This window comes from Protomyctophum bolini, assembly GCF_963924005.1.
Source record: "Protomyctophum bolini genome assembly, chromosome: 16".
In the NCBI taxonomy this organism is placed as follows: Eukaryota; Metazoa; Chordata; class Actinopteri; order Myctophiformes; family Myctophidae; genus Protomyctophum; species Protomyctophum bolini.
The window spans coordinates 36,873,520-36,945,608 of NC_137877.1; the positions used below are offsets into that span (position 1 = coordinate 36,873,520).

Here is a 72,089-nt window from a genome sequence, read left to right on the forward strand (position 1 = left end):
TAAGCCTGCTTGCTTCGTGTCAGATCCTGGGTCTATAGCTGAGACATGACCTTTGACAGCATCTAAATGTCTCAATAGAAGAGCAGGAAGGCTAAATAGAACCACCCCAATTGTATGAGTTATATATTAGCTTACTCTTACTCTATACGTGATAATTGTTGTCGTTGCACTTGTATTCAACAGGGCAGGGCTGCGTCAAAACATGCTTCCCCTCCGGGTCAAACCTGACGACCTCGGAACAGTCGCCACCAGGTATTCCTAAAAACGCAAGCTCAGAAAAAACAAACTATACGTATGCCTGAACCTATAACATTATTCCTAAAACGTAAGCGTAAGAAAAACCATGACACAATCTAAACTTATTCCTAATCTAAAAACCTTATCCTCGGTAAAAGGAGAGAACCGCTCCAGCCATCTATTGATCACGCATTGCCACGGTTTTCCTCTTGCAACCCTTATTTTGAAGAGCCAAATATCCGTAAGCGGGTGTTACGATGGATATAAATCCTAGGAAACGTATAGGCTACGGTTCTGGCGCGCTTCCGTGTTAAGGCGGTCCACGGAACTACTAAAAAGTAAATATCCTATTGATAGAAATAGCAATTTTGTCCTCAATCAATTACTAATGATTATCTAAAAAAAACGGTGACATGTGACAACATTTATCCTGATTCTATATACTCTGTACTCTGAATGTGGACCACACAGTTTGCATGTTGATCCATCAATGATCCCGACATAATTAAATATAACACTGACACAAAGACATATTATCTGTCATCCATCAACATCCCACTCCTATCTGCTGCCCTCAGAAGTACATTATCAGTTTATCACATGACTGCACAGTATGTAATGCTCTGAGCAATTCATTAAGGCTCTATACTGGCACACATCAGCGATTCAAACATGTGATTTTTGCAGAAATTGACAGTGATTCACCCGTACAGTATATAGCAGCCAGCTATATAGATCAAACGACAGAGGCCTCCCACTTAGAGAAAAAATCCCCCTGCCATAAACAGTTCAGTTCAGCACTGCCTTCTCAATTCTGTCTTTATGGCCACGAATCCTCCACGGAGTGCCGCATGATTGCAGGCTTAGGGCGCAGACCGCAGCGATGATTCCCCTATGCTGCCATTAGTGCAGGGAAGGTAGAAATGGGTTTAAGGTAAATCTACCAGACATGATGTGGCCAATTAAGCCAGTGGGGGAGCCATGCCTGCCGGTACTTGTGAGAGGATTGTTAAAGGTGGCTGGGGAAGGGAGTCGCTGCAGGCTGCCTCATCAAGCCAACCCACAGCCTTTTGGGCTCCTGTGGGGCCTATAACCGCATAAAACATATACTTAGTTGACCTTAGGAGTCCCCCAGGGCTCTACACTAGGCACCCTCCCGTTTAGCCTTGCCTTTTATTAAGCAGATCTGCTATTTTTTTTATTTTTTTTTGCTGAATGTTTACCCTCAGAATAGAGTCGCTATAGTCTTCATGTGGTAAAACGGTATTCGCACATGGAACGCTTGCACCTTAAAACACTTATACCGCCATTGCCGTAGATCTAGGTGAATTAAAGCCTGTTATTTAATACTACGCTTAACGCCATTTCCGTAGATCAATGGCAATTGCACTTTTATATCACTTTCGATCGATCAAGTCATAACGTTACTCACGTTAGCATCGGGTAGCTAGCTGTTGTCACAAGACTGGGTCGCCCATTTTAGATCATCGGCACAATAATCCATTCTTTCTGTTTCCTCGTCCCAGATGGCGTCGTTGGTCAAAACAACGTTTCTTTGATGGCACAGAGCCGACGATGTGGACTCGCCCGGTATAGATCCATCTTGTACATTCGTCCAGGACCTGTTACTTCCGGTTATGTTCACTTCCGGAAGTCTGGAAATGTGGCTCAACTGGGAAAAATGCTGGTGTGAATTAGATCCTAATTTGTCAATAAATGCTAGCGGGCTCAGTGTTAATTCACATTGAGAAAACAAGCCGGAAACAAGCCAAGATTTGAGATAACATGGCAGCGACGGCACACAATAAAATTACAAATGAAAACACGCCAATGAACCATATCCTCATTTTGAACATAATTAACCACTTTGAACATGGCGTCCCCTATTTTGTGTCTGTCATTATGAAAAGGTTAAAGAATGTGTGATGCGTTTGCGAGCTATATAATCCGACAAAGTATATATAGGCCAGGGCCTATAAGTGTTGGTTGAATCTAATTGGCACACTGGCGTTTGCTCACAACATCTCACACAAAGAGCATGTTTGCTTGTGTTTGCATTATGTAGCCCAGTGTGTGGGGGTGGCATTTCATAAACATACCAGGGGAAATGCTGCCAGACTCTCTGGGTTGTGTTAAACCATTCTGGACAGGAACCCCCTTTTGGTGTTTTAAGCATTATATTGTACTTTAGCTATTGAAAAAGCTTGTAGATCTGCTATTTAAAATAAAAAACGTGAATATGTGGCACAAATAATATATATTCTTTCACAGTGAACGATTTAAGTTATTTTAACTCATATTTGGAGCTACATATTTTCAGATGGGGGTCCGTGGCCACATACAGATAATTCTAGGCGTCCTTGACATGAAAAAAGGTTGAGCACCACTGACATAGAAACTTAGGGCTACAGTATATCTTGCGCCACGCCACCCCTTTTCCCATATCCCTAAACTAATTTGCCATAACATTTATTTTTATTTTTTACAAGCTCACAACGTCTTGATGTAGACTAGACTATTTTGAAAGTTTTTTTTTTTTAAATAGTTAAAAATGGCTAATTAGTTTAGGGATAAAGGGACATAAGGGTGACGCAATACGGAGCCCCATAATATTTTTTTCAGGAAATTGTCACGATTTTATAGAAGACATTTGGTAGAATCTGTTCTCGTGGGTCTAAATGGGATAAAGGAGAAGGAACACAAAGAACTGTGTTACTGTAGGGGCCCACCAAAACACGGCTGGTCTTGTTCACGTGTACACAAATAGAACAGGCTGGTTCCTTTTCTCTCTCTGCCACCTCAGCGTGATGACGCCACCCTGCAGGGGCACTGCGTGGGCACTGCGTGGGCACTGCGTGTGCACTGCGTGGGCACAACGTGGCGCAATGCAAGGTAGTGAAAATGGAAGCCGTGTGACATCAGGGGTAAAATAACCTTTTTCCGCGACACTTTACTCCGTTGTTCTTGTTGTTGCTGTTCTTTTGTTTTTTACTTCTCAAGCAGTCACGATCGGCAACATTAGCTGCTGTGGTCATCTGTAATGCTAATTGCTAAAATTAGAGTACAAGTACTTAATTTGTAGTACTCGCCGATACGGAGTACAGATATGACTATACTTTATTTTTGTTGAGTAACTACTTATTTTGCCCGCTTTATCTCATAGATGCAGATGGAATGACACATGTCACTTGTCAGACGTGCTCCCGCTGCATTCGTTCAGCCTTTAGTGTCAATTGGATGTTTTAGTACTCGGGTCAAAGTATCAGGGGGGCGGTTCCGAGTAGCGAGTACTTGAGGGTGGTATCGGCCTGAGTAACCGGTATACCAGTATCGGAACAACTCTAGCTAAAACCATGTTGTTCGCCGTTTGTTTTCCTCTTAATTTCTTTTTACAATCTGCCACATGGATGTGCGTGAACGCACATACACTACACAGTACACACATGGCTACCTTCGCCCATAAAATGTTGTATAAGTGGAATTATAAACATAATCTACAATTGTGAGCTCACTCTATCATTATTCATACCAGTCATATCTTTAGTAAACTGTATATATACCGTAGAAGGTTCTGGTAATCCGGTAAATCGGTTATTTGAAAAATGATTTTGTACTGAACCATATTATAGCTTAACATACAGATAAAAGACAGTGAGCTGAGGTTTACTGCAGTAACTAAGTGCATTTACTTGCAAGTACTGCAGGACTGAAGTACAATTTTGAGTCATTTGTGTACTTTCACTCCACTACATTTATTCGAAAACTTTAGTTTCTATAGTTACCTTGTAGATTTAGATTATTATTCCGTGTCCATTTTGAAAACAGCAGGATCTGCTATTTTCAAAAGATTTTTATACAATTGAAAACTTGTAATGGGACATTCTGAACGAGCAATTGTTTGTATTTCTTTTACTTTTGGTACTTCCACTTTGAAACCAATACCTTTGTATTTACAAAGGTATTGGTTTCAAACAAAGTACTTCTACATTTACAGTGTTGATCCTTTTACTTAAGTAAGAAACGCTACTTACATACTCTTTCCCACCACTAGACTGCGGCACAGCTGGTCCCCGCAAGGCCTCTTTTATCTCTGCCTGCGTGACGCGAACACAGCAGCATCTCTCTATCTATGGCACACTGGATCAGCCTTCTGGAAGCAGGTGCAGGCAGCAGGACGCACGCACGCGCCCACGCACGCACAGTTTAGCGGACATTTGAGGACACTCTCGTATCAACTCTTTACCCTAACTCCTATCCTTACCCATGACAATGTTGTCCCCCAATTCTGCAAGATTCCTGACACATTTGAGACACAAAATTTGGCATGTGTCAGGAATCTCGTGGAATTGGCGAACAAATGTGTTAGAATCTTGTGGAATTGGTGAACAAAGTGTTAGTGAAGAGCAACTTGCACACGCAAGTATATTTAAAAAAAATGAGACATTTACATCTCTCAGTGTCTTGACATTAATCATGGCACAGCCTGTAAATTTTAATTAAAGACGGTCATTAAATATTAAACAAATAAAAAAAATATTATAACCAAACACAATTTGGGCCAAGCCATGACGATGTTTGAATTAGTGGTATATCGTTACCACATCCATCTTCAGTTTGTATGGTCCAAAAGGTTCCAAAGACGAATTCTCCCGCGCTGTACAGTACAGTACGTCACGCTGTATACGGCACTGTACTTAGTGAGCATAGCTGGCGCAATAAGCTCGGTTGTCCTTGTATATTTTGTCATAAGCCAAAAGCTGAAAGCACGTAAGCTGTCAGTTAGTCAGGCTTTGACAGGCAGACTTCTCCCGCCGACTGTTGGCTATAGCAGCCCCCATAGGTCCATGTTGAATTCAGCAGACTGTTATGTTTCAGGCTTTACAAGGCAGGGACGTGCACACATGAGACATCAAAGAAGGCTTGCCCTTTTACCCGTCTGTAAAACAACTGCCCTTTCCCAGACCACGAATGCAGTGTTTATACTACATGGTGAAAGATATGGAAAAAAATGCCACTCCTTTTCCATGCCATTCCCGGAAGGCAGCATTCAGGAGAATTGCTTTTTTCCCCCGAAAGTCTCCTGAACTTGGAACGCAGCATTTTGCGTTGAACACATTTGTTTAGAAATCCATGTCGTATACACAGACGCATCTCCAGTAGATAAAGAGTGCTATGGGTTGCGACCCGAAAATATCTGATCTACAAGCTCTCAACGCGTCGCAGCGCGACACGTTGAGAGCTTGTAGATCTTGTAGAGCTTGTAGATCTTTTACGGGGATTTCAGCCCCTTGCCCCTGTAACACTCTCTGCACGTCCCCCGTTACAAGGTACATATCGAGAGATCACTAAACAAACAGAAAAAACAAGGCAGAAAATTGCTTTGTTTCTTGAAAAGAGACTTCAAAAAGAGCGTCGCTGATGAAAGAAAACAACTTGGGGGTGTCATATTGGTCACATATTGATTCAGTCTGCTTCCAATTCGGTCTGCGTGTTTGATGAGAGCCCTTAAAGTACTGTATTACACTCCATCATAAAAGACAAAAGGAAAAAAGAATGGTTCTACGCTTCTAAAGAATTGATCAGCGTATAGCACAGAAACTCAACGCGAAGGCCAGCTGAGGCACGGCAGTTAAGACTATCCCCTTTCTTCTCCATGCAAAACCATTTTTTCTTTTCCCCCCTCGAAAAGAAAGACGCAACGAAGATGACACAACAATGGCTCCTCTATAACAGGAGACAATGGGAGTATCTAAGGGCTATTGTTACAACACACCGTCTGGCAAATTAACACTGTTCAGAGACCGGCAGAAAAGGAGATGGGGGTGGGGGGGGGGGGGGTAAGGTACAACACAATCATGTCATTTTTCAGCACAAGATGTAAATACATGTGCCTTAGCCCCCAAAGTATACATGCATGGATGTACAGTCATTTGAGCGTAATGCTGATTCCGTGATGTACTGTTTATGGGTGTTCGCAACCTTTGCGTTTGAGGAGAGAATGAAAGACAGCGGTACACAAACAGATAAGAGGTAGTAGTACTACCAAGTACTACTACCAAGTACTACTAAGGAGTAGTAGTACTCTGTGTGCGTGGTGGTGGATGGACCGAGAACCGCCAAGTCACTGAACTCCAAGTTGCCGCAACAGAACAGGCGACGAACGGGGAAGGCTTGGAATGTTAACGGCTTTGATGTCTTTCAACTCCCGTCTTCCTCTTGGTCCCTCCGAAGGGGAAGACGTGGAGACGGACGGAGGGTGTGGGTCACTCCCCTAGAGAGGGTGTGGGTCACACAAAGGGTGGAGAATGATCCCTTCCTCTCTCTCATCTGACCTCCAAAACAGCCATTATCAACTCCTGAACTTGTAGTACTGCAAAGAAGTCCGCCCTCCTAAAACCTAAAAAACAGAAGAAATGCTGTTATTAAAATTCCAGGAATTCCTCCAGATGAACAGCTGCCAAAAAAAAAGGAGACAATTGGTAGTTTACAGCTTACGGCATGCAGTCCTCTGGAAGTTCAAACTGTCACGGTCCGATGCCATTATGTGCCAGCAGAGAGTCGACGCTAATATGCAAGCACTTGTTAACTTTAAAGCGGCGACTACAATGCAGTGACGTTGACCTAACCTGCTTTGCCCTCACATAGCACACAACTTGTGTTCTTTTTTTGACCAGTGTTGGTTTGTGGCAGTATACATTTTTTACGATGATGTCACTCACTGGTGGACGGGTTTCTGAACAGCCCACATAGCCCTCCTATGAGACACAGACTGAGTAGAAAATAATCATGATCGTTAGCGAGGACCAATTATATGAAGACGGGTTGAGAAGTGGTGAAGTCGTCCTTTAACACGCCTGCTCAGGCCTCATTCACACGTATCAAACACAATCAAACAAATGTTTTTCTTTTAGGCTACCGTAATGCTTTTCCAATGGGAGTCCCAAACCGTGTGATTGCTGGTGGTGTTCTGCCCAAACATTTGATTGATTGGTGTTTGATATGTGTGAATAGAGGCCTCACTGTGAGTTTTGGAAACATCCTGCATTTCATTGATACTTTAAAAAAAAAAATGAAGATTGGTGTCATGGAGGGACAGCATACTGTTTGCCTACATCCTTTTAGTACCTACACAGAGTAATTAAACTTGCGTTGAAGCTTTTACAGGGGGCATGGCTTTCATCCATTAGAGATTAAAAGGATTAATGGAAGTCGGTGCAGACTAAAAACAAAAAATAAATAACTGGCACAGAGGAAAACGTAATGACTAATCTTGTTTTGATCTGCTGTTCAGATATGAGACTCCTTTTCCCCCCCAGTAGGTGAAATTATAATTTCATCAAATATTGTATGCAAGCGCAAAAGTCATTGTAAGGGTTGAGTGCTCCCTCCCTCCCACTTGCATTTTAGAACTAGGACATTCAGCTCAATATGTAGCCAGAATGTGAACCCGGACATGTTGAGTACACCAATGTTTTATGTTAGAAATGTTTAGTATGGGTCCGTCCCCGGCATGTAGAAACTGCCGGATGCTAACTTGCATATGTTGAGCAATTGTCACAATATCTGACCATACCATTAACAACCTATAAGGAAATAAAATTAATCAAAATTTCATCATGCTTTATGTAGCATAATTGGCATGTCAAACTAGGGGGTTTTCATGATGCCGAATCCATTCCAAGCATTAGTTTTGCACAAAATACACTCCCTTAGGCAAAAATGTGGGCGCAAATCTTTGAATATATATATTCTATCACAGCGTGTTCCTTCCAGGAAAAGCAACTGATATGTTTGATGTTTGATGAAAAGAAATATCATCCATATTATCGCAATTAAAGATTCGTAATCGCTGCGTTCCAAGAAGAGAGCGGATTGCGGGTGAGGACGCAGGAGATGTCGTGTCGTGTCGTGTGAAAACACATAAAACTAAACTATCTTAGGGGCGAATGATAGGAAAGTCACATTGAAATTAATGCTTTTTTTTGTTGCGTCTTTTCTGGAACCTCCATTTGTAACCCTTTTTGTGGTAGTTGTTTTGTACATATATATACAGTAGCAAACATAGATTTTTGGGTAACTTTTTTTCCAGGAAGGATTTAGAAGGCGTTTTTCTGAGAATGGGCCTCAGGTATAAATGGGATATTTACAGTATACAGTATAAAGACTAAATGGTGAGGGACAGGGAGTGATCGATCGGGATTGGAACACGCAACACAATGTCAGGCTGGATTGTCTTTTAACCCATTTAGACCTGAGGACGATTCTTTAAAAAAATGTCTTCTAAATCTGACAGTTTTCTGAAATGCCCATGTTTCCATATCAGTGTAATTGGCCGCCGACCATCTGAAAATATGTTGTTCCAGGGACCCCCCCACCCAGAAGCAAAGATTTGAGTTAAAAACGTTCGCTCTGAAAGAATATATATATTCAAAGATTTGCGCCACCTTTTCACAATTTTAAAATAAATAATAGATCGGCTATTTTTCCAACAGCTAAAGCATAACATAATGCTTGAAAACACCAAAAGGGTTTCCTTTTCGGGACCAATTCTTGGAGTTCCTTGACATGAAATATTGAGCACCACTGACGCACAGAAACATCCCCATGACAAAAACACAACACTTACTATGGCACAGATCATCACAGAGGCGTCTCTCTCTTGTATAAGGCTGCGCTGGTCGGACCTTCGAACTGCAACTTGATGGCCTGTTTCAGGTTGAGCTGGGGGTCCGCCGTCGTCATGGCGACCACCACGGAGCCCTCGGGCAAGGCACTGGAAGGGGGGGAAACCGGCAGGTCGTAGGAGGAGCAGGGGACGACGGGCAGAATGTTACTCTTCTTCTTGTGTCCCGGGTCCCACGAGCTCTCTCCCTGCAGCGCCGGGCCCTGGAGCTGATACGGATAACCCAGCGGCGGACTCTCCCTGTTCTTGGGGCCCCTCGAGGGCCCGTCGTGGCCGGGCATCACCCCGAGGGACGCCATGACGGAGTTCCATTTGCCGCCTCCTCCTCCTCCTCCTCCTCCGTACGGCGGCAAACGGTCCGCTTTGATCAGGTTCGAGGAGTTGTTGTTGTGGGCCTTGGCGGGATAGTCAAAGCCGGGAGAGAAGCCGCCTTTCTGCGGCGGCTCACAGCTGTGCACCATGGCCGTGACGACCGTGCAAACGGCCGGGGGGGGAGGAGGAGGAGGAGGGCTGCCCTTCTTGGTGGGGGGGTACTGGCGCCGACTGCTCCCGTGGAGGCTGCCCGCCGCCGAGGGCGGGGGGAGGGTGGAGTGCCGGCTGCGGCTGCGCGGCAGCGAGTGCTGCTGGATCTGCTGCGTGAAGCTCAGGCTGTCGGCCGGCACCGTCTGCACCGTGGTGGCCAGGGAGTGGCAGGTGGACGAGGTCTGGGAGCTCTGCGTGGAGTGGAAGCGCTCCGCCGTGGAGCCCGGGGACGAGGCGGTGGAGGAGGAGGTGGTGGGGGGGGTGGTGCCGGCGGCCGCAGACAGAGACACCGCCGCGGTGCCTTCGCCCCGGTCGCTCCCCGAGCCGGCGAAAGAGGCGCTCTTCCCCCGTCTCCTAGGAGACAGGGCGTTGGAGCCGGAGGAGGAGGGGGGCAACGGCCCGAGGTACGGCTTGGCTCCGTAGCTCTCCAGGAGCCGGACGATGTGGAAGTGCCCGCGCTTCGCCGCCACCTTCACGGGGCGCCGCCCGTAGCGGTCGGCGTGCTCGGGGTCGGCGCCGGCCTCCAGCAGCATGGCCACCACGTCGGCGTGGCCCTCCTGCGCCGCCACGCTCAGCGCCGTGGCGCCCTGCTGCCGGCACGCCCCGTCCACGTCCGCGCCCCCCCGCACGCCGCCGCCGCCCTCCAGGAGCAGGCGCCCGACCCCCGCGTGGCCCCGCCACGCCACCGAGTGCAGCGGCGGGCGGCCCTCCGCGTCCCGGGCGTCGGGGTCGGCGCCGTGCCGCAGCAGCAGCGCCGCCGCCGCCGCGTCCCCCCGCCAGGAGGCCACGTGCAGCGCTGTGCGCCCCTCGCCGTCCCGCGACTCCAGGGGCGCGCCGCCCTTCTCCGCCAGCAGGGCGGCCATCTCCGTGCAGCGGCCGCCGCCCTCCAGCACCAGGAGGTAGAGCAGCGGGCGGCCCTCGGCGTCGCGCACGTCCGTGTCCGTCCCTCGCCTCATCAGCAGCTCGGCCACCTGGTGGGGAATGGGAAAATGACGTTTATTATCTACGGTAAGTCTGTCTGTAGAGACTCCTGGGAGGAGGACATCTATGTAAGTCTGTCTGTAGAGACTCCTGGGAGGAGGACATCTATGTAAGTCTGTCTGTAGAGACTCCTGGGAGGAGGACATCTATGTAAGTCTGTCTGTAGAGACTCCTGGGAGGAGGACATCTATGTAAGTCTGTCTGTAGAGACTCCTGGGAGGAGGACATCTATGTAAGTCTGTCTGTAGAGACTCCTGGGAGGAGGACATCTATGTAAGTCTGTCTGTAGAGACTCCTGGGAGGAGGACATCTATGTAAGTCTGTCTGTAGAGACTCCTGGGAGGAGGACATCTATGTAAGTCTGTCTGTAGAGACTCCTGGGAGGAGGACATCTATGTAAGTCTGTCTGTACAGACTCCTGGGAGGAGGACATCTATGTAAGTCTGTCTGTAGAGACTCCTGGGAGGAGGACATCTATGTAAGTCTGTCTGTAGTAGCCTCGGAAACCCAGACGTTTTTATTTCTAGGGAGAAAAAAAAAAAAGTCTGGGTCTGAGTCCACTTCAATTCGGCATAGAGTAGTGCAAACGTCTCTCACTCTCTGCTGATTTATGATCATCTGCACCTTTGTTAAACGTACACACTCCTCTCTCTCTCTCTCTCTCTCTCTGTCGCTCTAAGTAATTAGTCTCAGGTCGCGCAGCTGCGCATAGTTTCTGGATCCTGCCGGGAGCTGCCTATGCCATAAAAAGCATAGGTGAGTTCCAGGCTAGTCTGTAGAGACTCCTGGGAGGAGGAAATAACTTTCAACTTTCTTTGCTTACCAAGCATAGAGTTATTATACAATAGAGAAGACACCCAGAGGAAATCCTGAAGCGCAATGGACATAGTGGCCGAAGAAGGTATTGCAGCTTGGTAAGGTTTGGTCCTCAAACACATGAACGCGCACTAGGCTCCGTCCACTCTGCCGGTCGTCGCGCGCGTTCATGTGTTTGAGGACAATCCATCCAGAATGCACACTGCTCCTAAACCGGAAGGAGGAGTGGATTCGCCTCATGCGCTTCTGAGCAACTCAATGCAAGTGGACGGGAGGAGAACTTGGGTGTCTTCTCTATTGTATATATACTCTATGTTACCAAGCAGTCAAGAGCCTATTTGTGTGATTTCTTGAAGAACAGCCATTTAGGCCTGACGTCAAAATTAAAAAAAAAAGTCTTCTGAAAGAATATATATTCATGTGCCGCATTTTCACGATTTTTCAAAAATAGCAGACCTACAAGCTTAGCAATAGCTAAAGTATAACATCAATGCTTAGTTAAAACACCAAAAGGGGTTCCCATCCAGAATGGGTTGAGGCCATATGTGTTAAAGGAGTGTTCTATTTATTTTCAACCTACCGTACACGTGTGTTTATATGTAGAAGACATTTTTTTTTAATCTGATCTCAGGTCAGAATGAGTTAAAGCATCCAGTAACACACACACCTCCCTGTGGCCCTCCAGGAGCGCGGCGCTCAGGGCCGAGTGCCCGTCGTAGCCGCGGTGGTCGATGGGCGAGCGGCGGTCCAGCAGCAGCCGCGCCGTGCCGCAGTGGCCCTCCTGCGCCGCCAGGATGAGCGGCGTGCGCCCCTCGATGTCCATCTCGCCCACGCGCGCCATGCTGCCGCGCTCCGTCAGCAGGGCGCCGCACGCCGCCCGGTGGCCCTCGCAGGCCGCCGCGTGCAGCGGCGTCCACCCGAGGTCGTCCTTGTGGTTCTCGTCCAGGCCGCGGTCGAGCAGCGCGCGCACCACCTCCACGCTGCCGCGCGCCGCCGCCAGGCTGAGCGCCGTGCGGCCCTCGCCGTCGATGGCGTCCACCGCCGCGCCCCAGAAGAGCACGCGGCCCACCGTGCCGATGTGGCCCATGGCGGCGGCCGCCAGCAGCGGCGTGACGGCCGCGCCGGACGCGCCCGTCTCGTCGACGTCGGCGCCGGCCTCCAGCAGCAGCTCCACCACGTCCTCGTGGCCCTCGTAGGCGGCCAGGAGCAGCGGGGTCATGCCGTCGCGGTCGCGGTGGCCCGGGTCGGCGCCGCGCTCCAGCAGCAGGGCGACCACCTCGCCGTAGCCCCTGGAATTATTATTCACTGTTTTTTAGTTATTTATTCATTCAGCAGAGTATAAAATTCAATACAGTGTTTTTGACCCCTCTATCACACGGAACTATGCTTTTTGTGTCCATATCAGCTATGCACAAAAAATAGTTCCATGTGATAGAGGGGTCAAAGTTGAACGAAGGTTGCACTAATATTTTTGAAATAGGTCAACAATACAAATTATGTTATGTTTTGTGAATTAATTTACTTTTACTGCGTGGCCCCAGTGCCCCCCACAAAATGACTGGAACTACTTAATATTGACCAAAACCAGAGCAGAACTCCCACCACGGGACTCGGGCAATCAATTAATACAGTTGCAACCACTATATTAATGGCAAGTATTTCATACAGCTTAAGTTAAAAAAAATCTGAACTATCCCTTTAAAGGACCACTTCACCACTTTTCAATCTTCATATAATAGGTCCTCACTAATAATCATGAAAGAAACGGCACATTTTTTTTCTACTCGGTCTGTGTCTCATAGGAGGGCTGTGGGCAGTTCAGAAACCCGTCCACCAGTGACATCATCGATGGGGAATACAAGCCAATAGAAACTGCAGGCTTTCCAGCCCTGAAAAGTTGCAATGCGAAAATGGAAGCCACCGTTCTCACGATAATGAAAATCTATACATTTTTGTAAAAAAAAATCTTGTTTAAAAAAAAATCTGCCTCCTGGAGTTTCTAAACTGCCCACAGCCCTCCTATGAGACACAGACTGAGTCGAAAAAATCGTGCCATTTTATCACGATTATTAGTAAGATAGGTTGAAAAGTGGTGAAGTGGTCCTTTAACCCATTTTGGGCAGGAACCCCTTTTGGTGTTAGCATTATGTTATGCTTTAGCTATTGAAAAATAGCAGATCTACAAGCTCATAGCGCGCCACCGAGTGGCGCGCTACGAGCTTGTAGCTCTGCTATTTTTGGAAAATCGAAGAACGACTGACACAGAAACATAGCTTTTTCAGAAAACTGTCAGCATGTAGAAGACAATTTCAGAATTGTCAGAATGGGTTAACGCCCTATCCAGAATACATGATGGCAGCATTATAAAACAACAACAAAACAAACAAAACCACAACCACAACAACACGACTGGAACACGGCGGGTCATCATCCCACCTGAACCCGGCCGCCGTGGGCACGCAGAGCGCCGCCACCGACAGGGCCGTGCGCCCGTCCCCGTCCGCCAGGTCCGCCTCGGCGCCACCGTCCAGCAGGACCTCCACCGCGTGGCGGTGGCCCATGTAGGCGGCGGCGATGAGCGGCGTGCGCCCCTCGCCGTCGCTCCGCTCCACGGCCGCGCCGTAGTCCAGCAGCGTGCGCAGGATGTCCTCGTGGCCTCCCCAGGCCGCCGCCCGCAGGGCCGTGCGGCCGTCGTCGCCGCGCCCGTCCACGTCCGCCCCGGCGTCCAGCAGGAGGCGCACCGCCTCGCCGTGCCCGCCCCACGCCGCCGAGCGCAGCGCCGTCCAGCCCTCGCTGTCGGCGTGCTCCAGGAGCTCCGCCGCCAGCCCGGGGCGGTCGTCCTCCTCCTCCCGGCGCTTGGCCCAGTCCAGGAGCACCGACAGGACCTTTTGGTTTTACAATAAACACACTTTTTTTTTACAAAATATAATTGTTAATACTTCTTTCTCTGCTATTTCTGTTAGCCAGTTAGTAAAAGGCTAGTATTATCTTCAAAAACGATGGTGTACAAAAAGGCGGATTTTAGCGGAATTTGCATACGTTAGCAGGGAAGCTGTATTTTCTGGTTAGCATTGGTTAACCCAATGGTTATAACATTAGGCATAGTGACATGTTTAAGCAATTACAACGACTTAATGACACTAAAACGACTTTCTGATGGAATAAAAACATTCTTTAACATTCCAACTGTGTTAATGTGGCAAAAAACGAAAACCACCAAAAAAATAATATATATATATATATTTTGGTCTATTGTGAAGTTTCATTAGAGCCGACTTGTGGTTGAAAATACTGGCACTGGTCACATTATGGTAAAATAAAATAAAGAAAGAAAGCAATAAACAAGATTAGCTACATACATGATGTGCCGGAAGTCCCAAAAAAACCCAAAGGGGCTTATGGAGTGGCCTTCCTATAGTATAGAAGCTACCACTTGAGCTTAAATTACCGCTATACGTGAATAATATTGGTAGGCCTAAAGATAACAATATCAAGTAATAACATGACTAGGGCGTGTTGCCCAAGCTTGTTAATACAAATTGCAGTAATTGTCTCTTAAAAGAACTGAGGCTATAGTACAGACTCAGATCGTTATCCTGACCTTGACGTGGCCCTGCCTGGCGGCGAGGGTCAGCGGCGTCTGGCCCTGGTGGTCGCCGGCCAGCGGGTCGGCGCCGCGGCTCAGGAGGAACGCGGCCACGTCCGCCGAGCCCACGTGGGCCGCGCTGGCCAGCAGCGTCCGCCCGTCCGCCGAGTCCACCCGGTTCACGGACACGCCGCCGTCCAGGAGCATCCGGATGGAGTCCTGCCTCTCCAGGGCCCGGCGCATGATGGTCGACCCTCCGCCGCCGCCGCCCACGCAGTGCACGCCCACGCTGGGGCCTCCGTCCGGGCCGCACGTGGGCGGAAAGACCCCGCTCCGCATCAGCAGCTGGAGGACGTCCTGACCCACCAGAACGGGAGGCGCATGGTGGTGGTGGTGAGGAGCGGAGGAGGAGGAGGAGGAGGGGCCATGGTGGTGGGCGGTGGAAGAAGAAGCGAGCCTGGGCGGCACCATCGCCCGGTCGTTGGTGGGCGCGAGCGTCGGCACGCCCGTCCACAGCATCCACAGGGCCAGCAGCGACGGGTTCTCCCGGTGCACGCCCGAGCAGATGAGGTGCGTGGCCAGCTGGCACGTCTCCTCCGCGTCCAGCCGGGGCGCCCGCAGCGTCAGCGCCATGGCCAGCATGCCGTGGCCCTCGGCCGCGCTGCACAGGTACCGCTGCGTGCAGTACTTGACGTCCGTGAGCCACTCGGCGAAGCTGGCGTGGAAGAGCAGCCGGCTCCCCGCCGGGCCGTCGACGAGCAGCGGGGCGAGGGCCCGGAGCTGCGCCTGGAAGTCGCGGGGCCCGAGGGAGGCGTCGCGGGTCCACGCCGCCGTGAAGAGCTCGTGCGGCGTGAGGGGCCGGGGCGCGGCCAGCAGGGCGTTGAGGAGGGGCCGGACGCGGAGGAAGAGCCCGCCCCGGCGGTGGGGGAAGAGCCTCTGGCAGAGCCACAGGTAGAGGCCGTTGAGCGTGCCGGGGATGTCGCGGATCTCCCGCAGGCCCACCAGGGCGCCCGCCACGCCGTCCAGCACGCGCTCCAGGAAGAGGAAGCAGCCGCCGCTCTTGATGTGCAGCAGGTTGAGCATGTCGGCCGTCTCGGGCGTCAGCTGGCGCCGGAGGCCGCCCTCCTCGTCCAGCCGGCGGAGGATGTACTGCTGGACGTCGCGCACCGGGGCGGGCTTCCGCAGGTCGTCCAGACACAGCTTACGGAAACCTGAGGGGAAAGGAGAAGGAGAAGAGTGGAGAAAATTCATTTAAGCCATTCTGGGTGGGAAGTGGGGACTCCCTTTTGGTGGTTTAAGTATTATGTTATATTTTAGCTATTGAAAAATAGTGTCAAAGTGTCCTTGGGCAAGAAACTGAACCCTACATTGCCTCCAATGAGTCGGTCGGTGTGAGCTCGCCACCATCGGTGTGTGAATGTGGGAAGTGAGGATGCTGGTGTTGACTGTTCGCCGCTTCACCTCCCAATGTATGAATGAATTAACCATTGTAAAGCACTTTGAGCACTTGGAAAAGCGCTATAAAAATGCAATTCATTATAAACTTCTTTGCCTTTTATAGCGCCCTATATACTTCGTCCCGCAGGTCTATACGAAGATCTCTAATGTCCCCATTATGAAAATAATATCTTCACCGAACATATTGATCTGATTAAATATTGAAGGCATTGATCTACGCAAGCTTGTAGATCTGTTCTTTTTGCCCCAGAAGGTTTGCCCCAGAATAGGGAAGCTAGAGTTCACGTGCGGTTGACACTTTAACAACGTTCTAGTCAGATCAGGAAGAGGAATTCTGATTAAGAAATTACACACTTCACATTCTTGCCTGGAGCAATTTATTCCACGAACAAAGTGTTACCACAGTGCCTTCTTGACATAAATTATTGCGAGGCGACATTGTGAGGGTGACAGTTCAAGTGCTGACATGCCATTCTCACATTCAAATCAGATCAGAAAATGGCATGGTGTCTGACAATATTTGACACTCCATCTGGTTTGGATGTTTCAAGATGGGTGACTACAGGTTTTCAACGACATTAGTTTTTTTGGCATAATATCTAAATGGCGAAGCGGTTGCGCAAAGACACCACTGTTTAATGCAATTTATTTGTGCGTGTTATAAGTATTTATTGTTGAATTATTCATGACAAAGTTGTACAGTACTGTATAACATAAGAAACTGAAGCACTGAGAAAACTGTTTCAGTCCTAAGCAAACGTCAGTGCTATATATATATATATATATATAGCACTGACGTTTGCTTTTTAATTGCACTTTGAGCACAGAGCACTTTATGAGCATGATAAAATAAAATAAAAAATATTTTCTTAAGTCTCAGTCCAAGGAGTTTTACTTCTATTGTCTATACGGTGAGCGAGTCTTTTTCCTGTCAAAGTTATCCATAACATAAAAAAGCAGCAGGCTAGCAAACAATTCACTAGTTCTTTGTTTCAACCATTTTGTTGTTATTCTTTTTCACAATTATATTACCTGATCATCTTCTTCTTAGATACACTAGTTTGAAACTCTATACCGTCATATGCATACATCTGTCGCGCAAATTATCAAAAAATTAGAAAGTAGGCTAGCCGGCGTTGTATCAGATTGTGAAAATATAATGAATAATAATAAAATGATTGAAAGACATACGGTTGACTTTTACAACTTTGACTTTTAATTCAACAAAAAATACTTATAACTCGCACAAATAAATTGCATTAAACAATGCTGCCTGGCGGGTCTTTGCGCAACCGTCATTTAGAATTGAATTAGGCCGTTTTTAGCACACAGTATCGCCTGTTATACCTGAATATCGTTGACTGCCGGGTGGGAACCTTGTATGTGCAAAACCTTCCCTTCATTAACAATGCGTTAGTGACACTAGCCGATCTACAAGCAGATCGGGAGATCCATCTGCCACTCTCACTACTTTCGCGCCACGCTCTTGTGCGATGATGAAGTAGGGCATTCATTTAGAGCTAATTAACAAAAGGTTGGAATATATGGAGACGAGGTTCGTTGTCCGACAGCGAAGGATTACTGTCTATATTGTAATGCCTCATTATGCGCGATGATGAGCAATTAAGCGTCTCTCATCAGTGTCAAGACAACAGAAAAGAATGTCACTAGTGTGCAAATGAGTCTGCTGAGCATCGTGAGACGCTATTAACCCATTTAGACCTGAGGAAAGCGTCTGTGTCGTCTTAGCTTTCAACCACTTTAACCGTCATTTAAAACTTTAGCTGTTGAAAAATATCAGATCTACGAGCAATTTTTTTTCAAATCGTTTTTATTCTATGTGGCAGCCCCTGCCCTCTGGAACTCTCTCCCCTTGGAGATTCGCCAGACGTCTACGTTGGACTCTTTCAAGTCGGCACCGAAGAGAAATGTGTTCACTCAGGCTTTTGGCAATTAGTTTGTTTTGTTTTCCGTTTTTCTGTGTTTTCTCAATAGAGCGTCGCAGTCCCGCCCCCTCGAGAGACCCGGAAAATAAATAAACCCGGTCTCAGGTCTAAATAGGTTAAGCTAAATAAAAAATAATTAAACATGCTCAGCGGCACGTTCCCTCTAGACAATTTAGACAATTAATTCACAGTGTACTGAAGTGTAATAAAGCTGTGCTTCCTAAATAAGGGTTGCATGCACATTTTAATAGCTAGTTTTCTTTGTTGAAATTTCTCAAAGCAAATCAAGAATAATATATTGTTTGCTCATAGCAAACAATACAAAAAAAAAAGTAATATTGAATGACCAGAAAATACATTTTTGGGACACGCAAATGTCTCGTTTCATAATAAAAAAGGTGCCTATATAACCCCTGTTGTGAGATGCAAGTACATTGAAAAGTTGCAGTGCGCTAACTTTGCTCCATTCATATTAATTATCATATTAGTTATTCATATTAATCCTACTATAAATGCGCCACGTCTCTGTGCGTGTGTGCGTGTACGGTTGTAATGCACGTACCTCGACAACCCTTTGCCCCACCGACTTCACATTCAGAATGGAAATGAAGAGTTTTACATAGCACATGCATAAACCTTCCTTAATGATTATATCTGGTTTAAGTATTCATTTATGATATATATTTTCTCTAATATTAAGGTTATTCTTGCAGTCAGTTTGTATTTGCTCACAGGCTTGAGCACGGAGGTAAACTTTAGGCGACTATACGTCACAGCCGATCTACAAGCCCTCGACGCACCGCGCTGCGACGCGTTGTGGGCTTGTATATCGTCTATTTTCAGCAAGTGGAGAAAGAAAACGGTCATTACGACGGCATCAAGGCACGCCAAAACACATTTTGTTCGACTAAATCCACTGTAGATTTAGTCGACTGAAATCTTATGATATTTAGTCGACTAAAACCAGACTAACACTACAACATTTCCAGGAGACTCAAATGTTGACTAAAACTAAAGGAAAAATATTCAAGAGACTAATGACTGAAACCAAAATAAAAAAATAAAAAACAACACTGCGTGAAACCCACAAATCTGACCCATTGGTTGGGTTCTAGCAGAGTCATCTAATAGACATTGAGGGGGCAGAAACCGAGCGCTCGGTCGATGTTCATGCAGCCCTGAACTGAGACAACCTGGAGTTGGAAATACATCGTTTCCAACGAGGGCGGTGCAAATAAGAGCTATTTTAAGCATGCGTGCAACATGACAACTGTTTTTAAAGTATTGTACAGTAACAACTACAGTCTCTGTAATGTTTACGTTGTACCATTACTACAAAACAATCTAAAATAAAGGAATTTAAGATCATTAAAGCCTGAGTCCAATTTACATCTGCCTACTTCACCTACAAATCCCTCCATGGCCTTGCCCCACGGTATCTGTCTGACCTGCTCAAGGACTATACACCCCTGAGCGGAACCTGAGATCCTCAGACATGGAGCTCCTCGCCTCAGCGATAGAGCCTTCTATGTGGCAGCCCCTGCCCTCTGGAACTCTCTCCCCTTGGAGATTCGCCAGACGCCTACGTTGGACTCTTTCAAGTCGGCACACCGAAGAGAAATGTGTTCACTCAGGCTTTTTGGCAATTAGTTTGTTTTGTTTTCCGTTTTTCTGTGTTGTAAAGCGTCCTTGGGTTTCTTGAAAGGCGCTATATGAATTCAAGTTATTATTATTATTATTATTACTGCCGGTCCAGGACTTTGTTGTCCCCCATTCTCAATAGAGCGTCGCAGTCCCGCCACCTCGAGAGACCCGGAAAATAAATAAACCCGTTCATTTTTCTCATAGACTTTTCGGAAAGTATTTATTTAAAGACGTTTACGCAAAAACAAACAATTTTTCGGGCCAAACAAAGAATTAGAAAGTAGGAAAAAAAAAATTCTTCTTTGTTTGGTCCAAAATATTGTGTGCGTTGTCATGATTTGTCACGACAAGAGTTGGCTTCGTACGACGCTTAAAAGGTCTTTAAATAAATACGTTTTGGGATTCATTTCCTGGGCCTGGCGTCGTCATGAAAGGGGGCGGGACTGCGACGCTCTATAGAAGTCTATGTAGGAGAGCCGCCATTGGACTGAAGCCCCCATGAAGTGAACGGAGTTTGCGTAACTCCTGTCTATATATCTAAGGCTCTGAGTTCTGGGCAGCGTACAGTATACCGTACGTACCTGAGAACATCCTGCACACCGCCTTGTTCTGCCGTCGCACCGAGCAGAGGAGCAGCAGCCAGCTGGGCAGCAGCTGCTGGTGGTTGGCCAAGAGCTCAGCGATGGAACCGCTCCTCTTCGCGGAGGAGGAGCCTCCTGGGGCTCCTCCTCCTCCTCCAGCGACCCCTCCTCCGTCCACTCCCGCTGCTGCCCCGAAACCACAGCCCGTGTCCAAGGAGTCCACCACCAGCATCAGACTCTGGCCGGGAGAGGGGAGGTCCAGCAGGGGCAACAACACAGCCCTGCATGGTGGTGGTGAGAGAGAGAGAGAGAGAGATCTCACACTGTGACAAAGCTACTCACAACCCAGGGCGCGTAAGGACACGACACAGGCAGTTGTTCCTTGAATTTGTCTTTATTCCTTTCATGTGCAGGGAATGACAAGCAATAATATCCTTTTACACAGGAGAGGTGATCTCCCCACTGTCCGGACAGAGGTTATCTTCTGAGTGTTTGTGGAGATGACTGCTTTATCCTGTTGTGCCTTAATCAAGTCCATGCACAACAGGTGCGCAGCCACACCCAGCTCCAGAGTCCCAGAGTCCAGTTATAGTTTGACTCAGGCCAGGTGTGACTGCTTAACCCTCTAACACCCGCATTAATTTCTACTTGCAAAAAAAATAAAAAAATAAAGTTTGATGAAAAACTTATAATAATTATATAATAATTATATAATAATATAATAAATTAATAATTTACATTTGGGGGATATCTTTCACAATAATGAATAAAACATGTTCTAGACATTCTAATGATCACAAAAAAACATATATTACAATTATTTTACCTACTTTTATTAGGGTAAAGGTCAAAAGTTTTAGGTTAAAAAATGTCCAAACATTTTTTATTTGTGTGAATTTCAGCCTCTGTGGGGGGTATTTATATGCAAATATCATGACTAATGGCATTGAATTGGCATTGCAATGAACATCACTGATGACATTTAGGTGAAAAAAGAACAGATTTTTTTTTTTTTAGTAATTAATTAAAATAAAATTGTAGCTAAAAAGCAACTCTGGGTGCTAGAGGGTTAACTCAGTCATCCTCCTTCCCCCACACACACACACACTGGAAAAGATCTACTCAAAAACCAGAGCAAAATGGAATGCTATTTAGCTCTGAACAGAGAATACACACACTGCGTGAAAAGAGGAGTTAACAGTCAATTATGGGCATTGTATTTTGCCCGTAAACCTCAAGTTTAGCGGACATACAGTTAATGTACGGTAATTTATACAGGTGTGATCGTACAATTCGGGAGTTTACCGGAGTTTGTTGGAAAGTTTGACGGGAGTTTCCTGTAATATACACATGCGTATTCCATGCTTTTTGCGCAGTGACAGTTAGTAGAGGACCTGGCTGAGATATGTATGCACTTAATTTAGGAGAATATCTCAATAGTTTTTGGCTAATATGACCGCCGCGAACAACTTGGAAACTGTGAAGAATTCTCTATCCGGCTCGAAATACTCGAAAATGACCACACCCTTTTAAAAATTACCGCTAGTTCAAACATGGCTGTATCTTCTAAACCGTTGGAGCTACAGATTTTCTGAGGTGCTCAAAACGTAGCAGAATGCTTGAGCACAGTAACTGGCCCAAAACTAAGGAAAACATTAACTCGATATAGACTCAGTGAACACAGTCTTGCGATTGAGAAAGGCCGCCATAGGCAGACCTGGCTCCCAAGAGAAGACAGACTGTGCGCCCACTGCCCACAAAACGAGGTAGAGACTGAGCTACACTTCCTAACCGTCTGCCCACTGTACCAAGACATCAGAGACACGTACTGTCCACTGTACCAATATATCAGAGACATATACTGTCTGTCCACTGTACCAAGACATCAGAGACACATACTGTCTGTCCACTGTACCAAGACATCAGACATATATACTTTCCACGGATTACAATCACCCAAGGAGAGTTTGAAAGCATGACTATTGACAAAAAACTCCCATACCTGTTGGGTGAAGTACAACAATGTGCAAACACTGCAGAGAGATTTGTGAGCTGCTGTGACAGGAGGAGAAGGATGTCAAATGGAATACAAGCACCTTAAGGAATACAAACCATTGTGTGTACACTGTTTATCAAAAGTATAAAGCTAACACCTCCTATATGGATGTGTACTGTATAACTATATCTCGGACAGAAAATGCACAATCCTTTTTATAGTTTCACAAGATAGTATTACCCAAAGTGTTCTGATCATCTGCACCTTTGTTAAATTGACGCACACACACACACACACACACACACACACTCCTCTCTCTCTCTGTCGCTCTAATTAATTAGTCTCATGTCCTGCAGCTGCGCCTAATTCCAGTCTAGAGAGACAGACAGACAGACAGACAGACAGACAGAACAGGGCGTGTGGATTAGTGTCATCGTTCATCAATATGTTCATTATGTTCTCCTATACAAACTTTTACGACGACCTCCCATTGCATCAAAACGACTTTGGCAAATATTGCTCATATAACATTCATGACAATAAAGCTCACTGAAATTAACCAGGGGGGTGTGGTGTGGCGCGTGGAATTGAGAGAGAGAGAGAGAGAGAGAGGCAGAGAGGGAAGATTCTGTTATTGCATCACATTATAAAAGTAGGCAGCAGAGCAGATTCCAACTCCACAGAGAGGCAGAGACATAATGAAAGCCATTCCATCACCGAGCTGGCAACACGAATAGACCGACAGGCCAGTGATAAAAAACAGTGGAGCAATGAAAGAAGCGCCATTTATGCAGCACAATTAATCGTGTCGGAATTTTTGGAGAAATGCATGAGCGACAATAACGCCGATTTCTATAGCGGCACATGAGGTGATGTTTTTGAGCCAAGATCGCTCCTGTTCAGGCAGGCCTTTTCAGTCAAGTTCCCATCATCTCATCATGGCCTTCTTCCTAATAATCCCTGACCCAACCTGCCTGTCTGCCTGCCTGCCTCCCTCCCTCCCTCTGCCTCAGCGCTATACTCTCTCCTGAGGCTTGGTGCTGGATCCGCTGATGACTCAGGCCGATGGAACCTCTGGGATGCGATTCCCTCCCGCCCTGGGCACACACACACACACACACACACACACACACACACACACACACACACACACCACACACTCATGCTGGCATTTGCGATGGATTTTTCACACAGAAAGTCTCCTACAAACATACAGCACACAGCTTCTTTTTTTCTGTGTGTGTGTGTGTGTGTGTGAGTGTGTGTGTGAGTGTGCGAGTCTTCTGCCCGCTGTTCTGTCCATTCTGACCGGCAGGAGGTTCCTGCTGCAGTGGGATGACTTCCACTCTCTCTTATCTCTCTTATGCCAGCCCAGTGAGTGGGCACCATTTCCAGAGCTCATGTACTTAACCCATTCTGACCCGAGATCAGATTCTAAAAACGTCTTCTACATCCCGACAGTTTTCTGAAAAAGCTATGTTTCTATGTCAGTCGTTCTTCGATTTTTCAAAAATAGCAGACCTACAAGCTCGTAGCGTGCCACTCGGTTGCGCGCTATGAGCTTGTAGATCTGCTATTTTTCAATAGCTATAAGTGCTCTCGCATGGCTTATGGGCACCCAAAAACAATAGGTAGCCCACTTCTGAAGCCCCTCAAAGACTTAGAAATGAACTATTCGGTTATTATTAATGCTTTATGGAAGACTTTTGCGTTATGTTTTTCATCTTTCACTTATTCGTCTATCGGTCGTCTCGATCTATATCCACACACACACACACACACACACACACACACACACACACACACATCTCCCAACATGAACAAGCTCTTCAATCTTTTCTCCTTTGCTAGTATACGTTGTGCAAGTTCTTCTAAATGCAATGACTCATATATTTAGCTCATAAAAATGTAATGGAACAGAGCAGACATTATCTGCAGATATGAGCAGCCACAAAGTGAAGTGTAAAGTGTGGAAGTGTGCCAAAAAGAACGACTCGAGGAAAACGGTTACTGCGATAGAAGTATTGCACTTTCATAGAATGTGTCACATTTATGTGTAAAAAAATCTCAAACATTTTGTCCAGGACGGACCGTTACTCTTCCAAGTTTCTGTCAAGAGCTTTCCATAATTATCGGAATTTGCTGGTCCTGCGTCATATTATACTATTATTATGTCGTTTGTGTCATTTCTCTTGAATTATTGAAGTACTGCACTACTGTACAACAACCCAAATCTCTGATACATATATTTGTGTTTGTGTAAGCATCATAGCTTTATCAAATCAAATACATGATTGAACAAGGTTTTATCTGCTAAAAGAAATACGTGTGCATGCTGTCACGTGTGTGTGGAGCTAGACACTCCAAACATCACCTTGGCTGGTGGTAATGCATTATCCATGGGAGCATGATCCAGTGTGCAGTCTATTTTTGTAGGATAACAGCTTGCTTACCTTGAAAAACTGAAAAAAAAGAACGAAAAGCTTGCTGCTACCTAGAAACAACTGTGCAGGTATATATATCAAAGACTAGAGTTGTTCAGATACCGATACTGGTATCGGTTACTCGGGCCGAGTAATCGTACTCGGTACTCGGAACCGGCCCTGATACTTTGACCCGAGTACCAAAATATCCAATTGACACTAAGCTGAACGAATGCAACGGGAGCAAGTCTGACCCAACACTGCAGAAAATCACCAAAAACAGCCGATCTACAAGCATCAATGACAACTGAGAAGTGTAGATCAGAGATCCATCTGCATCTATGAGAAGAAGGGGGTAAAATAAGTGGTGACTCAACAAAATAAAGTACTTGAATGGTAGTCGGTAAGTACAAAAAAATTAAGTACTTGTAGTACAGGAAATCTATGGAAAATACAGGATCAACAAAAAGAAACTTGGTTGATTTAGGGGGTGACTTAAAGCAAAAGGAAAGATTTGCCTTATATTGGATGTCTATGGTGGCCATACTAGGCCATTTTCAACACTCAGATAATTCCAGGCAACTTCTTTTCTATTATTAGTTTGAGGTCAAATGACATTTATTACTGGACTATTGTACAACTCTATTAAAGACTGAAAACGAAAAGTGCCTCATTGTGGCTTGTTTAATTAGACTGGCTAACATTAAAGTCTGCCGGACAAGCTTAATCAGGTGCGTTGGCTGTTGAGTTCATTCAGACTCACTAACAACAACAGAATGCCACTCAGTTTTAGCACATAATAAATGTGTTTTATCTTATCCGTCTTTACCCTGGGATTGTTTTGAGAATGAGGGGAAGAGAAGAACGCACGCGCAATATCCACACACAGTTTAAAACAAACCAAACGTGGAATGCAAATGGCTATACAGTATGTTGCTCAGTTGGGTGCATTTCTCTCATCAATATTCTTCGCTCAAATGCCAGATTTATCGAACAACCGTTAAACACTGGAGTCCATTTTTGAGCACCGTGCGCTAAATGACACAGTGTAGCGCCGTTTCCCAGAGAAGATTTAAAAGCAGCCCCTGGGCAGCCGTCCAAACTCGGCTAGATTACAGGCTTATCACACTTAGGTGCGCGTTAGTAATTTGATAAAAAGGAGAGACACTCCCTTCCTGGCCACATGCTCGGCACTGCAGGGGAGGAGGTTAATGTGCTTTTAATTGCCCCACCGGGCTTTCCGCTCCCAGGCAGTCCTTGAGGTCCTACGACAGGTTATAGACTGTGTGGGTGGCCTCTTGACCTCGTGACTGTTTAATTGGGCGCGGCGGCGGTGTGGAGAGGCGTGTGTCATCAGGAGCACTTAACCCATTCTGACCTGAGATCAGATTCATACGAGGTTTCCACACTGGTCACACACTGGTCTGATGAACCCATTCTGACCAGAGATCAGATTCTAAAAATGTCCGTCGTTCTTCGATTTTTCAAAAATAGCAGACCTACAAGCTCGTAGCGCGCCACTCGGTGGCGCGCTATGAGCTTGTAGGTCTGCTATTTTTCAATAGCTAAAGCACGACATGATGCCAACACCAAAACGGGTTCCCGTTCAGAATGGGTTAAGCCATATACAGTATACTTAGATTAGCCGATCTACAAGCTGACAACGTGTCACGTTCGTGGCACGTTGTGAGCTTTTAGATCGGCAATTTTTGAGCATATTTGTTTGTCCTGAAGAACGTGCCGGAGGAAACATTGCCTTATTAAAAGGAAAAAAACTCATGTACCGAGCAGATACACAGTGTGCGGGTGCATTTTTCATTCCTTTCATTGATGTCCACTGGCCTATACGCAACCTGCTTACGCCTGATTTATAGGTGTGCGAAAGCATTTTCCTATACAGTTGACCATGTTTGTCCGAAACAGGGACACCACCAGGTTGAAAGTGGATAACCTATAGCCTTTTCCAGAATCGAAAATCGTGGGTGGATTTGAAACAGACAAGTTGAAAACAAACAAACCGAACCGAGCCTTTCTGACCAAGAGTCGAGCGAGAGATAAGGGCAAGCGTTGCCCCACGACGGACGGTCTTTCTTTGCCTTTCCTAAAACCGTCGGTGACAGACAAACCCATGAATGGCTGTACACAACCAACAACAGCACATTAATAGGGCCATTCACGGGAACGCTCTTGTGGGTTCCTGTCGTGTTGTTGACCGTGTCCGTCACACTGTTGAGGCAGCGGTTAATGACTGCGTGGCCGCAGCAATCTACCAGCTGTTTCAAAGCAAAGAGCCAGTGTGTGCACTCCGCTCCCCACTCGGGAGCTCATGTTTCATCCGTTTGTCAACGGCTGTTCACATGACGATGCCGTGCACCGCAGCCACTTTCTCTCACTGCCTCACAAAACACACACACACACACACGCGCGCGCACGCGCACGTGCGCACACACACACGTACGTATAATACAGTCAGAGGTAAATGTGGAATCTAGCTCTGTACTTCACACCAGACGATAACAAACAGAGGAGCTTGAGTGCTAGAGGCCTGGGCACATGGCAGTGTAAACACACACAACAGAGCACACAGAGTTAAAGGCTCCTCGTGAGAAGAAGAAGGGGCGACCTCACTGAACGGTACCGAGATGGTCACTGACTGCATGGACTGCTGGAAGCATTTCTTTTTTTTTTCTGTCAACCTCTTTGTCCATTTTGCTCCTCTGAAAGGACGTTGTTGTCGTAAAAGAGCACTGTAGCGTTCGTTCAGACTGGAGGCCCATTGTGACTGCTGTGAATGGGCTGCATTATAAGTCGAGAAAACGAATGAATAAAAAAAATAGAATAGAATAGAAGCCAGTGAAGGGGGTGACACAATTACGTTGACTATCTCGGCTTGTCTTTTGTTTGACACGAGGCTTTGAGGTGACATTCACGGGGAATAGACTGAGTACACATAAAACTGAAACCGAGTCTTGAAGTAAATCCAGACTCCACTCTCCACACCTACATGGCACTTTCTGCCCTTTGAAAACTTTTTTTAGGCCATTACCTCATAAGGGAGGGGACGACTGTCACTTTGACTACCCTGAAACCGTTACTAGAATTCTAAATGAAGGCTGTTCCCAGTCCGTTACAGGTGCTCATCGTTGTTAAATAAACGCAAAGAAAGGGTACTGAAGTATATAGACGCGACAATTAATGCATTTTGAGCAGGATCCCTTTTGGTGTTTTATGTTATACTTTAGCTATTGAAAAATAGCAGAGTGCTGCGCTATGAACTTGTAGATCTGCTATTTTTTTTTAAAACCATGAAAATGTGCCTCAAATCTTTGAATATATATTCTTTCAGAGCGTTCTTAACTCAAATCTTTGCTTATGGGATGGTCCCTCCCTGGAACAACCTATTTTCAGATGGGGGTCGGCGGCCCAATTATATATAATGTTTGGGGTCCTTGACATGAAATATTGAGAACCACCGATATAGAAACATGAGGTTTTTCAGAAAATTGTCATGATTTAGAAGACCGTTTTTATTTCGACGTCAGGCCTATAAATGGGTTACTTAAGTTAAAACACAAACCTTTTGAAGGTGTCGTCGGGGTCCTTCTGGCAGTGGAGAGGCTCCAGGGCGGAGGCCACGGCGGGGCTCAGCAGGGCCTCCCTGTAGCCCCGCGAGAGGAGCGGGGAGCTCCGGAGCTGCTCCACCAGGCCCAGGACGAACCTCCACAGCACCACGCTCCTCAGGTCCTCCCGCTGGCAGAAGTGGAAGGCGAGGCAGCGCGACGCCAGCCCCGAGCCAGGCTCCGAGGTGGTGGTGGTGGTGGGGCACACCACCTCCGCACAAAGCGCCGTCTTCCCAGCCCCGGGGCCCCCCGTCACCAGCAGCCCGGGTACGGGAGGCCGCCCGCCGGGCACGGCCGCGGCCGCCCGGGCCTCCAGGCAGCGCCACAGCTTCTCCAGGGCCCATTCGCGGCAGTAGAAGCGCCGGCCCCGGAGCAGGCCGCCCAACTCGCCGCTGCTCATTGAGCTCCTGCCGGCGGAACCTGATATCCAGGGAACGACGACGACACGATGCTGGCCTCTCCACGACGTCCCATGCTCCTCTTCTCAACGTCCTTCAACCAACAGTCAGTCTGGCCGCGGCTGGCTCTATCTTCAGCTGTAGTTGTCTGACAGCTCACACGGCACACCTCCCACCACCACCACAGGCCGGTTCCTCCTGGGAGCGATGCATCAGGTGTCTCTCTCGATTGTTATCAGCAGTTTTTTTTTTCTTCCCCTGGCTGTCAGTTCTCCCCGCCCAGGGTCTTTTTATTTTTTGTGAGGTGAAGGGTTGACAACAGCACGAGTCAGACAGAGGTTAAGTCCACTAGAAGTTCATGGGGCATGGGGGGGGGGGAAAGGCTTGCGGTTCTCTCTCCAACGGGCCACTCGCGATCAACCAAAGCTCCGCTCGGCTCCACTGCCAACGTCGTCTCCCGTGTTCTAGAAAAACGAGGGTCTGCGGGTTTTGCAACGTTCCATCAGGCGCCGCCGTCCTCCCACCTAGATAGACTGGCTGCTTGCTCTGTCAGGAAACAATAAAACAATGATAGAAAGAGAGAGAGAGAGAGGGAGAAGGTGAGGCACGAGACAACAATTTATCTCATTACAGATCAAAAACGATCATCTCATCCCTCGAAGCTCACCTCGCCGGTGGGCTTGAGGAGGACGGTCTTCCAATTTCACTCTGTTCTCAACGCCTGCCTTACACTTTCTGTTCCCAATTCTCTCTGCCAAGTTTTCAAGCTGCTTCATTCCACCAGAGTCTCGGATGGAATTCCCTCCTCTTTTTCTCACACACACACACACCCTTCCTCACCTCCCTCCCTCCCTCCCTCCCTCCGCCACTCTCTCTGCTCACCAGTTTTTCTCGTCTGTTTTTTTTCTCTCTCTCCACCTCTAGTGTTTCTCAGCATGTCAGGACATGCACTGAAGAGCGGATTGGCCTTTAAACAACACACACAGTCGCACACACCCACGCACACGCACAGTGAGTGAGAAACAGGAATGAGAGGGAAAGAGAGACCAAGACATAAATAGAAAGAGCAAGAGAGCAAGTGAAGGGAAAGGGAGATCGACAGACAGAGAGAGAGAGAGAGATAGACATAAATAGGAAAGCAAAACAGCAAGTGACAGGGAAAGAGAGAGAGGCATAAATAGAAAGAGAGAGAGAGAGAGAGAGAGAGAGAGAGAGAGAGAGAGAGAGCGCTCATACACATGTGAGGGTGCAGGGGAGAGGTTGTTTGGGGGTCAAAGTTCAACCACAGGACCATGCTACTGCTCAAATATTCGCAGCGAGCCTGTGAGTCTTTGGGATTTCAGAGGAAGGTGTGGTAAGTACTATAGTCCTCTATGGGAAGCAGTCCAGGCACCAACGTCAAAACTATAGAATCCCATTTGTATAAACATCCGTGTGAATAGGTTATGTATGGTATGATTATTGCCGACACAAAAGGCTTCTAAATCCTAACATTTTTTCTGAAATAAATCCCATGTTTCAGTGGTGCTCAACCTTTTTCATGTCAAGGACCCCCAGAATTATCTCTATTGGTCCACAGACCCCTCCATCTAAAAATATGTAGTTCCATCCAGGGATCCCCCCCAGAAGCCAATATTTTAGTTAAAAATGTTCACTCTGAAATACATATATTCAAAGATTTGCGCCACATTTTCACGACTTTCACGACCTACAAGGTCATATAGCGTGCCACCGAGTGGCGCGCTATGACCTTGTAGATCTGCTATTTTTCAATAGCTAAAGTAGAACAGAATGTTTAACACCAAAAGGGGTTAATTAATATGCTGTAGCTCCACCAAGAGCATCGCAAAGGGGTTATTTTTACTACTCTAAAAATGACTGGAACTGATGAGCAATGACAGGCATCTCACACCGTCGCTTAGGTATTCTAGAGAGCTCGTCTTGATTCCAACCGACACTAAACTGTTGATGAGTTTGAAATGAATACTAAATACTCTTGCGAGGATCAAGTTTGTGCTTCTGGGAACTGGAAAAGCCGGATTATTTATTATGGCCGGTGTCACCTGAGAGTCAGTGGGAGTTTTTTTCAGGAAGAGGAAAAGATGCCTGACCTGAGATCAGATTCATACGAGGTTTCCACTGGACACACACTGGTCTGATGAACCCATTCTGACCTGAGATCAGATTCTAAAAAATGTCAGTCGTTCTTCGAATTTTTCAAAAATAGCAGACCTACAAGCTCGTATCGCGCCACTCGGTGGCGCGATATGAGCTTGTAGATCTGCTATTTTTCAATAGCTAAAGCATAACATGATGCTAACACCAAAATGGGTTCCCGTATAGAATGGGTTAAGAAAACTATTAACTCCTGGGAGTTATACAGTAGCTGGTAGAGCCCAGAGCAATATATATGCCAAAATGTTTGCGTCCGATTAACCTTCCTTTTGGTGTTTGAAGCATTATGTTTCGCTTTAGCTATTGAAAAATAGCAGATCTACGAGCTCATAGCTCGTAGATCTGTAGATTTTTTTTATGCATATACCACATGACCATTCATTTTGGGATAAGTACTGTATCTCGGGCAAATCATTAAAATATGCCAGATCTTATGATTCCATGACTTATGTTTACAGCCTGTTTGTTTATTGGACTATCTGGTAACTCTCACACGATAACGACGCATCAGAATGTTGTGCAAATCTTTGAATATATATTCTTTCAGAGCCAACGTTTTCAACTCATATCTTTGCTTCATATCTTTGCTTCACCTGGGATCCCTATTTTGGGCTTGTCATTATACTGCAAGTGAAGTTTCAACAGGTGCGACAGCGGACCTTATTGGGAGATTGGAGATGGGGATATTATTTTTGAATACAAAACAAGACAAACAAATAAACACAAACAACAAAGTTATTAATACAACAATACATGCAGAGCCAGGGGGGGATTACTAACAGAAAACATTAACCCATTTTGGTCGGGCACCCGTTTTGGTGTTAGCTCATAGCGCGCCACCGAGTGGCGCGCTACGAGCTTGTAGGTCTGCTATTTTTGAAAAATCGAAGAACGACTGACATTTTTAGAATCTGATCTCAGGTCAGAATGGGTTAATCAGACCAGTGTGTGTTCAGAGGAAACCTCGTATGAATCTGATCTCAGGTCAGAATGGGTTAAAGAGTGAACAGAAAGCGACAGTTCTCCGCAGCTTTCTTATTTAGAAGTGCTGAAAGCATTTTCTGAAGGCACACGTCGCTGCGTTGCTGCCCAAGGGACGTCACTCATGCGACTCGTCCATGTCTCTCGCTGTCACTCAAGTGACTATACTGGCCAATCACAGCGCGTCTTTTCCGGGACTTATGTTACGCACGCGTATAAGCTGCTCATTGAAGGCAAATGCTTTGCAAGGAATCTCGGGAAAATTGTGCCTTCAATTGTGACACTCGCCTCAGAGCCGGAAAGGGGCGTCTACGTTTATATGTCTATGAGGGAAACTCCCCCCTGTCAGGTTGTAAAGGAGCGACTTGGACACTCAAGCATGAAGGAAGCATGAGTTCAAGTCCGTTGCTCTCCCCAGGTTGGCGGAGGGTGTGTAGAGCCCAGGATCAACATTAGATAATTGACACAGGGGTGAAAAATGGGTTACAAAATCTAGGTATAAAAATTATGAGATATTTTTTTTTTACCTGTGTGATCATCAATCATGGGTTGGGTTGTAAAAGCCTCTAAAACCAACACAAGTACTAATTCCCCCGTCAGAGAGCTCTCAAATCCTGTGTGATTTGCTTTGTTTTCTGACACGTCGTTAATCCATCTTTTTATACCATGCTGCCATTCCTGGGATGATGCTGCTTCTGAGCTTTGTGCCAACGGGTTGGGTAAGGTTACATAACTGACAATAAAAAAAAATACGAATAAAGCACACTGCACAATGCAGCACGCTGCTGTATATATATATATATATATATTTATTTTAACGCGGCTATTCCAATCCGCAGAACCACCGTCCTCCTGTCCTCTGAAGTATATCTATACTCCCGAGGAGGAACCTGCAAGTCTGAACTCCTGAGGACGCACGTCTGAACTTCCCAAGTTTGGGTATTTGAGAAACGGCCTATATGACTCAGACAGGATATCGGTCGGATTGGCATTGCGACATAGGTGTGAGGGCAGCGGGCAGCGTAGTGGCCCCGATCGACCTCTAGTACATTGAAACGCTCCAATACTTGTTTTTGTCCTTGTAATGACCCCAGACCACAGTATTTACTCAGTAATGATAATAAATGGACTCGGTATAGCCTCCTTTGTACTAAGGCTATATTGACCTACATTGACTGTATAGATAGAGAGTAGTCATTGGCTTATAGCAGTAATAGGGTATTGCTGGGTCTACTGTGGAAAGGTTCCGAGACCAAAGAGCTCTCGTGCCTCACAAGGATTTAATTAACACGCTATAAAAAGTGAACCCTGCTGCTCTTCCGCGATAGAAGAACAGAACAGAAGAATACACCTCTTTGCTCACCTTTGCTGACAGAAGCACTTTGTGTGTAGGTTCACTTAATGGAAAGAGGAAAAGCTGAGTGCGCTATAGTACAAAGGAAAATCCAGAAGCAAAGAAAAAAGTGCTTTGTACCCCGTAGCCTTCTGTTGGACAGTGTCAATGAGGGGGCAGAAACAGCGCCACGTTGGTTCATGGAACTCGAAATAGTGACAAAAAGAGCTCAAAGACTCCATAGTTGCATTCCGCAAACTTAGGGTTCAGCCAGGGCGCTTTGTCACTATTCACCAATAGAAGGCTCTGTAGAAGACTGAAACCCATGCAGTGAACGGATGTGACGCAACTCTCCTTATAGGCTCTGCAAGTATACCATTAGGCTCCTCATATCTGATAAGAAACAAACTTCTGAAATCACACAGACAAGGACTGTCATGTCAGTGGTCTCTGTGAAGAGTTTTACTAGTGTTTAGTTTAGAACAAACACTCAAAAAGAGCTGTAGTTTTTTTTTAGATACCCCTAAAAGAACAAAACCGGACATAGTTTCAGATCTTTAGAATGTCCCCTTCATGAAATGTCCCAAGTTTAACTTTTACTGCAAGTCATGACATTTATCCATGAAGTGACTCACCACAGGTCAGGTTGTGGCCTCCTGGACTGGTGGCGCTATAACAGGCCAATGTGAAAAGGGTGCCATTTGTTCTTACGCCTTTGATGGCAATTGGATGAGTACAAAACATACTCTCCCCATAAACGTGACATTGTTTTTTTCATATCTTTAAGATGTCCTCTTCATGAAATGGATGGTCAGAAAGTTTTACTTTTATACTGCAAAAGTCAAGAAATCCATCCATGAAGTGACTACAAAAGAACGCCTAACCCTGAAAAAGCAAGTTCCAAGTAAATCCTGCACCGTTTTGCCCCTGCAACTACTGGTGGGATTTAAATCATATTTGTGTGTGTGAGACAGAGACAGAGACAGACAGACAGACAGACAGAGAGAGAGGGACTGACTCACCCCGTTCGGAACCTCTGGGTGAGAGAGCTAGAGAGAGACCAGTCTCTTCTCGTCTCCTCAGCGTGTGTGCATATAAAATTAACCAAATCGATCTTTTTTTCTTACAGAATCAAGCAAATGCGATGTGTCCGTCTTGGCTGAATGGAACATTAACAAGACGTCACACTCAATGCACTTATAACAGCTCCTACTTCTCTTCTTCCATCCACAATTTGCACGAAGTGGGGCCATGCAGGAAAATGCTCAGGGTCAGACGACCTTTACTGTACATTTTACTGTACATTATCTATTCTTCGATCCTTTTGAAATCTGGTCGATAGTTAGTGATTGCCACTAGTCTGAGAGGCTGTCATTAAGATGTGAGTCAGTCATACGAGTTCTAAACTTGGATTTTATTATATTTCATTTGTGGGGGAAAAAAAGGCCGTTTCACATAGATAAAATAAGTGGAGCCAAAGTATAGGCATGCAGCTTGACTGAGTGTACAAGACACAATCAGGGATGGAATATGAAAAATCTGAAAGACCCGTTCCGTTTAAATATATAAAAAAAAAAATCAATGTCATATTTTGTTATATCCTAAATGGGACCAGAATTTACAAGGGAATATCGTTCAGAAACGTCAACATTTATATAAAATGCTTTATATAAAAGGCTGCTGATTCACAATAGAACCAAATATGGGCATTCATATTGTTCTGGGACTTTTACTGCAAAAGTCATGAAATTGTTCCATGAAGAGACAGTGACACAAACGCCGATCCTGAAAGAGGGAGTTCCATGAAAATCCTCTCATTTTCTCCTGCCGTTTGTTTTTACATCATACTTGCACAGATGGTCTACAGGTAGTATAGACAGCTATAGTCTGGCTGTGTGTCCCTGGGTGTGTCCCCGGCTGTGTCTGAGCACGACAATAGCGTTATAGCGTTTGTTCACCACCAAGTGTCCCTGTTGCACGGGCCAACACACAGACGCACATAGGCCAGGGAGGAGGGCTTGTGCAGTACAGTACAGTACAGTACAGTACAGTACAGTACAGTACAGTACAGTACAGTACAGTACAGTACAGTACCACTCACTTCAGACGGGTCTGATTTTTGTCTGCGTTGTGGCTATAGTTTATATTGTGACAGCTAGCCTACTGCAGAAGCCTAACCTTTATAATAATAATAAAATGAGAAGAACTGAGTAGAAGTGATACATTTGACCATAAAAACCAATGCAGGCTTCTTCTGATTAATCTGAACGTGTTCTGGAGGGGACTGGGGAGGGAGTGAAGGAGCTGATTACATGACACCTGCCATTCCATCCACTGTAATGGCAGCAGCAATCCTTATCCTACCACTACTACATTCCTGCCACGATGACCCCACTTGTCTCTTCCAGTCAGCAGTCCCTAGGCTATATTATAGCCGCCTGCAGTGTCACTTTTCTCAGCGTGGAAACGAGACACAAACAACTAGTACACCCTCCTGTTCAAACCAGGGAACTGGAAAAGGGGGGGAAAAACATATAGTTTTCGTACGAAACCGAAAACATAAAGCTGGAGCATGTCAAATCGCTGTTGTTTTTGGTAAACAACGTGTGGAAACGAACGATCGAGCACAGCAGCCAGAGACCGACCGCATGAGCGCAATAATACTGCCACCATAAGGTTGTTTTTGTTTTATTTGTCAGAAGACACGAATATAGGGCTACCCGTAGGCGGTGACGGTCTACCGTACGTTCCAGAATAACAGGTTACATTACTTTCTAATCTAAACAGTAGCCTACAGTCTAAACAGAGCGTTATTATGAGTGTCAAAGTGTCAATCCTTCGAGCATTGTATCCGCACTCGAGTCGCCAACACTTCCCCGCGACACCAAAGATAATCAACTTACTACATTCCCATTGATCGTTCCCGTCCGTCACTCTACAGGTGCTGTGGTCCCCCCCGAGAAACAGCAGGCTACCACCATACACTGTCGGTTAAAGCAGCAGCATGTCGTCCAGTCCAGCACGCGATCAAAACAAGCGTTGTGTTTCCATTTAACTGGACACTATAAACAGCAGGCGGAGTCGGGCGAATAGACAGTAAAGTCTAAACGCAACGCGCTCCCCCCCCCCCCCCCCCCCCCCAAATGCTTCTTATTTGTGTCAAGCGCGTCAGTTAGGAAGATGAAATCCACATTTCTTGTTAAGAGAATCGATTGTCAAATCTAAAGCAGCAGCGATACATCTGGTGGTGTCTTACCTGGCTGAAAGGTGCACTCGATCAAGATCTCTCCCCTGAGGTTTTTGTGTCGGGCACGAACACATGCAGCCTCTATACATTACATTCAGTAATGTGGCTATTAAAACGCGTCGATGCGTATAGGCTTATAGGCTATGCTCCAACAATCCCATATATACAGCCTAGATACTGTCTGATAGGTTAATAAGCATATTCCAGAGTCCAGACTCTAAAACTCCAGATTCATGCTGGACTCAAAACTGTCATGAACAATCTCTCTCTCTCGCTCTCTCGCTCTCTCTCTCTCTCTTCCTGTCTCTCGCCCACTGCCAAAAAGGATGTTGAGAGGGGGGGAAGCAGGATTGTGTGTCTTAAGGAAATCCTCTCTGGCTCTGAGTCCTGTCTGTTCTGTAGTTTGAACAGGAACACCACCAAGAATAGAGGGAAGAGACTAATGTAAAGAGCCCGATCTCTTTCAACACCTGAGTTTTCAAAGTATGTCTACAGCAGCTGCTTCCATGCAGCCTTCCTTGCTGCAGCATGTGAACCTTTCGGATCGAGGACCTAAGTATAACATACCCACTGACTTGTTGTTGTGTCATTTTAGTCCAAATTTCACACTTGTTACAGTATGCTCAAAACTAGGTCAGATGTAAATGTCAAGGTTCTCCATGGGTCACGTTTTTATCTGCTTGGTCTTGGTCATGCTCTGCTCCGTCTGTCTAGCACTGCAGTGGCCAGTGGCAGACGTAGTTCCCAACTTGGGACAAAGATCACACACAGGCCAGCCAGGGGCCTATTTCTGTCTAAATTGTTTAATACATGATGAGTTTCTATTTTTGCTATTTATCGTATGAGAATTATATTTGGTTTACATGTCTGAAAAACACCAGTTTGTGTGCCTTGTTTTTGGTTTTACATTTGTGCATAATGCTCAAGCATTAGTTTAAAGTGGACTATTAATTGTCTCCACCAGGCCGACGGCATGGGGAGAGAGCATGTTTTGCACTCCGTGTGTGTGTGTGTGTGTGTGTGTGTGTGTGTGCGTCTGTCTGTCTGTGTACAGATAATCTCCGGCACTGTTGGCCCGGTCGATGCATGTGCACACACACTCCCTGGATGCCAACGATGAACCTCTGCCCCAAATTTTATAGCGCCACCAGGAGGCAGACTTTTAGCAAAACACATTTCTTTACATGTCCTGTCCGCTTCCCCATATTCCATCCCCAATCGCTACGATTGCCTTCCAAAGTTTACAGGATTTGTCCATTTCTAACAAAATGCCTCAAATCATTAACACACATTTCTGTGAAATTATGCACACACACATTCCCACTAGGCCGAGGAAGAAATGCCACATCTGCCGGTTATAGCGCCACCATGAGGCTGATTTTGGCAAAACACATTTCTGTACATAACTTGTACATATTTTTATATTCATCACGCAAATCGGTATACACTATCTCCATAGTAATGACATCAACACACATCTGTCCGCTTTCCCAAATTCCATCCCTATTGGCTAAGATTGCCTTCCACGCTTTGCAAGATTAGTCCATTTTGAACAAAATGCCTCAAATCATTAACACAGCATGTGATTTCTGTCCTACAGATTCAGAGGGAAGTCTGGAACACTCTGGTGGAGCTGTTGCCCCCGCGACCCGACTACGGATAAGCGGTTGAAGATGGATGGATGGATGGATGTTTAAACAGCTCTACAATCTAATCCCTACAGCCCATGTCACTCTGGCTGCGTTATGTGAGTGCATTTTAGTACAACCACAGCCACAAGCAGCTCCACTGGAGCAGTTGGGGGTTCAGTGTCTTGCTCAAGGACACGTTAGCTGTGTGGAGGGAGGAGAGAGTATTGGTGAATTGGTCATTCACTGAGATATTTCCTGCCAGTCCATCTAATAAGGAAACATTCAGCCACAAGCTTGCTTCTAAATCCTTCTAAAAAAGCTTGTTCAGAGTTCTACAGACGCAAAATCTGTCCAGTAGTCAAACTGTGCTCCCAACCTAATACATCTTTCAAAGATGACCTGGCTCAAGGCCCATCTCAAAGCACTCATTTCTTTCTCACATTTTTTCCTCAAATCTTTTACTCGCATTTTTTAACTGGGGACAGGGAGGAACTCTTTATAATATAAAGAGAACGGACTGGATGCTGACCATATAAAGTTTATATGGTCAGCACAGTCTATATAGTAGGGAGGATTATCACAACAAAACAAAAAAGAAGTGATATTTGAATTAAGTGAAATCACTGAATATACCTTCTTCCTAATAAATATTGAATCAATCAATCAATCAGACGTAAATACCGTACATGGAAACCAAATGAGCTAGCTCTAGAAATGGAAATTGAAACACATAGTTTAAACATTTTCTATGTTTGTGAACGGTAATGATGACAAACACTTTCAAAGTGCTGAGTGCATTGAAATTAGAGTGCACAGTGCTTTTTAAAACCACTACTGTCTACTAACTATAGGGGTCACTTAAGCCTGATGTATACTTTGTTTGCATGACGGTGTTGCACATTGAAAATAATTAGGCCAGTTTTATGATGGTTAATGTCTGGTGGTGGAAAGGTACTTTTACTTAAGTACTGTACTTAAGTACAATTTTGAGGTATTTGTACTTCCAATTTCCAATACTTGTACTCCACTACATCTCAGAGCCAAAATGTTTACTTTTACTCCACTACAATTATTTGAAAACTATAGTTACTTTGGATATTTTAATTTAGATTAGAAAACATACATTAACCACTTCAACCCTATACATTTTGGCTATTTTCAATAGATTTTGTACATATTTTGAACTTGTGAAATGGGACATTCTGCACAATGAGTACTTTTACTTTTAGTACTTTAAATACATTTTGATGCCGATACCTTTGTACTTTTACTCAAATACATTTTCAATTCCGTACTTTTACTCGTAAAACAAAGTACTTCTAAATTGCATGTAAAACAATTCAGTACTTTTCTTCCCACCACTGTAAGGCCTGACTCATACCTTCGCAACAGATTGACGTATGCTTGTTGTATGAGGTGTGAGTCGGGAAGGCCTCACTCACACCTTTCGATCTAGCATACAACATTGATGCATGCTAGATGTATACAAAGGTTGTGATACATCTTGCCCCAATGCATTTCCAATGGTTTGACACAACATTTGTGTTGTACGGCTTTCGGCCGTGTTTCGACTGCCCCACACCCCCTCATACATCTCATACAACAAGCATACATCAGTCTGTTGTGCACGTGTGAGTCAGGCCTTAATGTCCGTCTGGCAGGACGGACTGGATGTTCACGCATGGCTTTCAGGAGACGAGCTGAAAGAAAGGCTTGTTCTGGTTCCAGCGGCAGCTTATATACTGTAGGAACTTTGAAAGGAGGAAAGGATCGTGTATACTGCAGAGTGCAACAAAGACATGAAATATTACAGTACCAGCAAGCATGTGTCTGTGCGCATGCAGGTCAGATCATGTCTATTCTTATATGCAATATATCCCGCTATACAAAACGTAGCTTTCATGTAGACTTTCCGCCCGAAGGCTGAATCCATATCTTCTCTATCGAACAATAAAACTATACACAGTATGACTTTTGTGGGTTATATAGTCCATTGGAACTCACCAAGTTATTTTGACACAGTATAAAATCCTCAGTGGTAATTTAACCCTGAGATAGATAGATAGATAGATGGATAGATTAGCATGCACTCCTGATGTAGCCTGGCTAATAAGCCAGACCGAATCAGCCGTTGGCAAAAAATAAATGTGTGATTTGAGTCTGGGTTATTAGCCATGGGCTACTCCTGATGGTACTACAAAAACATCGCTCAAACTCTCTTTTTGTTACGTGTATATTAACATCGGCATATTTCCACGTTTGTACACCATAGTTTACTTTATTTGTATCGTTATTTTGATCCCCATTTAAATACAAATTGAATACAAAAATCCTCCTTCCACAGGGAATAATACAGTATAGGCACCAACCAGTCACTTGAGTTTTATTTATTTTGTGACCTCACCTCAACTTATATCTTCGAGCCTTAATGCACCTAGAAGGATTTTGTTTTAATCTGGAGTGCTGCGGGTTGTCTGCCACGGCAGTACTTCTTTCTCACTTTATTTTGTGGGAGAGGACATTTTGTTTATACCGTTATGCGTTTGGGTGCGTTCGGAAATGATCGATGCGCACCGGGAGTGCACTCGCCTATTAGTTTGTATTGGCAGTGCGCTTATAGTGTGCCTATACATCCGAATGCACCCTTTGTATTGTCTTGTTTTGTCTACCCAAGGCCCTTAAAGCACACACATCTTGAATCAATAACTATAGCTTGTGTTTATACCTACAGTATTTCACTGATTTGTTCTCACCTTCTCACTGCTAGTAAAATAGGCTCCATGGTTTTTCAATTTTCAACCGTCAACATTGGATTGGATTTCCTGACAAATCAGTCAAACCTATATACATCCCACTCGCAGACTCGGTCGTTGTTGCCTCTGTTAAATGCAGAGCGAATTCACTGTTTTAGCTGATAACTATAGATTTTGTCTGTTTTAAATTTCAATGATCTGTTTTTTTATTGTATACATTTTCGTTTACAATCTGTACATTTTATGTCCTCTCACTCAGACAGCACCGGCAATTGCACCTGCATGTAACACCTGGGATTCAAACCCCAGTGCACCGCATCCACCAAACATATAATGCTGCTCTTCAACAGGGAATCTCCAATGAGAGAGTGGACTTGTGAGCTTCAGGCTGGGCTGCTTGTTAACCAGTGAGTGTCCTATACCGTAAGTCCTAACCGACACCGGGGTATGAGTATAGGAGACGGTATGCCTATAGTACAGTACCTCCAACCACTGCAGATGTGCTATAAGTTACAGTATGTTGTACTGTTAACATACTCCAGCATACAGATTGTCATGAACTAAAACACGTTCAATCATGAACTAAAACACGTTCCGGACTGCAGCTTTAATATTGAGATGCAGACACGATAAGTATATATGTAACAACATCTTACCGTACTGTACATACTGTATAGCACTACATTCCACAGTCAGGTGACGTGCTGGGATGACAATGCAGCGTGGGTAACTAGACATGTGCGCTATAGGTCGAGTAAACACAGAGAGATAGGGATCACGATCACTGCCCTGCATGGGCCCCGAGGGCTCTACAGACAGTATACCCAGCCCTGGGGGCTCTATAGACAGTACACCCAGCCCTGGGGGCCCCATAAGGGCTCTATAGACAGTACACCCAGCCCTGGGGGCCCCATAAGGGCTCTACAGACAGTACACCCAGCCCTGCATGGGCCCCGAGGGCTCTACAGACAGTACACCCAGCCCTGCATGGGCCCCATAAGGGCTCTACAGACAGTACACCTAGCCCTGGGGGCCCCATAAGGGCTCTACAGACAGTACACCCAGCCCTCCTTTAAAGGCCTATATGTTTAACTCTAAAAATACAACAACTCACATGTCATGTCTCAGAGAAGAATGAAGTATCTTCCCTGTAGAAGTATGTAGGCTACACTGTACTTTACTTGTGTATACAAAATGTTGTGTGCTGTGTCACTGTTGTGATTATCGCTGTTCCATGGTATGGTCGAATCTGGTACGACTGGTTTTTGACCTTCACAAATGAGAGGGACTTGCACGCATAGACATCAAAGCGGGCTTCAGCCCCCGCCCTTTTACCCGTCTGTAAAACAACTGCCCTTTCCAGACGACGAATGCAGCATTTACTACACGGTGAAAGAAATGGAAACGCCACTCCTTTCCATGCCATATACCGGAAGGCAGCATTCAGGAGAATTCCTTTTTTTTCCTCTCCTCCGAAGTCTCCTGAACTTGAACGCAGCATTTTGCGTTGAACAAATTTCTTCAGAAATCCAGGTCGTATACACACACCGCATCTCCACTATAGCTAAAGAGTGCACGGGTTGAGCCCCTGAAAATAGCAGATCTACAAGCTCTCAACGTGTCGCGCTGAGCTTGTAGATCTGCTATTTTTGCAACAACAAAAAAATTGTCCAAAAGTTACGTTATGTCAGCCCCTGCCCCTCTAACACCCTCTGCACGTGCAACAACAAGGGACTCCCCGTTTCTGAAGGCATTTGAACAACAGCGTGGTTACGTGGTTCAGCTCAGGAGCAGAAAATAAGGGACCTGTTGTTGCGAGCTTACCGAAAATAACATAAATATAGGCCAGGTGCTGGAGGAAATAATAATTAGTCCTTGAAAATATATCTGCACACTGGGAATTAAAGCTCTCTTATACTGTGTTTTGCTTTAGCGATGTTTAATTCAACCAAACCGTTCTCCCGCCTCAGGCAATGTACCCTTTTTTCCGTTTTGCCTGTAACAAAAAAGGGGAGCTTCAATTCCCAGGCGCAGAAAATATTTCCTCTCGTCCATGACTCAGCGCAACACTTTTTGGAAGACTTCGACACAAGGACAAACTATATATATATATATATATAGAATATATATTTATTTTTTGTTTTTAGTTCAATGAACTTAAAATGAACTGTCACATTTCATTATCTGTTGTAGCCTACATATCGTTGCGAGACCATAATGAAGGCTAAAGTTGTCCTGCTTACTTACTTAACATGGAGAGAAAAAACAAACCTCTTGTGAAATGCTTGGCGAACCAGTGGGTAACCCCCTGTTCAAAGGCTTAAGATAAGAAACATCTGCCCCCCCCTCCCCGTCGCACTCCCCCGTCACTGTAAAGCTACCCTGTCATCACCACGGACCCCCCGCTGACCTCCCCTCTGTCAGTCACACAAAGCTCCACCCCGTCCCCTTACATTTTAAAGACCCATTCCACTGTCCTGATGTTAACAAAACCCTGTTATCACCCTGCAACCAAAATAAATCATCGAGAAGCAAGCATTCAGAATGGAAATTAACATCAGCCTTCGATTATAGGTTCGGTATAAGCGTTGAATTAAAAAATAATGGAGCTAAAACTTGTGTCTATACGTATAAAGTGCATGTTGTAACAAATGATTAAAATCATTTAACCTGCACGTAAACCTATATTTATTTGGCATAAGAAATACTTATAGTTGACCCGGGGTCAGCTCTGTACCTGGTCCGCTCTTTTTGGCCCTCTACACCAAATCTCTTCATGGGAAAATATACTAGCCAATCCAAACGTCACAATGTGTTACAAAACAATAGTGTAGATTTTCTGCTTACATAAACACTACATTCCCATTGACAATGAATGGACAATTTACATCATATGTGTCTGAGCAAATATATATATTACGTCATGATGATGTACGACGATAAGAGTGCCCCTCACTTCACACAGGTGTGATTTTTTTTTTACATTTTGGGGCAAATTTTCCCCCCCAAGTGGTTCCCAAAGTGGGGTCCGGGACTCCGGGGACCCCCAGGGGTCCTTGAGGGAGTTCCAGGGGTCCCCGGCTAAATGATAGTACACTCTCATTGATTTTATAATATAAATTAGGGTCTCAGAGATAATAAATGGGCATCAAATTGTACTTAAAGTTCAAAATGTGTACAAAGTCTATTGAAAATAGCAGACCTACAAGCTCACAATGCGTCGCGTTGCAACGCATTGTGAGCTTGTAAATCTGCTATTTTCAAATGGCCAAAATGTATAGGGTTGAAGTGGTTATAATGTATGTTTGCTAATCAAAGTTAAAATCTCCAAAGTAACTATAGTAACTAAAGTTTTCAAATAATTGTAGTGAAGTCAAAGTACAAATTTTGGCTCCGAGATGTAGAGTGGAATAGAAGTAAAAGTACTGGAAATTGGAAATACTCAAGTAAAGTACAAATACCTCAAAATTGTACTTAAGTACAGTACTTAAGTAAAAGTACTAAGTTACTTTCCACCACTGCTGCTAGAGCCATACAATTATTCTCTAATGGGGGGGGGGGGGGGGGTCCCTGGCATATATTTTTCAAATGCGGGTTCGCGGGCTGATTAATGCCAATTTGGGGGTCCTTGGCATGAAAACGTTTGGCAACCACATGCTACAGTACATGGGTCAAGTGGATAAATAGCTGAGTGGGGGATTTAAATTGCTGAGTGGGGCTTTAATCACACCAAATGGTGGTGCTTTGGGCTGGGGTATATAAAAGGTCCACTATAGCCAGGGTACCTTTCACCCAGAGCTGTTCTCTATATAGTGTGGACGGACGGTCACCCTCTCTCTCTCTCTCTCCAGTGTTTCCTGGATCTCAGAGGACTGACCAGCATGATGCGGTTCCCCCAGGCTGTGTGTGTGTGCCTGGCCGTGGCCGGCCTCCTCTGCTGCTCTGCTGCCCCATCGTAAGTGCACTGCAGTACTGCCACATTCTATTTGAGCTTATATAATGTTCTGTATGCTCTTCTTAACTTTTTTTTCATTGTATTTAACCCCATTTAGAAACCTGAGGATGATTCTATAATTGCCTTCTAAATCCTGACAGTTTTCTGGAAGAAAAAAAAAAAACCCTATATCCCTCTATATGTTTCTGTGTCAGTGGTTCTCAAACTATTTCATGTCAAGGACCCCCAAAAATACGTATATGTATTTGGCCGCCGACTCCCCATCTGAATTTTTTTTGTGTTCCGGGACCTCCCCCAGAAGCAAAGATTTGAGTTAAAAACGTTCGCTCTGAAAGAATATATATTTAAAGATTTGCGCCCACATTTTCATGATATAGCAGATCTACAAGCTCGTAGCATGGCAATCGGTGCCGCGCTATGAGCTTGTAGATCTGCTATTTTTCAACAGCTATAATGCTTGAAACACCAACCCTTACTTTTTCGTTGTATTTAAATGTCCTTACAGTCCTTTTATGATGAGTTGCTTGTGCATTTTCGTCCTATGCTTTTAGTGTTTTGAGTAGAGCAGTGGTTCTCAATTTGGAGGGCTGCATGCAGGGGTCCTTGAGGGGGTTTGCGGGGGTCCCCAGATAAATGAGTGATAGTTCATATTCACCATGAATGTACAAGTAATAAATACAATCTACAAGAATTGCTATTTAGATCCGGTTTTCTATATCTACAGTATAGGCTACATACTAAATGAATCAGCCCAAATCATGTCTAAGTTCAATACAAATGTTGGAGTCCCAGAGATAAAATATATATGTGGCTATAGGCTATGACTATGTGTATTACAATGGGTGATTTGGGACACAAAAACACTAGATCAGGGGTGTCCACTGTCCACACGTTTTTGACTTGAGAGCTACTTTCAAAATGACCAGCTTAACAAAAAATATATTATCCCATTGCTGGAAATAGTTAAAATAAATCTACCAGAGGGGGTCGTGAATTTTTTTTATGAGCCAATGAAAATGGCTGTTTTGTGTAAAAAAAAAAATGCCTCTAATACATACATGCAGCGTCATATATGCTTATGACATTTTACAGTGTTATAACGGTTGCAATAATAACAATTAAATAAAGGAACCAATCATAGCAAAAATGAGGGAGGTGGTGGGTCAGTTCAGAATAATAATCACTACAGAAATCAGTAAATAAGCTTAACTGTGATTTATTAACTCAAGACTAAGTAAAGTTTTCAATAACAAAATAGTCACTTAATGAAATCAAAATAAAATAAACTGCCTCAAAAGGGATGGGTGTGAAGCTCAAGTGTCCTGTCACTGTCCAAAGCTAAACTTAAATGTTCACAAAATAAATCCAAAATGGAACCCAGTCAATGCTGTATAGTGGTAAGTCTCCACTTACCATACCACCCTTTACACGGTTACGCAAAGTCCGTCCTCGATCGAAATCCAAACTCCAGGAAGGGAAAGAAGGTCTCTTAATCCAAAGGTAGAATCCAATAATAAGGGAAATAATCCAACATGGCTGTATGGCAAGACTTGGGGAAATACTCCTCTTGCCTCCTCAGTAGACTGTCTGTCTCTCTCTGCACCTCCACTCTGGACTGACAGAGTCAATCTCTCCAGGTGGCTCAAACAATGTGATTGCCCCTCACTCCATCAGCCAGGTGAGCTGTGGGCGGGGCTTCCCAATCACTGCCTGTTGCCATAGCAACACATGTATCTAACTGGTTTCTCATGGCATTATAGTCCAGCAGATAACAAGAAAAAACTCATAGCGTATAGAAGATTGGTGGAAAATAATAAAATACATGAAAATGGTGCATAGCAAACAAAAAATGCATATAAACAATGTGACTCCGGGCACAGATGTTACAGTATGCTAGAGGGTCATGTGACTCTGGGCACAGATGTTACAGTATGCTAGAGGGTCATGTGACTCTGGGCACAGATGTTACAGTATGCTAGAGGGTCATGTGACTCTGGGCACAGATGTTACAGTATGGTAGAGGGTCATGCCAAATAGCACTGAAAACAAAACAGTTTTTTTTGCATGAAACGTTCTACACAATATCTATGGACCATAATATATCTGAAATCCCAGTTGAAGAGAAGTTTGTACGTGAAAATAATTACAGAAAAACACACTGTAGTAATGGGTGATGACATGCCCAAAATGAGGACACACACCAAAACACTGAAGGGAGATACTATAGGCCGGGGGATGCCTGTAGGTCATACCGTCATATATAGGCTCAATATGTTAGTTTGTCACCTTCCCCTTCACATAATATCACGCTGTCTTCAGCATCCCTATTCTCCCCAGAGCCTTAATTGTCCACACTGGCTATCAGCTTTTCACCAAAATGCCACAGCCCATGGTGTCAATGTGCCGCCGCCCTTTGCAGATGGGGTCGTAACTGGGCGGTTTGGTATAACGTTTCGTGCAACTAATACGGACATGAATAATCCGAGCCATATCTGGATGGACGACAAAAGTATATTCCCGAGGTGTTTGACCACACTGTGCACTGATATCTCTTCCACCATCCTTGGCTGAACTATATCATCTTGTAGTTGCAATGGCAATATAATATGGCACATTCGGTTTGAATTTCCGCTGTGTTTATTCCATCGATGTGCTCCAGAATATGTATTCCTGGCACGCCTTCCCACTGGGGAGGGCGGGAGGCTGCAACAACATGCTCAGTCGGGAAATAAGTCCATTCGGAATAGGAACACCCCTGCCTTTTGGATCCTGCTTTTGGGGCTGGCTCACCAGAGCAGGCAGGTTGTCGTGGTGGTACGGTATAGGATAATCTCGTCTATTTCGTGCAACAAGACATATAGCGAGAGCTCTCCATATCTCTGTACATGCAATCGTGGAGTGTTGCCATCTGGCCATAGTAGTGCAGGCCCCCCGGTCAGATTGTCCGCCATTTTGAGCAGTTTGAAAAATACTTATACCTGATTTTCTGGCTGGATTTTTTTTGAGCAATTTGCGTAAAACGTCCTACACACAATCTATGGACCATTAACTGAAATCCCAGTTGAAGAGAAGTTTGTATGTGAAAACATTTACAGCAAAACACACTGTAGTAATGGATAGACATCCCCAAAACTGATGTTACTGTTTAGAATGGGTCGACTGACTGTGTCTGCATAGCTCAGTTGGTAGAGATCGTGTCATGTCATGTGTTCTACCTGCACAGCCTTTGTTTTTGGGCACCCCTGTATTAGATGGTCTAGTGTGTAGATACACACACAGGTTATTTTTCTCAATTCCTCTCAATTGACGGTCTCTGCCTGACGCAGACTGATGTGACAATGTGCAGAGAATAGATAAGCCGTGAATTCTGGTCCTGTGTTTGTTCGTGACAGTTCAATAGTTCCTTGATCTAAGGTCAGCTGAGCATGAGTGATTTTTAACAGCGGTGATTATATTTTGGGGATTCTCAAGCATTCTTATGACAACAAATGACCCCCAAAATGACATGTTATTTGGCCACCGGATTCCCCACTTGAAGCTATTTTGTGCCAGGACCCCCATAAGAAAAGATTTGTGTTGTTTAAAAGTATAAACGTAAGGTTAAAATGTTTAACCCATTTAGGCCTGACGTCTACTACTACCACTACTACTACTAGTACTACTACTACTACTACTTACTAGTACTACTACTTACTTAATGTAATTGGCCGCCAACCCCCATCTGAAAATGTGTTGTTTCAGGGACCCCCCCAGAAGCAAAGATTTGAGTTAAAAACGTTCGTTCTGAAAGAATATATTATTCAAAGATTTGCACTACATTTTCACGATTTTTCAAAAGTAGCAGACCTACCAGCTTATATGAGCTTTTAGATCTGCTATTTTTCAATTGCTAAAGTATAACATATTCTTAAAAAACCTAAAGGGGTTCCCGTTCAGAATGGGACTGACTGTACAATCAATACAATTTAGCTGGGGACCCCCTGGAACCCCTTCAAGGACCCCTGGGGGTCCCCGTGGGACCCCACTTTGAGAACCGCCAACCTAAATGCTCTTATGAATTATGGTTTGACCGTTTCTAGAGCTCCACAAGAGACTTGCTTTATTAAAGGCCAAAATGCGACGTTTCGACCCTCTATAGAGGGTCGGACAAAGCCAACTCGAGTTGATTCTGACAAATCATGACAACAAACACAATATTTTGGACCAAACAAATAATTACAAAGAAGAAAAACAACAAAAAGAAGTGTTGTAACCCGCCGTTTTAGTTTTGCTTCTAATTATTTGTTCGGCCCAAAAAATTGTGTTTGTTGTCATTATTTGTCACAACTCCAGTTGGCTTTGTACGAGGCTTAAAAGGTCTTTAAATAAATACTTTTTGAAAGTACTGCGACGCTCTATGGTCTTCATCAGGCAAAATGTTTTAACGACAGAAAACAAGACAAATATACAAAAAAGCATTGATTAATGATCATGCCTGACGCCTGGGATTGGGATATGGAGCACAGCATAACAATGCTTTAGTTTTGAATGTATTTTGAGACACTGCCGACAGGAGGAAAGTCTCAAAATAAATATAAGCTACTGATGCTTATTTACCGTAAGGAAGGCCAGCACACACAGCCCACATGTTTATCAATACTGAATAGCGGGTGACTGTTTTCTAACATGATGCATTTCTTTTTTGTATTTAATCTTTAGGAATCTGGATGTCATGCTGGCAGGTAAACACTCTTATTATTATACTGCCCATAAAACATCACCAAGAGGAGATTCCATTAAGATAGGACACTCCTGATTATATTTACATGGACAAACATCATTTTGAACCATGCACTGCTGTCGTAAACAGTGCATTTAGGCCTGACGTAAAAATAAAAAATAAAAATAAAAGTCTTCTAAATCATGACAATTTTCTGAAAAACCTCATGTCTCTATATCAACGGTTCTCAATAACGCGTTGCAGCTTGTAGATCTGCTATTTTGTGTAAAAACAGTTGGCATCAAGGCCCCGCCAAAATACATTTCAGTCGACTAAATCAACTGCAGATTTAGTCGACTACAATCGTATGACATTTAGTCGACTAAAACTACTAGACTAACACTAAAACATTCCAGGTGACTAAAATGTGACTAAAAGTAATGAAAACTTTTGAAGAGACCGACTAAAACTAGAATAAAAAAATGTGCTGCCAAAAAGAACACCGACTCCATCTATATGAAGCGCTATACTTGTGTAAGCCTCTCTGACCAGACGGCCGTTTGACTCAGATCACCACGACGGAGGTCACGAGCACACCCACGGAGGTCACCACCACGACGGAGGTCACGGCGGCGCCCACGTTCAAGGTCATGTCCACCGCCACGACGACCACGACCACGTGGCTCGCGTCGATCGCTGCGAGGGCATCGAGTTCGACGCCATTGCCCCAGACGCCCAAGGAATCACCTACTTCTTCAAAGGTATATATATACCTCTGCTGTCGGATATAACTCCAAAATGTTCATCTTTCAGGAAATAAAGAAAACCTTATATTTTTAAAACAAAGCAATACAGCCTCATCAAAGTTGGTGTTGTAACTTCATATTTTGTCAATTATTTCCATGAGAGGGGGCGAGGTGGTGGAGTTAGTTTCTTTAGCAGACATTTCGAGGGTCCAATGGAGTTAAGAGGTTTTGTCCAAAGCACTCTTTACTACTTTTTACTTACTCGAAACACACAGACGTAAAGGGTGTTCAATAGAAACACACAGACGTAAAGGGTGTTCAATAGAAACACACAGACGTAAAGGGTGTTCAATAGAAACACACAGACGTAAAGGGTGTTCAATAGAAACACACAGACGTAAAGGGTGTTCAATAGAAACACACAGACGTAAAGGGTGTTCAATAGAAACACACAGACGTAAAGGGTGTTCAATAGAAACACAGACGTAAAGGGTGTTCAATAGAAACACACAGCCGTAAAGGGTGTTCAATAGAAACACACAGACGTAAAGGGTGTTCAATAGAAACACACAGACGTAAAGGGTGTTCAATAGAAACACACAGACGTAAAGGGTGTTCAATAGAAACACACAGACGTAAAGGGTGTTCAATAGAAACACAGACGTAAAGGGTGTTCAATAGAAACACACAGCCGTAAAGGGTGTTCAATAGAAACACACAGACGTAAAGGGTGTTCAATAGAAACACACAGACGTAAAGGGTGTTCAATAGAAACACACAGACGTAAAGGGTGTTCAATAGAAACACACAGACGTAAAGGGTGTTCAATAGAAACACACAGACGTAAAGGGTGTTCAATGGAAACACACAGACGTAAAGGGTGTTCAATAGAAACACACAGACGTAAAGGGTGTTCAATAGAAACACACAGACGTAAAGGGTGTTCAATAGCACTGATTTACGAGGTTTCCTTCGATTATAAAACTATAAACTATAAAACTTTTTCTTCTTCTTTTTTTGGAAATGTTCCAAATAATGTTGGAGAAAAAAAAGTGAATATAGCTGGCTATTTTTGAAATATGGCTCAAGTTTGTTCATTCATAATGGTGTTTTTTCAGTTTGGTTTTGAGTTTAATTTTTTTTTTTGGGAAACCCATGATTTATGAAGACAAGTCACGGTCAGTTCAACTTGTCAAAATGATTCCCGGGCGACCGAGGCACGGCTGCAGCTCATCGCTCACCACCGCTCTAAGAGATGGGTCAAATGCAGAGAAATAACGGTGATGGGTCGCACACACCAAGAACTGCTTTAGTTTGTATTCTTTATAGTGAATAATTGACACCAAGAACTGCTTTAGTTTTTATTCTTTCATCATAGTGAATAATAAGAACTGCTTTAGTTTTCATTCTTTCATAGTGAATAATAAGAACTGCTTTAGTTTTCATTCTTTCATAGTGAATAATAAGAACGGCTTTAGTTTTCATTCTTTCATAGTGAATAATAAGAACTGCTTTAGTTTTCATTCTTTCATAGTGAATAATAAGAACGGCTTTAGTTTTTATTCTTTCATAGTGAATACTAAGAACTGCTTTAGTTTTTATTCTTTCATAGTGAATACTAAGAACTGCTTTAGTTTTTATTCTTTCATAGTGAATAATAAGAACTGCTTTAGTTTTCATTCTTTCATAGTGAATAATAAGAACTGCTTTAGTTTTCATTCTTTCATAGTGAATAATAAGAACTGCTTTAGTTTTCATTCTTTCATAGTGAATAATAAGAACTGCTTTAGTTTTCATTCTTGCATAGTGAATAATAATAACTGCTTTAGTTTTCATTCTTGCATAGTGAATAATAAGAACTGCTTTAGTTTTCATTCTTTCATAGTGAATAATAAGAACTGCTTTAGTTTTCATTCTTTCACAGTGAATAATAAGAACTGCTTTAGTTTTCATTCTTTCATAGTGAATACTAAGAACTGCTTTAGTTTTTATTCTTTCATAGTGAATAATAAGAACTGCTTTAGTTTTCATTCTTTCATAGTGAATAATAAGAACTGCTTTAGTTTTTATTCTTTCATAGTGAATAATAAGAACTGCTTTAGTTTTTATTCTTTCATAGTGAATAATAAGAACTGCTTTAGTTTTTATTCTTTCATAGTGAATACTAAGAACTGCTTTAGTTTTCATTCTTTCATAGTGAATAATAAGAACTGCTTTAGTTTTCATTCTTTCATAGTGAATAATAAGAACTGCTTTAGTTTTCATTCTTTCATAGTGAATAATAAGAACTGCTTTAGTTTTCATTCTTTCATAGTGAATAATAAGAACTGCTTTAGTTTTCATTCTTTCATAGTGAATAATTTTTTTAGGTTTTAGATGTTTTTTTGGCATAACTCTGTGCTATTGAACACCCTTTACGTCTGTGTGGTGTTGTTTGAAAATATTGAACCAATGGAAAGTAGTAAAAAGTGCTTTGGACAAAACCTCTTAACTCCATTGGATCCTCAAAATGTCTGCTAAAGCAACTAACTCCACCACCTCTCCCCCTCTCATGGAAGGAATTGACAATATATAAAGTTACAACACCTACTTTGATGAGGCTGTATTGCTTTGTTAATGTAAAATTTTCAGGAAATTAAGAAAAAACATATATTCTTTTTTAATAAGGTTTTCTTAATTTCCTGAAAAAAATATATTTTTGGAGTTATGACAGCAGAGATATAGTGAATAATAGACACCAAGAACTGCTTTAGTGAATAATAGAGTAGACATTTGTCTATTAAGAATAAAGACCAAAGCAGTTCTTGGTGTGTGCGACCCACCACCATTGTTTCTAATTGCATGATTTGAACGGGTGACGCACCATGAGTCGGAGCGGCGGTGGTCACAAAGAAAAGTAAATTGCGGTGAACTAGTTTTCACTTGCGTGTGTGACAAAAATGGTACGACTTTGTCTTCTTAAAAAAGGTGACCACATGTGGAGGGGCTTCAATGGACCTTCGGAGTGGATCAATGGATCCTACAAGGAGCTGGAGGAACATCATGCTCATTTGGGTCACATCGACGCTGCCGTGTGTCTGCACCACAACGATGACAAGGAACACAAACATGTCTACTTCTTCCTGGTAGGACAGTCTCCTCTTTTTAACACCACTGTTTTTGGTGTTTTTATTTTCCCAAGGAAGCTAGGAACGTGCAGAGAGTGTTAGAGAGACAGGGGCTGAAATCCCGTAAGAGGGTGCACTTTTTGGACAAAGATAGTTGAAATAGCTGATCTGGAAAATAGTACATTAAGGCCAAGAGAGATCGCTGCTTTATTTTATAGCCTTTTTGGCCCCAGGGGTCCTTGAGGGAGTTCCAGCGGGTCTCTCAGCTATATGTGATAGTTATAGGAACCAAATAAACCCTGGTCTGTATATCTCTGAGAGTGTACAAATGGAACCAAATTAATTTGGTTCCATTTGTACACTCTCTGAGTTAAATTAACATTGATTTTACAATATCAACTGATTGAGATTAATGCATGTCAAACGGGTTGAGAATCACTGCCAGGCCGTGGCTCAGCGGTCCAGGCACCTTGGCCGGTAATCCAGTCTGGCAGTGTGCCGCGGGCTCGACTCTATCCCTACTATCTATCCCCCATAAAAAATAAATATATAAAATAAAGGCGAAAGTAATTGCAGCCCTATGCGGCGCAGCCGGCATAATGGGGATAAGTAAAGTAAGTAAGAAAGCCACAAAAAAAAAAAAAAAGGAAAGGAGTGGCATTTGCATTTCTTGCGCCATAGTATAAATCGTGGTCTGGAATAAAGGGCAGTTGTTTTACGAACGGGTAAAAAGGGGCAGGGGCTCAAGCCCCCTTTGAGGTCTTATGTGTGCACGTCCCCATGCTCTCTATAGAATGACAAGGTGTTCAGCTACCATGACCACACGCTGGAGGAGGGATTCCCCAAGGACATCTCGGAGGCCTTCCCTGGAATCCCCAGCCATGTCGACGCTGCAGTGGAGTGCCCCAAAGGAGAGTGCGCCCGCGACTCCGTTATCTTCTTCAAGGGTATAAATGACACAGACATATCACATTTTATTATTCTGTCCATAAAGTGTTTTATAGAAGCATAAAACATGCATACTATTTACTCGGCCAGTGCATATAGTACTCGGTCAGATCCTTTTTTAAAGATGCAACCGGTAACCTTTGGTCTCAGAGACAATAGCCGATCTACAAGCTCAAAAACGCGTCGCAGTGTGCCGCTTATTGAGCTTGTACTGTAGATCAGCTATTTTAGCTATATTTGAATTTCAAATGCATTTACTAGAAGTAGGTCGGCAGTGGCTTATTGTCGGTAACACGCGGCAGTCGATCCCCACTACAATGCGCTATAGACCCCTGGGAGATGGAGTCTGTCCCCGCTACACTGCACTATAGACCCCTGGGAGATGGAGTCTGTCCCTGCTACACTGCACTATAGACCCCTGGGAGATGGAGTCTGTCCCCGCTACACTGCACTATAGACCCCTGGGAGATGGAGTCTGTCCCCGTTACACTGCACTAGACCCCTGGGAGATGGAGTCTGTCCCCGCTACACTGCACTATAGACCCCTGGGAGATGGAGTCTGTCCCCGCTACACTGCACTATAGACCCCTGGGAGATGGAGTCTGTCCCCGCTACACTGCACTAGACCCCTGGGAGATGGAGTCTATCCCCGTAACAATGCACTAGACCCCTGGGAGATGGAGTCTGTCCCCGTTACACTGCACTAGACCCCTGGGAGATGGAGTCTGTCCCCGCTACACTGCACTAGACCCCTGGGAGATGGAGTCTGTCCCCGCTACACTGCACTAGACCCCTGGGAGATGGAGTCTGTCCCCGTTACACTGCACTAGACCCCTGGGAGATGGAGTCTGTCCCTGCTACACTGCACTAGACCCCTGGGAGATGGAGTCTGTCCCTGCTACACTGCACTAGACCCCTGGGAGATGGAGTCTGTCATTCGCCGGGTTGGCGGTGCCCCGGGATCGAACTCATGGACTTGTGGCCCAAAGGCGAGAGCTCTGCCGACTGAGCTACCCGGACACATGTTAACTTCATGAACTAAAATACAAATACATTAGACGTAAAAAAAAAAAAAAAGACAATAACTTTTTAATACTAGTCATTAAGCTATACATAGACTGAAGTGATTAAAGCGGGTCATGTTTGCATGTTTGGAATTGTAAACAGCTGAAATCAATAATATATCAGTATTCTGATATTAACTTGCGGGCCACATTAATTAAGTGATGGTGGGGGCCACATGTGGCCTCCGGGCTGCCAGATGCCCTGCATGTGTGCTCGTCTAGACCAGAGGTTCCCAAACTGTGGCGTGCGAGAACGCCTTCTTAGGGGGTGCGTGAAATGAAAAGGGTAATGGCGGTTTTATGGCGTTATTTACCGTCAAAATCTGGTAAACCACTGTTGTACGGAGATGTATAGAGCAGCTGCATGTCTCTCAGTGCAGTGACATTCTGTGATTATTTTGCCATATTACAGAATTTATCATTTTCGGGCCAAATACAAAAAGACTTAGTGATGGTCAGGAGGTAACGGGGGGGTGCACGGCCAAAAAGGTTTGGGGACCGCTGCTCTAGAGGGGTACAGCAGACCCCGTGGTCAACGGAAGTCTGAAAAAGCCATTGCAATCTGACAACACATGCAGTCAGCAACTCAAACAGAGCACATTTCCCGTCAAAGTGATTCAATCAACTTTAAAGCTATATGTTTGTGCGCATTTTTATCTTTCCAGGCTGTCGTGTGTTCCACTTTGACACCCACACAAAGAAGGTAAAGAGCAACCACTGGGCTCACTTGTCCAACTGCACCTCTGCCCTGCGCTGGCAGAGCCACTACTACTGCTTCCACGGACACCAGTTCACAAAGTTCCACCCCGTCACTGGCGCCGTGGCCGGCGGCGTCTACCCGAAAGACGCACGCGACTACTTCATGAAGTGCCCCAACTTTGGTGAGTGTTTATGTCGAGTGTGAAGTGACGGGGTTCACTTGACTGCATGCCTTCATGGGGACAGAGAGGAGGTGCAAGTTTGTGGACCGCAGGTTCCGTGTCACAGGAGGTTTATGGAGGAGGCCTGAGACTTCTGTACTGTTACTCAAGTATACATTTTCAATTCCGTACTTTTACTTGTAACAAAGTATAGTTCTAAATTGCAGTATTGGTACTTTTACTTTGGAGTACTTTTTTCCACCACTGCCCATTTTGTTCTGCTGTGCAGGTCGTCTGAGCAACCACACAGAGAGAGAACGCTGCAGTCACGTTCCTCTGGACGCCATCGCCATGGATGGCCTGGAGAGGACCGTGGCTTTTAGAGGCGAGTGACTGACTGTCAAATTGTGTTCATTAATGAATTGCATTTTTATAGCGCTTTTTTCCAAGTGCTCAAAGCGCTTTACAATGGTTCATTAATTACATTGGGAGGTGAAGCGGCGCCAGCGTCCTCACTTCCCTGCACATTCACACACCAATGGTGGCGAGCTCACACCGACCAACTCACTGGAGGCAATGTAGGGTTCAGTGTCTTGCCCAAGGACACTTGGACATGTGGACAGGAGGAGGAGCCGGGATTCGAACCCAGGGATCATTGGACAACCTGCTCTACCTCCTGAGCCACAGCCGCCCACAATTCAATTTTTCACATTCAATTTGACAGGTCCCAATTTGGTTCCATTACACTCTCATATAGTTGAACACTCAATATTTGTTTGCGTTTGGGGGATGATTTGCTCGCAGTCCCGCCCCCGACGAGCAAGCCCGAAAGAGAATTTCCCATTCATTTTTCCCCATAGAGGTTTCAGAAAGTATTTATTTAAAGACATTAAGCCTCGGACAAAGCCAACTCATGACAATAAACAATTTTTTTTGGGCCGAACAAATAATTAGAAATAAGAAAATAAGGGCACTTTTTGTTGTCGTTTTACTTCTTTCTAATTATTTGTTCGGCCCAAGAACTTATCATGATTTTTTTCACCATCCTAGTTGGCTTTGTCCAAGGCTTTAACAGGTATTTAAATAAATATACTTTCTGAAACGTCTATGGGAAAAATTAATGGGAAAAGGGCAGGGTACAACACTTTTTTTCTCTCTCGTTAATGTTAATGTTAATTTGACAGGTCCATTTGGTTCCATTACACTCCCATAGTTAAATGGACACTCAATATTTGATTGCGTGGTGGTGGATGATTTGCTTCTATAATAGAAAGCATGGATTTGTGGGGCTCATTTGGGAAATTGGGGTGAACTTTTTTTCACGTCCCAGAATAAAAAAATCACACCGAGGATATGAGCATATCATGTCATGATGACCTCAAACCGTCTGTCTGTCTGTCTGTCTGTCTGTCATGCAGGTGACTACTTCCTACGTGAAAACGAGGCGCACACAGGCGGTTGGCACGCCACCCCCATCGCAGAGTCCTTCAGGGAGGTGAAGAGTGACGTGCACGCAGCCTTCTACGATGCCGGCCTGTTCTACATCATTAAGGTGAGGTCATCGGGAGGGGGGGGGGGGGGGGGGGGAGGAATGAATGACAATCCAATGCTTTCACATCATGGTTGACGCTGAGTTGGAACTATACAGAATATATTTGAGGGTTTATTTTTTTATTTTTTTATTTTTATATATATATATATATATATATATATATATATATAATGTATGCCATGCTTTTTGTTTTTGCTTAATGTAAATCGCTCTGGATTAAGAGCTAAATGCCTAAATTGTAATTGTGTTATGTTCTCCTATGCACCTCTCCGCGACAGGAGGACCAGGTGTTTGCGTACAAGTCTGGCGAACAGTACGACCTCGTGGAAGGCTACCCCAAAGCCCTGACAGAGGAGTTGGGCGTCCAGGGGCCAGTGGACGCCGCGTTTGTCTGTGGAGAACCCCCCGTCCTGCACGTCGTGAGAGGTATAAGAACGCAATACTTCATAGTTATCTGCGACCTTTGGTCGCAACAAAAAATGAATTATTCTCCAGTATGCCACAACAATTTTTTTTTCTAAAAATCTATAATGTTGTCATACTTGACCTATAGCCTCGACCTCCTACAGGCGTATTCAAAGGCTCAACTTATGTAACTTGGACAGCATTTTATGTATAGAGCTAGATGGCAGTTTATGTAGACTTATAGCATTTTATGTAAACATAGCACTATATACAGTATGCATAGTTTCATTTTATAGATATTCCACTGTTACGTTCTTAGCTCACGTATATGATTCATGATAACTATACTTTGCATGTATATGATGTATTGCCATGCTTTAATTTGTTCTTGCTTAATGTAAGTATAGCTCTGGATTAATTGCACTATATGCTATATTATGCTTTCCTATACAGGCAATCAGATGTTGGACATTGATTTGAGCACCACCCCGCGGGCCGTGGTCAAAGAGGCCAGGCTGCCCTTCGGTAAGGTGGACGCGGCCCTGTGTGGCCCCGGAGGCATCCGGGTCTTCGTGGGAGCGGAGTACTTTGAATACGAGACTCCCATGCTGCTGGCCTACAGCAGGATCAGACCGGAGCCACACAAGCTGTCGCTGGAGATGTTTGGCTGCGACCACTAGGTGGCAATGTTGCTCCCAGTATACTGGTATATTATGGATGGACCATTAACTTGAGATGAGATTATAACAAACAGTACCATAGTGTTATTAGACACCCGAGCTCGATTCTATTACAAAATGTCTTCTAAATCATGACAGTTTTCTGGAAAAAAAACTCATGTTTCTGTGTCAGTTGGTGCTCAACCATTTTCATGTCAAGGACCCCCGGAATTATCTGTGTTTGGTCGCGGACCCCCATCTGAAAATATGTTGTTCCATGGGACACCGCCGAAGTTAAAAACGTCTACAAGCTCATAGCGCTGCCCTCAGTGCCGCACTATGAGCTTGTAGATCTGCTATTTTTTCAATATAGCTAAAGTATAACATATAACGCTTAGAACACCAAAAGCGGTTCCCTGTTCCCTGAATGGGTTAAGACTGTTTAGTGCACTGGTTCCCAAACCTTTTCATGTCAAGGACCCCCAAATTGAGGACCCCCCAGTTGAAAAGATATGCCGCAGGGACCCCCATAAGAGAAGATTCTTACGGCTCTAGCAGTGATTCTCAACCCGTTTAATTTCAAGGAACCCCAGTTTGACATGCATTAGTCTACGGACGGACCAAAATGGAACATTTGGTTCCATTTGTACACTTTCAGAGTTACAGACCAATAAGGGTCCATTTGTTTCCAAACTATAATTTAGCTGGGGAACCCCCTGGAACTCCTTCAAGGACCCCTGGGGGTCCCCGGACCCCACTTTGGGAACCACTGCATTAAACAAACAGTAAAATCTTAAACAGTGTTTAAGATTGTTTAGTGATATATACATGCAGCTGACCATTGCCACGTTCCAGTTGTTCACTTTGTTCTGAAAGCGCGCGCACACACACACGCGCACACACACACACACAAGTGTTAGGGTTTAAGTCACACTTTATACCGTTATACAGTTTATACCGATCTGTTCACTCGACAATAACCTTGTGTTTCTGACCTAACTCTTTTTGTGAGATTAAAGATATATTTATCCCTTTGATTTTAGTTCATGTAATAAACTTGTCTTTCATACTAAACACGGTGCCCCCTTTCCTCTTTTACAACTTGGACACGTCACAATATATATGCAGGTGCATCTAAAAAAATAAAGAATATCATGGAAAAGTTCATTTTCTTCCATAATATATATACATTATCAAAATGTAAAGCTTTCATGAATTCTAGATTGATTGCGCAACAATTGTGTTTGGTACACACGATGTGTGTGTGTGCTGTACAAAGGAAACAAATATACAATATTTGGCATCAATAAACCTATCCAACAAACAAATCATAAATGGAAGCTCAATCCATATTCAAGATAATAAATAATATTCATAATGAAATCAAACATTCATAATCATCAAGTCAGGATGCACTTGGTCAAATTATTCATAGTCATGAATCAGATATCAGATATCTAAAAGCATCAAATAAGACTTATACTTAGGATTAAATATGAGAAACTATATAATCTATATAAATATTTACTATATAATAAATATAATCAATCAGTAATAATGTAGGCCAAATCGATAAATAAAGCATCAAGTTCATATATGAAATATATAAACATACATATAAATATGTCAAATATATACATGATGCATGCCCAATTAGGCAGGCCAAACACTATATAGGTCTGATTAGTCCACATTCCAGTTTCCATAAACCAAAGGAAATATCTGAAAGCTGTAGCCATAGTACACAAATAAACTGGAACAAACATTTGACACAAAGCACATATAGTGCAGTGAGTCCGTGAGGTGACAAACAGTTGATGTTCCATAGTGTTTCTAACTCACGTTTGCTCGTTGACGCACACGGTTCCGAGGGTGGAGAGAGCGGTATTCTGGAGGGTGGTGGACAAAGAAGCTGGTGTGGTGATCGAGCATGCCTGAATGAATGAGTGCAGCTAGTCCTACTTGTAGGCAGCCCACACCTGTGTGCAGTGAGCAAGCTGCCAGCCACTCAGCCTTGATTGCTTGATTGGCAGTGAGTCTCCATGGGCCTTTTGACAGGCCTGCTCCAAAGTTATTAGTGCAGCCGCACCGGCAGCCGGCGAAAACTATAGAGTTCTCAACAGGCCCGGATATTAAGGCCCGGCCATACCTGGGCCCTCATCAAACCCTGTACACTCAAGAGAATGTCCCCGCTACCACCCTTAGATCTCCATATAACTGTATGGAGCTGATCTGTTCTGACATTCCATATGTTGATCTGACCTTTTACTTTTACTTACTTACATCAAACCCTGTACACTCAAGACATGCTCCTTATATGGGAAGTACAGAATTCATTCCATGTTGATCTGACCCCCCCCCCCCCCATGCCAAAGTGCCAGCGCTCGCCCAGCAGTCTGCCGTCAATGAAGTGGATGTTTCTCGCCCTCAGGCGTCTTACTGGTTGTCAAGAGGGAGGTGTACGAGACACTGACTAGATTCAACAATATCTTTCCACAATATTCAATTTTTTTTAGATGCACCTATATATATTTTAACAGCTTGCTGAAATGGTGAGATTAGTCGGTCAGTCGGTCGACTCAAACAACCTCTGGATTACCATGGCAATCCAGGGGCAATCCAGAGGCACGCTGCAGGCTTAATGCTGATTAATGCATATGTGTGGGTAGGTACCGGTAGGTACCTTTGCTCGAGCATTTCAGCAAAACAAACAAAGTAGTGAAGTCAGCCTCCACAACCAATCCACCATCGGATCAGTTGATCCATTCTTGTGTAGTATTTATTTAAGGGGGAGCAGTACCTGCCCGATCGTGGCACTGCATGTTACTATTATGTCCAAACAGGAGCTGTCCAAACAACAACATTCTCTTCCAGGAGAAATACGATGAATCTGTGATTCCATCAATTCGTAACTCTTAATTTATAGGTGTGCAGAATATAAATACGCTGTGGGTGTAACTATAGACCAGAGGTTTTCAACAGGTGGTCCGTGGACCACCTGTTGATGTTCTTGCATGTTCTTGCATGTTCTTGCTGAAACGTTAAGTTGCATATCTCTGCTGTCGGGAGGAAACCTCATAACTCCAAAATGTTCATTTTTCAGGAAATGAACAATATACTTTTTTCAGGAAATTAATAAAACCTTATATTTTTAAAACAAATCAATACAGCCTCATCAAAGTTGGTGTTGTAACGTTACATAATTGTCAATTACTTCCATGACAGGGGGAGAGGTGGTGGAGTTAGTTGCATTAGCAGACATTTTGAGGGTCCAGTGGAGTTAAGAGGTTTTGTCCGAAGCACTTTTTACTACTTTCCATTGGTTCAATATTTTCGAAACAACACACAGACGTTAAAAGGGTGTTCAATAGCCACTGATTTATGCCAAAAATGGAGTTGTGACCTTGTGATCATTTAGGAGGAGGAGGAGGAGGCGAGCAGCCAGACGGTCAGTGACTTGTAATTCCAGGGACTTAATAATTACACAACCATTCATCATCAATGCTTTGAGGCTCAGATCACACTGTCAAGCAACAGTGCATATATAGTGAAGACGTTTCTGAATGAGGTTTAGACACAGATAAGATTCCAAAGAGCTCTAAAATTGTATGAATTGCTATACTGAAACAAACATAACAATTCATAACTACGTACTGTATACAGGCTACAATATATAATTTAGTTGTAAAACTTTAATATTCCATAAAAACCACATAAAAGCCACAGATAGAGTTTAAGAATTAGGCCTACCGGCCATTATGCTACAATATAATTGCAGTGTTATTTTTGTGCCTTTTGCTTTTAAACGCTGTAGCACTTTGTGAATCAAATGGAAAAAAAAGACATTGTGCAAACATCTGTTATTATGTTATGCGCTCAAGATTTTGTGATATTATCAGCTTATTATTACATTACGAGCTTGTATTACGTTAAGGTGATTCATTAGGCTACATTATGAACTGCTATATTATGAATAGTTTTGAATAGTTTTCCTTTAGTTTTAGTCACATTTTAGTCACCTGGAATGTGTTGGTTTTAGTTCATCATACCTTAGTTTTCATTTAATTTAGTTTTCTTCTGTGAAAAAATAAATAAATAACAGCATTAGAACCACCAAACCAACTCAAATCTCAAACCTTTGCTTCTGGGGGTTGCTGGAAGAAAATATTTTCATATCGTACTGGGGGGTCCCTCCTTGGACATGAAAAAGGTTTGATATTATTATAGCAACGTATAGGTTTTTTTCTAAAAAGGATTTAGAAGACATTTTGTATATAATCTGTCATGAGGTCTTAATGGGTTAATGTTCAAATTCATTAGATGCGATGGTCAGCAGTCTATATTTATTTGAGTTGGTTCAATGCGTTCTTTTTAGAGTGAGATAAGGTCATGGTGCAGGTGTGCAGATGTTTACACACACACACACACACGCACACACACACGCACACACACACACACACACACACACACACACACACACACACACACACACACACACACACACACACACACGATAAAGGGTAGACGGTCTGTGTTGTCTTTTTGCACACACGTGGGCGTGCACACATGCAAAGAAGTGCATACTGTCACGTACCCCCATCTGCCCTAATGCCCTGCACCTACGTGACACATCCCACATATACAGGGTAGAGTATAAAGACTATTATAGCTGCAGTATCTCTCTTCTATACCCACCCAGGTCTGATCTCACCCCCTTGGTCACCACCATGCAGCTGCTCTCCTGGACCCTCATGTGTCTGTGCCTGGCCGCAGCACTCTGCCACGCTGCCCCGTAAGTATAGCCTAATAGCATGGACATCATTACTACACATAGCCGGGTTGTTTTCGTCGACTCAAACTATGACAAAGAAATGTTGTTGTTTTTTTTCGCTGAAGAAAACTAAACGGAAGTTGTGTTTTTAATCTTTTACTGTAAAGCACTTTGCGGTGCAACGTTGTGGTTTTTAAACGTGCTATATAAATAAAGGCGGTATGGTATATGGCATGGTATAATGACTATACATTTATTGACAATTTCGTCAACAAATGATAAAATCTAGACTAAAATGTTTGGAAGGGACTATAGTGGACAAGATAATCCAGTATAGGTCATTTTACACTTGGTCGCATGTTGAAAATAGCGGATCAACAATCTGCTATTTGAAAACAATTCAAAAGACTAAGACTATACGATCAAAGTTTGCTGTCAAAGTCAACATACTGTCACATAGCCCTCTTCATCAAGGAAACCATTAATGTCTCTACTCAGAGGATTAGAAGGAGCCACACCAAATGCAATACGTGTTAATGCAGTCAATTGGTTTTCAAGCATTTAAAAAGAATGGCGAAAATATATCTACAAGCTCACAACTATAGTCACACATCACAACACGTTGTTAGCTTGTTAGAGCTATTCTCACTACTTGTAAGTTGCCGATACGACAAATAAAGAAAAAAATGTTTTACTACAACGCAAAAATTTCCTTCTTTCCTTTCTCTCCACTCATCCTGCAGGCACCACGAAGGGGATGGCCATGGTGAGTTTGCAAAAGAAGTGTCCAACGCTGAGTAACAACAATGGCCTTTAGAGCACGTTCACACAAAATTTAATTCTACCTACGGAAATACGCGAATGGCAAAGAAACCACTCCCAGTCCCATTGAAAAGCATTGGCAGCAGAACCATCCATCCATCTTCAACCGCTTATCCGTAGTCGGGTCGCGGGGGCAACAGCTCCACCAGAGAGCGCCAGACTTTCCCTCTCCAGAGCAACATTAGTGACTTCCTCCTGGGGGGATTCCGAAACGTTCCAAGGCCAGTGAGTCGACGTGTTTCCTCCAACTGCGCCTTGCTCTGCCCCGGGGGTCTCCTCCCAGTGGGACGTGCGTCGAGGCATCCTAAACAGATGCCCGAACCACCTCAGCTGATTCCTTTCTAGGTGAAGGAGCAGCGGTTCTACTCCGAGTCTCTCTCGTGTGACTGAACTTCTCACCCTATCTCCAAGGGAGATGCCAGCCACCTCAAAAACTAATTTCGGCCGCTTGTATTCGCGACCTTATTCTTTCGGCCATGACCCACACTTCATGGCCATAGGTGAGAGTAGGAACGAAGATTGCTCGGTAGACAGATAGCTTTGCCTTCTGGCTCAACTCTCTTTTCGTCACAACAGTACATACATTTTCAATTCCGTACTTTCACTTGTAACGAAGTACTTCTAAATTGCAGTATTGGTACTTTTACTTAAGTAAAACAATTACTTTTCCCACCACTGCTCCTGGTGCTCCATAATATCTCCCATCGTTGACTGCAGCTGTGGTGTGTTTGTGTAGGCCATCATCATGACGGTGATACAGCTGTGTGTTTGTGTAGGTCATCATGACGGTGATACAGCTGTGTGTTTGTGTAGGTCATCATCATGACGTTGAATGCAGCTGTGGTGTGTTTGTGTAGGCCATCATCATGACGGTGATACAGCTGTGTGTTTGTGTAGGTCATCATGACGGTGATACAGCTGTGTGTTTGTGTAGGCCATCATCATGACGGTGATACAGCTGTGTGTTTGTGTAGGTCATCATCATGACGGTGATACAGCTGTGTGTTTGTGTAGGTCATCATCATAACGGTGATACAGCTGTGTGTTTGTGTAGGTCATCATCATGACGGTGATACAGCTGTGTGTTTGTGTAGGTCATCATCATAACGTTGATACAGCTGTGTGTTTGTGTAGGTCATCATCATAACGGTGATACAGCTGTGTGTTTGTGTAGGTCATCATCATGACGGTGATACAGCTGTGTGTTTGTGTAGGTCATCATCATAACGTTGATACAGCTGTGTGTTTGTGTAGGTCATCATCATAACGGTGATACAGCTGTGTGTTTGTGTAGGTCATCATCATGACGGTGATACAGCTGTGTGTTTGTGTAGGTCATCATCATAACGTTGATACAGCTGTGTGTTTGTGTAGGTCATCATCATAACGGTGATACAGCTGTGTGTTTGTGTAGGTCATCATCATGACGGTGATACAGCTGTGTGTTTGTGTAGGTCATCATCATAACGGTGATACAGCTGTGTGTTTGTGTAGGTCATCATCATGACGGAGATACAGCTGTGTGTTTGTGTAGGTCATCATCATGACGGTGATACAGCTGTGTGTTTGTGTAGGTCATCATCATAACGGTGATACAGCTGTGTGTTTGTGTAGGTCATCATCATGACGGAGATACAGCTGTGTGTTTGTGTAGGTCATCATCATGACGGTGATACAGCTGTGTGTTTGTGTAGGTCATCATCATGACGGAGATACAGCTGTGTGTTTGTGTAGGTCATCATCATGACGGTGATAAAGCTGTGTGTTTGTGTAGGTCATCATCATGACGGTGATACAGCTGTGTGTTTGTGTAGATCATCATCATGACGGTGATACAGCTGTGTGTTTGTGTAGGTCATCATCATGACGGTGATACAGCTGTGTGTTTGTGTAGGTCATCATCATGACATTGATACAGCTGTGTGTTTGTGTAGGTCATCATCATGACGGTGATAAAGCACATCATGCGGATCCGGCACATTCTGACCATCATCTTGACCGCTGTCACGATGTAGAGATGGAGGCTGCAACCGTGGATAATGAGGGACACCCATTGTTTTTCAAAGGTAAAGTGCCCAAAACACTGGAAAAACTAAAAGAACACTTTTGTCAACCTGTAGAATGGCGATTTTCTGTGGTCTGGGGGAAGCCTTTTGAGCTGCAATGAAAACAGGCAAAACGGTGAAAACAGTGACATCTGCTGGCAAATCCCATTGACATAATTTGGGATCAGAGCACTTTTCTGAGCCAGAAAACCCCAGACCACCGAAAATCTACTGAATGTTAAAAGTCCAGGTATTTTGGGTGCAACTGAGCTCAGAAACCCTAAAAGAAAAATACAAATCACAATCCCTTTAAACCTCTGCCGAGTTCCTTTCCTCGATTATTTTCACAATGGGTGCATGGAATATATCTACAAGCTCACAAGCTCACTACAAGCTCACAATGCGTCGCATTGTGAGCTTGTATAGATCGTCTATTTTCAATAGATTTTGTACACATTTTGAACTTGTGAAATGGGACATCCTGCAATATGAGTACTTTTACTTTTAGTACTTTAAGTACATTTTGATGCCAATACATTTGTACTTTTACTCAAGTACATTTTCAACTCTGTACTTTTACTTGTAACGAAGTACTTCTAAAATGCATTATTGGTATACTTTTACTTAAGTAAAACAATACTTTTTCCACCATACTGCTTGTGTGTGTACGTGTCCGGCGGCTATACAGACGAGCATCTCTGGAAGGGTTTCCATGGCAAGGTGGAGAAGGCCAACGAGACCTTCCACGAGCTGGACGAACACCACCACCTGGACCACGTGGACGCCGCCGTCAGTCTGCCTCACAAAGGAGAGGCGGGCGAAGAGGAGCACCACACGTACCTGTTCCTGGTGAGAGTGCTCCCCTTTAATTCTTCCCCCCTTCAGTAACAGGGACGTGAACACTGCACACTGCAACCTGTCTAATGCTATATTAATGTGTCATGTTGGTGCATCTCCTAATCCTAATGTCTGCTCTTATGCAGGTGATTGTAAAAAGATTTTAAATAGAAAATCAGCAATATGGCAAAGTGTCATTGCTCATCTAACGACTATTAATCTCATAAATTGAACGTTAAATTGTATGGGTGACAATACAGAGGAGTACTAGTATATTGTCCAATGTCCATATTGTATACTTTACTTGTTTACTATATACTCTCAACTCTTTTACTATAATGCATGAAGTTATATGCAGAGAATGTTCAGCTTGATAGTGATTCTGATACCATATGATGCACTGCAGCATGACCAGGTGTTCCAATACGATGGCCAGGAGCTCGTGAAGGGCTTCCCCAAGCCCATCGCCGAGGTCTTCCCTGGGGTCCCTGGTGATCTGGACGCTGCTGTGGAGTGCCCCAAGCCAGACTGTGACGAAGACTCTGTCATCTTCTTCAAGGGTTGGTATAGCAGCATGCCACAAAAGCAAGGGCTCGCAACTCACTTTGTAATGCTCCAAGTATTTATTCCCAATCACAGCAGGCAGGACGTACAGCGTTTCGACCGGTATTGGTCTTCATCAAGTATGAATGAGATGAACAGGAAATGATTCATTTTCATACAGAGTGTGGACAAAAATAGCCATCGGCCCCATCTGGTGTTGTGGGGTGGCTCCAATTATTACAGGTGATTAGAAACATGAATAGCAAACAAAAATATGATTGGCAAACATTTCTTCACATGATCAAAGTTAGTGCACAGATATACATGGTAATCAATATGATTTTAGTACTGTAAGTGTATTGAAAGTAGAAAAATAGAAAAATGTTATAAACACAATAGACAAAGCTGAGTATATCAGTATGTCAACACCCATTGGCTCTATAAGACCAAATAAATATGGGCCCCCCAAAAAAAATTGGGACATTAAAATTGGTAGCAACATGCGTGTGGTTTCCCACTCTGCATGTAAATCAGGCTCATGTATATTTAACTCTGCAATGGACAACAGGCTCACATTAAAAATTAAAATTAATTAAGTAGTTTGATGATTTTGTATAGTGCAGGAAATGCTTTACGTAAAAAAAAAAACACTAAGGCCCTCATTTATCAATCGAGTGTAAAATCTGCCACAGATTCGAGTGCAGGTTTCGTAGTACACCCACGTCGCCACGGCATTTATAAAGTGATCGCAAACAGCTGATTCTTCCTTAATTTCGTTCTGACGTTAATAAATGTGACGGCTGAAATCTATCTGGCACGCCCTATGAAATCAAGCCTCGCCCTCGTTTTTGCGACATGAAAACGGCAATACGTTTCCTGAATCCATGACAACGTAACATGAAGAAATAGGTTTCTCCCGTGCCTTGCTGCTGCCCGCCTCTCATACACACACAGACGCACGCACGCACACGCAACTTGCAACTTGTTGTATCTTAAATAAATAAAGCTGTAGGTCTGTTTCTCCTCTCGCTTCGCTTCCCCCTTGCTGCCCACCTCACCCCCCCGCACGCACGCACATATCGCAATTTGCAAGCAACTGTCACTGTGTGTTGTTAGTTGTACAGTTATATTAAATTCTTAAAGTATTTTTAATTTAATATACAACAAGATCTATTAGTGAACGAAAACCTGAACCTGTGAACCATGAATTAAATAAAAAATAGGCGCGCGCGCGCGCACACACACACACACACACACACACACGCTGCTGTTTTGCATAGGTGCTGCTCCTCGATCCTGTCCTGTCCTGTCTGTCTGTCCGTGACACCGTGATCAACTGACCATGCACGTTCGACAGTCTATTTAGATTGCCTCGCAGTCGCTAGTCGCTGCAGTGGATAGGCTGTCAACTCAACTGTCAATATATGAATCATGAATGTGCAGCTAAAACCGTAGCCCATGTGGCTGGCACTGGTGGAGTGGTGGTGGTGGGCTGGCTGGGTAGCCTACATCTCCGATGCGGTTCCCACTTGCGCTGGCACGGTACATTTGGCATTCGAGCGACGCGTCGGGTTTATTAAACGAGGAGGAGATTGCACATACCGTAACTCCAGAAAGACATTGGCCTGCTGTAGATTAGGCTACAGTATATAGGCTACCCATGCATGTTGGGACTCTCCGCAGCTGCAGGCAGCACTGCACTATAGGCTATACTTTCCAACGTCATGGAAATATTCCAGCACAGACAGCCCAAATCCTCGTATGTATATGCGCTCATGCAAAACACTGTTTAAATGGCTTAAATTAAGTGCGATTTTAATTGTAAAGTTGGAAAGCTCCTATAAATTTAATATGACACAAAGACACATCTTGTAGGTCCATTCCTTTTTCTTTTTCTTTTTTTACATGTAGCCCATATACATACAGTTTTATATTAACATTTTAGGAGTGAATACATATGTTTCGATGCCTTTGGCAGCCTCTCAGCTGGTCAAACAATGCTGCTCCGCCGTTCTGCGACAGAAAAACATGCGTACGCCAGCTGAGGAGCAAACGTGGAAATTGAACGTTGTCACGTTCAATTTCAAGCTTTGGCGGAAATGGTAAATGTCAAAAATTTCGGTAATTTCGGCGTGCACCCATATTTTGGCGTACGCACGGTTGATAAATGAGGGCCTAAATCCTCTCCCTCATTCAGATAGAGTGTGTGCTCTGATGTAGGGCAGGCTATAGGCTGCTCAAATTCCTTACGATTCTATAGGCTCATTGCAGCTGTCAAATAAATAACTATATACTACTATATGCTATTGTACTTATACATTGTCTTTTATCAATGAAGGTGACACCGAGTGGGACTTCCACCTCGAGACAAAGGAGGTCCACGAGGAGCATTGGACAGCCCTGCCAAAATGCACGTCTGCTTTCCGCTTCCATGACCACTATTACTGCTTCCACGGACACCGTTTCACCAAGTTCGACCCCAAGACGGGTGCCGTGGACAGCAAACACCAGGGCAAAGAGATCCATGACTACTTCGCGGAGTGTCCCACATACGGTAAAGTGTTGACAAGATGTTGTGTCACGCATGCTTGTAATTGTCGAAATCAAACCTCAAACGCCTCAACAGTTATGTGCTTTTGATTGATTGATTGAAAGATTGATTGAGGGTACATTTCAAGTACAACTCATTACAAAAAACTGTGTCCAGGGCCCACCATTTTCAATTCATCAAAACATTTTAGAGACGTACGAATACACACTTCTATATAGCCAAAAACAGGAAATCATCATAGAGGAGGTACAGTAAAAAGGGAGAGAAAACATACTATATACAGTGAGGGGAAAAAGGGGTGGGATTCAGATTTTACGGGGGCGAGTTTCGAATTGCAGCCGTCCATAGTTGCCCTTTGAGAGAAGTTTTGAAGGAGTCAAGGGATTTGGGATGTCTTAATGACTGTTGGTACTGTAGGGCGTTCCACATTTTGGTGGCATAGGAGCGAAATTAATTTAGTCCCTTGTTTGTGCCGAATCTGGGTTGCATGCATGCATGCACAGTACACACACACGCACGCATGTTATGCATCACATTGTAACATTGTATAACATTGACCTCAGAAGCCGATGCATATATATTCTCCAGGAAATGACACTAACCACGTGGAGAGAGAGCGCTGCAGTCGTGTGACCCTGGACGCCATCGTATCGGACGATTCTGGGACGAGCCTGTTGGCCTTAAGAGGTGAGACAAGACCAGACTATAGAGGGTAGGCGCGTGACATCATCATCAAACCAGGAAGTTATGCAGGAACGCCTACAGAGTGTCGAAAGACTACTTTCTGGCCTTGACAGCCCATACATCCACACAGAAAAGTCCTATATCTGATTGCATTAAACGACATTAAACAATGTTAAACTCACTTTGCATGTTGCTTTGCCACTCGATGTGCCATTCACTTTAAGCATGCGCATACCCTCTATAGATAGCAGCCCGTCTGAAAAGTCAACAAGGCAAGCGAGAGCGCACAACCATTGAACCAATACTATTTCTCTCTATCTAAGCCGTTACATGTTCATTCATGGCCATCCCACTGAGCAATAGACGTGCATCTAAAAATGCGATAAAAACGGCTAAAAATGAACGTTTTTCAAAACATGCCTAACAGTAGCTGTTATACTAGGCTCCATGGTCCACAAGTCAGTCTAAAGTTTAAAACGACTAGTCATCTACAGTAGAGGCTCAGGCTATAGTGACAGTCTATCGTCACAAAAAGGTTCCTTCTCGTCGATGTGTGGTTGTTTTACAAATTGAAGGCAGGGATATGTTATGCTTTGTTAAAAGAGCATTCAGTGATTTGGGTGAATTGGAAAACCAATCGGTCCGCCCCGGTAACAAGATGTGCACATGCACGCACTACAGTGACTACACGCGACAACAGGCCAACAGCACGGACACCAAGACCCGCCACCACACGGCATGATTAGCGGAAGGACCTACTTTTTTTTTTTACCCCAGGGGTTAACTGGGTATAGGGAGGAACATACCTCAGCACACTATAGTATGGAGGA

The 72,089-nt window shown here is 44.2% G+C and overlaps 3 protein-coding genes across 4 annotated transcripts in view; 2 read left to right on the plus strand and 1 right to left on the minus strand.

Annotated features, from left to right (window-relative positions):
• Positions 1–5,511: 5,511 nt before the first annotated feature.
• On the minus strand, positions 5,512–36,778 carry ankrd50l (ankyrin repeat domain 50-like). Of its 2 annotated transcripts, none has more exons than XM_080786403.1 (8): positions 36,637–36,778; positions 28,451–29,431; positions 20,455–20,735; positions 14,841–16,036; positions 13,676–14,124; positions 11,907–12,528; positions 8,864–10,413; positions 5,512–6,634 (listed from the first exon to the last, which is right to left on the minus strand). In XM_080786403.1, exons 2-7 carry the CDS (start codon positions 28,891–28,893, stop codon positions 8,878–8,880), a joined length of 4,527 nt encoding a protein of 1,508 aa, XP_080642529.1. In that variant the 5' UTR covers positions 28,894–29,431; positions 36,637–36,778; the 3' UTR covers positions 5,512–6,634; positions 8,864–8,877. The 2 variants fall into 2 exon arrangements, with proteins under 2 accessions (XP_080642529.1, XP_080642528.1); XM_080786402.1 differs by lacking the exon at positions 36,637–36,778 and adding an exon at positions 29,559–29,617.
• Positions 36,779–49,677: 12,899 nt separating this feature from the next.
• LOC308330951 (hemopexin-like) lies at positions 49,678–59,027 on the plus strand (the record flags this gene model as incomplete). Its single annotated transcript, XM_080786017.1, has 9 exons — positions 49,678–49,687; positions 50,235–50,426; positions 53,379–53,536; positions 54,312–54,465; positions 56,196–56,411; positions 56,680–56,775; positions 57,809–57,942; positions 58,221–58,368; positions 58,801–59,027. The coding sequence occupies 9 exons, from the start codon at positions 49,678–49,680 to the stop codon at positions 59,025–59,027; spliced, it is 1,335 nt and encodes a 444-aa protein (XP_080642143.1).
• Positions 59,028–63,733: 4,706 nt separating this feature from the next.
• The window catches only part of LOC308330952 (hemopexin-like), a gene marked incomplete at both ends in the record, with an annotated part of 10,957 nt that continues 2,601 nt past the window's right edge, over positions 63,734–72,089 (plus strand). Inside the window, 6 exons of the mRNA XM_080786018.1 lie at positions 63,734–63,798; positions 64,521–64,543; positions 67,333–67,493; positions 67,888–68,041; positions 70,363–70,578; positions 71,164–71,262. Of these exons, the coding sequence (XP_080642144.1) occupies positions 63,734–63,798; positions 64,521–64,543; positions 67,333–67,493; positions 67,888–68,041; positions 70,363–70,578; positions 71,164–71,262 (718 nt within the window). The remainder of the gene's footprint in view (positions 63,799–64,520; positions 64,544–67,332; positions 67,494–67,887; positions 68,042–70,362; positions 70,579–71,163; positions 71,263–72,089) is intronic.

Coding starts and splice junctions, on each gene's coding strand:
- ankrd50l (XM_080786403.1), bottom strand. CDS start 28,893: ATGAGCAGCGGCGAGTTGGGCGGCCTGCTCCGGGGCCGGCGCTTCTAC. Junction 12,529..13,675: donor CCCACGGCGGCCGGGTTCAG/GTGGGATGATGA, acceptor TAATAATTCCAG/GGGCTACGGCGAGGTGGTCG. Junction 10,414..11,906: donor TCCTGGAGGGCCACAGGGAG/GTGTGTGTGTTA, acceptor ATTCCCCACCAG/GTGGCCGAGCTGCTGATGAG.